Source organism: Physella acuta, unplaced genomic scaffold, assembly GCF_028476545.2.
Source record: "Physella acuta isolate Inbredline_101_S28 unplaced genomic scaffold, ASM2847654v3 ptg000647l, whole genome shotgun sequence".
Lineage (NCBI taxonomy): Eukaryota > Metazoa > Mollusca > Gastropoda > Physidae > Physella > Physella acuta.
Window position 1 is genome coordinate 221,399 of NW_026732166.1, and position 72,089 is coordinate 293,487.

Consider the following 72,089-nt stretch of genomic DNA (forward strand, 5'->3'; position numbering starts at 1 on the left):
GATGGTTTATAATTTCAGATTATAGTAATAATATTCAGCTATAGATATATCTGTTCAGATTATAGCAATTCTGTAAAAAAAATGTTGGAAAAAATGTCCTACATTCCTGACGATACTTATAAGTACCAATACATGTTTGGGCCATTAAAAATCTATGAAACCAAATTTCCTTCGACTTATGCTTTAAATGTGCCAAAAGCAATATGATAACACATTGTTTAAGAAAAAATTGCATTCAGAACCTATTTCCGTAAATAAAGGATTAAGCTATGAAGGTCTTTTTTCAGAAAATTTAGTAATTTTGTGAATCTATAGATAAATCTGTTCAGAATATAGCGATTGTGTTAAGCTATATATATATATATATATATATATATATATATATATATATATGTAATATATATGTAATATATATGTAATATATATATATATATATATATATATATATATATATATATATATATATATATATATATATATATATATATATATGTACATTTTCTCAGATTATTTCAATTGTGTTAAGCTATAAATATATATGTTCAGATTATAGCGATTGTATTCAGCTATAAATGTCTATGTTCAGAAAATTGATGTAGACGAGTACGCAATATAAAGCGTGATTATGTTGCTCTTTGACATTTAGCTTTCACATAACGTATTATATTTGCAACTTCCGGTTATACATCAACGCCCCCTCAACCCTCCCCCACCTTTCTCAGTCGTGTATTAAGGGAGATTTAATGCTTATTTATGGCTCATCATTGATATTCATCTTATTTTTTGTCTAGATTCTCATGCCCTTACTAGGCAGGTAATCAAAAAAATCGGATCTCTTTGGGAAGATGATCTTTATTTCGTTTCGCTTTATATATAAAAAAATTCTTACCATCTATTTTGAGAAACTTCGGTTTTTACATATTTCATCTGGGATGTCGACAGATGGGAGGTGTGTGTGTGGGGGGGGGGGTGGAATCGGAAGAGTACAGAAATATGGTGAGGGCTATGATTCGATTATGGAAAACATGGAAAATGACTTCAAATATGACGGACATAGGCATTTAGACGGGTTGAAGGTTGGCAGGCGTCAACACTGACCCTAGCAGCAGACAGCAGACGACCAAAGTGGGGAAAAAAATTCTCGATTTTTTTTTATTTTTTTTTTAGTTTTGTGTCTGATGCGGTCAATGAAATTGGAATTCGTGCTCAAAATGTTTCCCATTTGGAGAGAGAGGAACTTGTCGCTCGCTGTACGAAATGGGACAAATTGATGCTAGAATTCTCTTCAATTATAATTATAGCCTGAAATTTTTCCTGATCTTGATGGTTAAGTGGATAAGGAAATTTTAAAATCCTAAATAAATACATGAACGAGTTTTATCCATTCAATATTGTCCTACAGTGTTCAAGGCTCAAGTTATTCCTAGAGAATATATACATACAAGAAAACTCTTGATCATGGAATTCTTGAGAGGGCCAAGGAAATATTTTGAATTTTTTCAAGTACATTTTTAGAAGAATTGCTTCTCACAAGACTCACATCTTCTGTCTTTGAGATTTAAGAGCCTGGTTATTGGGATAGGAGCTATGAATTATAGAAAAATGTAGGCGTTAAAAAGGTTTTACAAACTGTCAATCAGGATTAATGACAACCTAAATAAGGGCTGTAGTATATCGGGAGAGCGTGATTAAGTTGATTAATTAATCTTTGCCAAACATACTCGTTAATTTTTAACCAGTATCTGTTATAAGCAGATGCTGGTTTAAACTGGTGGGTTATTGTGGGGGTGTTGTCTGGGGACCCAATATGAGCTGAGTTAACGATTGTTTGAAGTACAACACAGTGTGTTAAATCGTGCGCCTCTTCTTCACTCTCGTGTACACTGGCCTACACACATCATCCGATCATTAAACACACGTAGAACTGTCAGTCCAAACACTGACCACTGTCAACAGCTATCTCCCTTGTCCTTGTATTTGTTCTAATTACATACTTCCAGACCACACGTCTTGTCTCTAGACCAAGTCGCTTCACTTTGAGCTCGTTCACTGTGCTCTTCAACACACACATCAACAAACCAAACTTGACACCAACACAGTACTGACTGTCTCTACACCTGAACTCGTTCAATGCGCTCTTTAACACACACATCAACAAACCCAAACTTGACACCAACACAGTACTGACTGTCTCTACACCTGAACTCGTTCAATGCGCTCTTCAACACACACATCAACAAACCCAAACTTGACACCAACACAGTACTGACTGTCTCTACACCTGAACTCGTTCAATGCGCTCTTTAACACACACATCAACAAACCCAAACTTGACACCAACACAGTACTGACTGGCGTATAATTTGGTTTACACAACGACAGGGATATAACGTAGACCAAAGAATGTATGGGACATAACGTCGGCCACATAACGACATAATACAGCACATAGAGTGAGACAGATATTGATCTATCTGTTCCAGATCTTTCAGCAGAGACTCGTAATGGACAGATAACTCGGAATTGTTTCTCCCATCTTCGTCACAGTAGAGGCCCCTGTGACGTAATCGAATACAAAAGTAATCGTGGCAGATGTTACTGAGGCAATTCCCGATGGCTTACAGTAATGAAATGACTTGTTTCGTATGTGTTCAGTATAGAGATGACTTGTTTGTGTTAGGTTGAAGAAAGAAATGACTTGTTTCCGTTGTGTTTAGTAAAGAAATGACTTCGTGTTAAAATGCGTGTGTCCTATGTGTAAAGTATAGATAGAAATTACTTGTCTCCAAAATGTTTAGTAAGGAAATGACTTGTTTCTGATAGATTAAAAAAGAAAAGAGATGACATTTTTCTGACGAGATTTAACCGTGTTTGATTGCTGACTGTCTATGTATCCAGTAAACATACACTGCTGTGTGATACGAGGCTTGACAACCATTCTGTTTAACTTTACCTGATATGATAACAGTAGCCATTCAAAAACATGTTAACAATGTCCCCCCGTCACCCACCCCCCACGACTGTATCATGTTACATAAATGTGTGGGGGTGGTGAATCATTTATAATTATATACGTGGAGTGGGTCGTGTAGCCCAATGTTATATATGGCTGTTGTATACAGCAATGTTGTATATGGCTGTCGTACACAGCAATGTTATATATGGCTGTCGTATACAGCAATGTTATATATGTATATCATATTGAACAATCGTATATAACATTGTCGTATACAGCAATGTTATATGGCTGTCGTATAGAGCAATGTTATATATGGCTGTCGTATACAGCAATGTTATATATGGATATCATATTGTACAATGGTATATAACATTGTCGTATAGAGCAATGTTATATATGGCTGTCATATAGAGCAATGTTCTAGTATCGTTTCGATTAATGTTATATAACACTGTTGTATAGAGAAACATTATATAAAACTGATTTTTACTTTTAAAGCGTTATATTTACAGAATTAAATAATTTATAATAATTTGTTATAATTTAAATAGAAGTGTATTAATATATATTTAAAGAAAGTATTTTTTTTCCCTTTTAGTGCATTATTACTTACAAGCTTGTTATTAAAACGTTTTTTATGCAATATTTTTAAAAAAAATCATTATTTTATAACACATTGCTAATCACTAAAATAATGTAAAACCATGATTAATTTTATTTTTTAAAATATTTAATGCTGTTAAATAATGTGATAATTGAATACCTAATTAAAGTTTAAAAGTACAATTTTATGGTCAGCTAATTTTGTTTTTCTACGAGCTTTTATTTAGGTCTCTATTTATATGTGGGTGAGTTGGTTCTGAGTAACCCGTTCATTTAATATGTTAATGAGATTATACTAATTATGTTTTAATTATCTATTCCAGCAGGCTGACATTAGGCGTTAGGCGAAGGAAGATAATCTCATATAACTGGAACCGGAAGGTGACAACAAAAACCACGTGATACTCTGTTCACTGGACTGTGTTCATTAGGTCATATCAAGAAACCAGGCATAACTTCTGCCAGAGGTCAAGTTGACCGTGACCTCACGTTTTCTGACCTTCATTTCCACCCAGTGCACTCAGCTTTACCAATTGACAAGTGGCGTGTCAGTGACTGACAAGTGCCATGTCAGTGATTGAGAAAGACAAAAACAACATCCTCTTTATCTAACCTGACACTGACAACTGCTTATTTGTGTGATCAAAATCACCATCAGCATACATCTCTGTGATTTGTCGAATGTGTTGTATTATTTACCTGACCTTTTATATTTACATTCACATTTATATTTAAAAACCTATGATGAAAAATATTCAAAAGTTTCCTGAAGAGAGAATAGTAAAAGAAACAGAATAGTACGGCATATGTATTCAAAATATACTAACCCCCATTCTAATTTTATTATCAAGATGGTTTCTTGGCTTATTGTTATATGAAAGGGGTAAAGTATTTCTAAAAACTTTAGCAAAAGTACCCAAAGAGAGAGGGGAAAATATTTTAAGTTGACAAGGAATATTTTATCTCACGCAATCTACCACCATGGATCAACCACACAACCATCACATGGACCAACCACACAACCATCACGTGGTTCCGTTCATCAACGTAACAACCCACCCCTACATCATCAACACGACCCTACCCACCAACCAGACGACTCTCAACAACAGCTTGAGTGAAGAGTTCAAAACCCTCCCCCTGTACATAGCCGCACGGTACATCAACCTGTACTACCTGTGGGTCATCTTCGCCTTCGGCTTCCCCGGCAACATCTTCAGCTTCATCACCATCCTCAGGATGAAGCCGCTGACCTCCCCCACGGGGTACGTAGCTGCCGTGGCCTTTGTGGACAACGCCTGCCTGCTGTTCAAGGTCCTGTTCCACTCCGTCACCAAGTTCGACGTGCCCGTGGGTGACGCTGGGTGTGGAATTATCACCTTCTTGGGCTCGTTCAGCTCCCACTTCGCGAACTGGCTGCTAGTCGCCATGACGGTGGAGAGGTGTCTCGCCATCTGTATGCCGCTCAGGGTCGGCTCCATCTGCACCAAGTAGGTCATTTTTGTTTTAGACAGGTCCTACAAGTAGGTCTTTTTTGTTTTAGACAGGTCCTACAAGTAGGTCCATTGGTACAAGTAGGTCATTTTTGTTTTAAACAGGTCGTACAAGTAGGTCATTTTTGTTTTAGACAGGTCCTACAAGTAGGTCATTTTTGTTTTAGACAGGTCCTACAAGTAGGTCATTTTTGTTTTAGACAGGTCCTACAAGTAGGTCCATTGGTACAAGTAGGTCATTTTTGTTTTAAACAGGTCGTACAAGTAGGTCATTTTTGTTTTAGACAGGTCCTACAAGTAGGTCATTTTTGTTTTAGACAGGTCCTACAAGTAGGTCATTTTTGTTTTAGACAGGTCCTACAAGTAGGTCATTTTTGTTTTAGACAGGTCGTACAAGTAGGTCTTTTTTGTTTTAAACGGGTCGTACAAGTAGGTCCATTGATACAAGTAGGTCATTTTTGTTTTAAACAGGTCGTACAAGTAGGCCCATTGGTACGAGTAGGTCAGTTTTTATAAACAGGTCAATTTCTAATAGGTAGATCGATGAGTACAAGTCGGTCGATTTATATAAAACAGGTCAATTCGTAGAGTAGGTAAATATAAACAGCTGTTACTGTGATCTCGGCATATAAGGATTGAGTGTGGTCAGTTGTATACACGGCCGTCTTTGACTGGGGTAAAAACTTGGATCCGAACTCAAGACTTGCATGTGAGCAGTTGTAAGCTCTACCATCACATATGTCAGGATGTCTATATTTAATATTTTTCAAAAAATTATTAACACTGGTATTGTAATTCAGTAGATACCAACTGACAATTATGAAGAACAGCTAGTGACATATTCAATGTACTATTTTAATGTATCGTTCCGCGTCATTTTTTACAAATGATAAAACATACAAGACATAAATAAAACTATGAACACTAGTTAATAGCGATCAGAGTAGATAAACGGGTTGTGGGGCAGATGTAAGCCAGGCCTCTTTGAGTTTACCATAATTAATTAGGTACTAAATATAAAGCTGAGTAGACCGAACTGAAAACAGAAATGCGTGTGTACTCACTGTGTGCTCTGTCATACAACCTGTGAATATTTAAAACTATCAGCCCATCTTTTCAAACTACCACTCCACCTTTTCAAACCACCTCTCCATTATTCAAACTACCAGTCCATCTTTAAAAAGTTCATACACTTTTTTTGAAAAGCCAGTCCACCTTTTCAAGAAGCCAGTCCACCTTTTCAAAAAGCCAGTCCACCTTTTTAAAAAGCCAATCCACCTTTTCAAAAAGCGCCAGTTCGCCTTTTCAAAAAGCCAGTCCATCTTTTCAAAAAGCCAGTCCGCCTTTTCAGAAAGCCAGTCCACCTTTTCAAAAAGCCAGTCCACCTTTAATAAAACCAGTCCACCTTTTCAAAAAGCCAGTCCACCTTTAATAAAACCAGTCCACCTTTTCAAAAAGCCAGTCCACCTTTTAAAAAGCCAGTCCACCTTTTCAAAAAGCCATTCCACTTTTTCAAAATCCCGTACGCACTTGTAAAGAGCCACTGCCAATACACCTTAAAAATGTCGGACAAATCGATGGATTCGATTTAAAGCTCCATCAGAAGCTGCACTGAGCTAGGGAATACATGACCTGACATATTTGTTTAATTTACGTTTTTGCATGTTTGGCAAAGTAAACTTGAATATAAAATTAAAAAATCAGGTTATCGCTCAAGGATCTTAATTAAAACTCACGTCACTTTTTTTTTGTGAAAGGAAAAAGATCGCGGGAAAAAATGTGGGAGATAAATGGCGGGAAAATCGTATACTTCACGCAGAATTGGACCGTTTCTGCTGGTTGATGAATTGTAACATCACGGTCAATTAAACAGCGAACAGCCGAGTAAATATGAAACTGTTTTCAAAACTTGGTCCAGATAGCTCGAGGATATCTTTTTAAACACGCTTGACATACAAATGCACTGGGATTACTCCCAGTGTTTCTTCTAGGGATCTCTTCGGGGGTGGGGGAGTGGGGTGTGGCGGAGTCTACGACCCCCCGAACGAAATGGAAGTTATATAGAAAATATACTTTTAACAGCGTCCGCTTCCCCCGGAAATTTTAGTTTTCTCTCCCCCCCCCCCCCCCCCGAAAATTTCAAGTACCCCCAACCCCCCCCCCCCCCCCACCCCTCCGGAGAAAAAGGTCTCGAAGAAACACTGATTACCCCATAATGTTAAAAAAAATTGTTTTGTCAGAGGATATGTTACCTAATCTATAAGTACGGCATGGCCACAAGTTAGAGCTAGCGTAAGCTAACCTGTAAGTCGTGAGTTCGTTACCTTCATTAAATGCGTGAGATCCTTATTGGTTACCTAACCCAGGCAGGGACATCTCCACATATCTCCTTATTGTTTCATTTATATATATATATATATATATATATATATATATATATATATATATATATATATATATAAACAATTAAATGGCGTTAAAATGAATGTGTTAAAATGTAAATAAGTTGAAGATAACACCAAAATAAATGACATTTGATAGACATGCTGTCCCCAACCTTAAAAAAAAAAATTTCTGTATTCTCCCAACAATCAAAGAGTAGCCAAAATTTAATACAAAGGAAGGACAACTCCTATTGAATCTTAACAGTTCTGTTTCTTTCCAAATTTTTCATTCTTAAAGAAAAAAACTTCACACTTTTTTCCCTCTCTAACACTAGTTCTAGGGGCAAGCGTTCTCAAATCTCAAGTTTCAAACAATCTTCTAACGCTGTCCGCTATTGGTTTCTGGTTCGACTCGCCTCCCCTGAACGCTATTTTCCTTTCATTATTCCATTCTCCCCAAAGGTTTTCCCGGTCAGATTTTCCACACACCCAGGGTAAACAACCCTGGTTATTTTACTAGAGTAACCTCCCCCGACTTGAAATCGGGAGTTTGAGTTTTTTCAATAACTCGTGTTTTACACAGTATTTTCAACACAATAGCCTACACATTTTAACACATAATCTACTCAATAATACAGTACATTTTTCCACTTGTACACACAATGTTAACACATATTTATACACAATAATTCCATACATTTTTTCACAATATTTTCACACAATCTTACACAAAACTTCAATATATATTTTTTACACAATACTTCAACACATTTCTAACATAATATTTTTAACACATTAAAACACACCTGAATCGCCTGCTTAATTTTAAATTATTCCAGTAGAAACATCGTCTTAAATAAAGTTTTGATATTTTTTTTTAATCAACTTCCTTATACACGTAATGTCAACCAAATTACACGATTAATAGTTAAATGATATAGGCGACTAACTCACCTTGATTAAAAATGTGCAGTAACAAGATCCATAAAAATACGATTCATTAATTACGAACCCATGAAAACATGATTCATATAATACGTACCCATAAAAACAGGATTCATAAATTACGAACCCATAAAAAGAGGATTCATAAATTACGAATCCATAAAAACAGGATCCATAATACAAGATGCATAAAACCAAGATTCATAAAAACATGATGCATTAGCGAAAGCAAGTAAAAATTAAAATCTTTTCCTCAGAAAATTTTCTTACCTCTACACCAGTATTCTGAAACAAGTGCTGGCTGTATTGTTTAATGGCATGCGAACACGGTTAATGGATGTATGAACTTTTTTGGGTTGAAAATAGCAATTAAAAAACCAAAAGTATTCGTAATATAAAACGTTGCGCTTATTATGTGCGTACGATTATACACATTGTATGTGTTGTGGTACCATCCTTTTTGAGATATTTTCTTTACGGAATTGTATGTGAATGCTGTTTTTAAAATCATATCCAATATTTACATATAAAATGTTTTTATTTTCTTTATCTTCACACAAGAAAGTTTACTGATTCTTCTCTCAATAATATTGACTGTTTGATGTCTATCGCTCCACTATTGGATGTCGCCGACATCAGTGCCCAAGTCAAGAAAGCCCCGCCACGACAATCTTGTAATCCTTTCAGTCCTGGTCGATGCCAGCTTACCAGACTCGTTCTTGGTGGGTTTGTTGTGGTGAGGACCAGGACTTTGTGAGGACCAGGACTTTGTGAGGACCAGGACTTTGTAGAGACTTTGTCTCGTAAGGACCAGGACTTTGTGAGGACCAGGACTTTGTGAGGACCAGGACTTTGTGAGGACCATGACTTTTTGGGGACCATGACTTTTTGGGGACCAGGACTTTGTGAGAACCAGGACTTTGTCTTGGGAGGACCAGGACTTTGTGAGGAACAGGACTTTGTGAGGACGAGGACTTTGTGGGAACCAGGACTTTGTCTCGTCAGGACCAGGACTTTGTGAGGACCAGGACTTTGTGGGGACCAGGACTTTGTCTCGTCAGGACCAGGACTTTGTGAGGACCAGGACTTTGTGAGGACCAGGACTTTGTGGGGACCAGGACTTTGTGAGGACCAGGACTTTGTGGGGACCAGGACTTTGTGAGGACCAGGACTTTGTGGGGACCAGGACTTTGTTGGGACCAGGACTTTGTGGGGACCATGACTTTTTGGGGACCAGGACTTTGTGAGGACCAGGACTTTGTGGGGACCAGGACTTTGTGAGGACCAGGACTCTGTCTCGCTGACGTACCAGTACGTGTAAATCTGTCTTGACTTAAGAAATTATAAACCGCGAATAGCGTCATTATTTGTCCCTCTGTCTGTATTTGCCCAGCACATTGTACCCCGCCCTCCCCGACCCACACGTTCACCAACACTTGCCCACCACCATCGATCTTCATTCCTTTTCTTGTTGCGTTTTCCCATCCCAGTGAAAAGGTTGCATTATTTGGCTGTGTTTACCAGGAGTTAAGCCTTGATTCCGGAGCTGAATGGTCTAGGACTAGGCCTGGTCTCCAAGGGCTGAGTTTAGATTGTGTAGCTAAACGCAGACTCGTCAATTGAAGATTGACTTCTGAGCTAAACTTGGAGTCTGTAGACCTAAGCTTTGACCACAGGAGTCGATTCTAGAGTCCAGAGCTAGAGCTTGACTCAAGTGGACAGTATTGGCGCCTGAGCTAAGTTTTACTCATGAGCTAAGTCTGACTCCTGAGCTAAGTTCGACTCCAGAAGTAAGATTAACTTTGAAAACAATTACTTCAATAAATATGGATACTCGTGTAATTTGAAGGTTTACAATCGCTGTAAAAAGTTATTTATTTACGTTTTTTTTACATACACTTTCAATAATTTATCTCTCTCTCTCTCTCTCTCTGTCCCTCTCCCTATGTATATATATATATATATATATATATATATATATATATATATATATATATATATATATATATATATATATATATATATATATATATATATTATTAAACAGAGTATAAAAGATAATACTTAAGCAAATCTAATGTTTAAGCAAAAATTAGTTTTCGTCTGTTGTGTTTATTGATGACTAGTCAAAGCTAGGATTATCATATTGATGATTGCATCGATGAAATCGATAACAGATGTCGATGAATTATGATCCGTCAATACCGCATAACTGTTAAAAAACAGCGCAGGATTAACGTACAATGAGAGTCCCTGTTGAATGGAAACAGCGAACATGATGCTGTGTGAAAAATGTGTAAGGTGTTCATCAGGTATGTTTTGTTGGCCACGGATTAGGCAATGATTTAGGTGGCCGTTCATCGCTGTGTTGAGCATCTTCTGAGGTGAACGGCAATCATGATTGTGTCGATTGAAGCAAAGATCTAAGTACACGGAACTGCTGCTGTCCCAACTATCCCATATTTTTCTACAAACCCTATCTACTTTGTGAATGCCAGCTATTCTATATTTTCTTTTGCGAACCCCACCCATCCATAGATATACAACGGGCCATTTATCCAGTTGATTTCTTTCTGCTTTTCTATACTTAGCTGGTTAAGATGTATTTATTTGGACTCAAATAGTCATCCACACCCATTCGCCTATATCCAGGCATTCACACACAGTTCCTCACAACCAGACCCCACAACTGGACCCCCGAAACCAGACCCCCACAACCAGACCCCACAACCGGACCCCCACAACCAGACCCCCACAACCAGACCCCCACAACCAGACCCCCACAACCAGACCCCACAACCGGACCCCACAACTGGACCCCCACAACCAGACCCCACAACCAGACCCCCACAACCAGACCCCCACAACCAGACCCCACAACCGGACCCCCACAAGTAGTCACCTACGCCCAGCTCCCCCACAATGAGACTCCCCCCCCACCTAATAATCAAGTCGCCCCCTCTGTTCTCCACATATTCACGCAGTTCCCCACCCACTGAAACATACCTCTGCTCCCCCCCCCCCTCCCATCACATTAACCAGTATCACCCACCAAATCTTCCCAATCGGAGATCTTTAACCCACCTTTCTTGACCCACAGACAGTAACTTCCGGTTTTCACACCATGGTCGCCTAGCTATTCCTCTCACCCCCGGGCACCCCCCCCCCCACACACACATTAACTCACGCCTGACCGGCTTCTAACAGCTCCATCCCGTCAGCACTCACCAGCGCCCCCCCCCCTCCATATGCGTGCTTTAGATAACTTCACTTCCACTTCATCGCGCATGCCTAAAATAATCTTACACGAATGGCTATCAGTTGCTCCAAGATTCTGGCTTCAAATATTGGTCAGTTGTTCCAACATTCTAGCTTCAAATATTGGTCAGTTGCTCCAAGATTCAAGCGTGAAAATTGTCCACGTTGATCAACCTTAGCTCAAGGCTGTATACACAATCTGTGCTGGATATTTTCCGTTAAATGAATCTATCCACAAGTCGTATTTGAATGATAAATATAAGTGAAGGTGAAGGAGAGTTCACTAGTTTCAGTGACCTCGGCGTTTAAAAGCATAATGTGGGCATTACTATGACCAGCAGCCTTTACTTTGCCTAACTGATTCAGGTACTCATCACAGCTGGGTGAACTCAGGAACGTCCAACATTTAGATTCGAACCCGAAAATTTCAAGCTAGCGTCGATCGTAAACAATGGGGTGCAGACATTTTTTATTTAATTTCTTATTAGTGATGTTTAAGTAAATTAATTTTAAGACAAAATCATTTAGAAAGGACGAAAAAGACAGTTTTAGATGTAGTATGGTGGTTATGAAATGTGTTAATTTGATAATTGGTTCATAGTTCAAATGGTTAGCGTAAAAAAAATAGCAAATGTTGTGTGGCCCGGGTTGAGAAAATATTGGCATGCTGAGTATTCGCAGTCTAGACTGTTAGTGAAGCAATTCCCGTGAGTACTTCAGCTACTTGGGCTCTAGCGAGGGTAAACATCGTGTGAGCCTGCATCAGATCCCCACCCCTCACCTTTTCCTTAGGTCACGTGGTCAGGGCATCCGAATGTTTTGACACTAGGTTGGGGGGGGGGGAGACTAACGTAGATCTGATCTATACATGTTTAGAGATATTTTTTTTCACTACAACGTTTGTTTAGGCATACAGGTGTCTACGTGAGGGGGTATTTTATAATTAATATGTGTGTGTGTGTCCCTGTGTGTGATTGTGTGTTTGTATGAGTGGTGTTTGTATGTGTGGTGAGTGCTCCGTGTATGTGTTTATATGTCTGCTTGTTTATGTGAGTTAGCGCGTATTTGAGTTTGTGTATTCTACGTGTATATGTGTGTGCTCGTGTATGTACGTGTGTCTGTATGTATTTATTGTGTGCTTGTATGTGTGCACACGCTTGTGTCTGCTTATTTACAAGATAAACTATTCAACGGACAAAACAGACAATTAAGCAATATGAATTTTCTACAAACTCAGCATTACGTATGAATCGCTTAATATTAGACCAATGTTAACTATTTTAAAAAACATCGCAGTCAGTCACAACTGAAATATTTCTCACACAGAACAGCCAACTGTTCTAACTTTTAACTCACCAACTTACAATCTCTACCTTGTCCTTTAACTAAGTCAATCACTACTTCATTTCCGGTGCTTTTAACTCAAACACAACTTTAACGTCCTCACATTCAATGATTGAACCAAGCCACCTTAATTAACAAGCAATCATTGGCCAAATCCCAACAAGTAAAAATGATTGCGTATCTTGTTCGTACAAATCTTCCATTTGAAACTTGTGTCATTATTTCGACACCACCTCCCCAATCAAAGGACAAGAGTGGGTAATCGGAACATGTGAGCCAACATGGACGCAATTAACGGAAAACCCCACGTAGTTCCGTAAATAGTTTCCAAAATTTTCACAGTCTGAAGGCTGGTTTAAAAATATAAATTTCGCAGTCTGATGGCTGGATTAAAAAAATTTTTTCGCAGTGCGGTTGGTTTGTATGTTGATTGTAATCTAAGTGATTGGGCGAGGTGCTAATCGATAGTTCATGAACGTACACTGTAGTCAGGCGTTTACATCATCTTAAATAGAAATTTTGTTATGCATTGATATTTTTTTACCTTTCTCACATGTAAGTTTTGCGTGTCAAAAATCAAGCAATTTTTAGCATATATATAAATATATATATATATATATATATATATATATATATATATATATATATATATATATATATATATATATATATATATATATATATATATATAAATAAATAAATAAATATATATATATATATATATATATATATATATATATATATATATAATATATATATATATATATATATATATATATATATATATATATATATATATATATATATATATATATATAATATATATATATATATATATATATATATATATATATATATATATATATATATATATATATATATATATATATATATATATATATATATATATATATATATATATATATACATATATATACATATATAACACTTATTCGATTAAAATCTTTATGTCCATAAAGACATTACATAACCAAGTTGGCCAGCTTTTAACTCTGTCAATTCGAAAATATTTTTTTTAAAATACAGAAACCTTTTAAATTTCCTTCTCCGTAATCTCAAGGTAAAGCACAACTCATTCACACCCACAACTAAGCGAGTGTTGCACTATTTAACTTTCTTGTCGTATTAGACATTCTGGTTGAATCTGACAAATTAGCACTAGCCTTGTGCTAGTCAAGAACATGACGGTTAAAACATCAAAGTCATTTGATGGTGATTAGACTTCAGTCATGTCCCCTGTCATCTGCTGATGTTTAGACCTCAGTGATGTCCCCTGTCATCCAAGTCATTTGATGGTGATTAGACCTCAGTGATGTCCCCTGTCATCCAAGTCATTTGATGGTGATTAGACCTCAGTGATGTCCCCTGTCATCCAAGTCATTTGATGGTGATTAGACCTCAGTGATGTCCCCTGTCATCCAAGTCATTTGATGGTGATTAGACCTCAGTGATGTCCCCTGTCATCCAAGTCATTTGATGGTGATTAGACCTCAGTCATGTCCACTGTCATCAAAGACATCTGCTGATGATTAGACACGTTCAATGATGGCAGCCACTAGCAGACGTACGGCTGGTGTCAGCAGACGTGACCTCGCTGGCTAGGCTGTACATCACGGACTAATGGCCGTCCACTAGAGAAAACTAATGGCCGTCCACTGGAGAAAACGAATGGCCGTCTACTAGAGAAGTGAGATACTGGCAGTTAATCACAGCCTGGGGAAAAAGTTTACCCCGTTTCGACAAGTATGGTTACACACTCACACACAAGCACACACACACACACACACACACAAGCAAACACACACACACACATAAGCAAACACACACACTCACTCACAAGCACACACACACACACACACACACACACACATATATATATATATATATATATATATATATATATATATATATATATATATATATATATATATATATATATATATATATATATATATATATATATATATTATAAGCATAGGCGACAGATGACCCACGGTTGAATGGATTCCATATAACGGCCCCAGAACATCAAACAACTGCTGTCAAATAAGATTAATAAATGAATTTAATTTAAGCTCCTCTCAAATAATCGCCCTTGCGATACATCAAGCAATAGCATTTGATTAGATTACCACTTTGCCTAAATACGCTAAGTTCTCTGCATTCTGTAATCTGCCAATTACACCTCTTTCAGTACATTAAACTCATGCAATACATCCAACACCCTCTCTAAACTAAGCTCCTGTGTCCGTGTATGTAGGCTAATTGTTTGAGTTACATCTAGCTTTGAGACACATTATTGGAAGCGAATGGATCGTTGGTCTAATTGTCGTGAGCGTTAATTTCTTATGTTGTCAATGAATCATTGGTTGAATTAAAAAGAGCGTTAATTTTGTGTATAGCCGCGGGTACAAAAAACAACAAAAAAAAAACATTTTTTTAAAACTTCTGCGCGGACAACAAATGAAAATGTCAATTATTGAACTTCTTTACATACACAGTGTGACCTCCCCTTGAATTATAATTAGATTGTTTTATGTCTACATAAAGTGGCACCATATGCGAGATTTACTTTAATAGCCCATCCAATCGAGCTGTGAAGTGGTTGGGTTTTTGGGTACCACTCGTCTAGCAGTAAACTCTTGCTGTTAAAACTTTGGTATAAATACCCCCCCCCCCCCAGGGGCGGAACTACAGTGCCGCCAGACCCCGCAATGCGGGGGGGGGGGGGGGGGGCCCAGGCCGTTTAGGGGCCAACGACCGACCATAATCAATTTTTTTATAGTTAAAAAAAAATTTCCTTGTAAAAAAACAACAACAGATCTACTACAGTAGAAATGTTCTACAGTAGCTAACACACACTGTTTCGTAAAGGAAAAAAAATATATAGACTACGTGAGTTGTAGTGTGAAAGATAGGCAAACGTTCAAACCAATTCCATGACTTATTTCCCTTTCTTAAATAATCAAATATGTGTGCTCTTAAGAAACTTTTAATAGATTTGCACTAAACAAATTAAAAAGCAAGTACTTCTCTTAATAGTTATTTTTAAAAATACATAATAAAGAATGACATAGAATAAAAGGAAATGTATTAAAAACTAATAATGTAAATACGAAAAAACATACAAATAAACATAAGGCGAGAAACCATTACACATACAAAACTTTCATGCTTCATATTCTTTTGACCAACTTTTCAATTTCAATTAGGAAGCAATAATATAATAATATGTCAGACATTAAAACAGAGAACTTCAAAACAGACTAATACTAATATTACTTACACAAATGATGTGTTGTTGTAATATTTTTTCATTAAAAAAAACAAACAAAGAATTTTTAATTTTGTTTCAAATTTCGAACAAGCCCGTGTTGAGTATTCTATGTTCGTATTATATATATATATATATATATATATATATATATATATATATATATATATATATATATATATATATATATATATATATATATATATATATATATATATATATATATATATATATATATATATGGGGCCCAAAAAATTTTTTTTGCGGGGTGGCCCTTTTTTTCTAGTTCCGCCACTGCCCCCCCCCCCCTCCCTCCACTCTTACTAGCACCAAATTTTTAAAGTCGTATTAGCGTTTGATTCTTTGCTTTGTTCCAACTCTTGAGCCTTCCCAATAACTTTTTCAATTTCAGGTTATAGTTTGTAAAGTTCGGTAACTCCTTTGGAAAAAAACGGGTTTTATTGCCATTTTTAATTATCTAGCCTTATGTGAAGTTCAGTTGAAGTTATCCGAAGCACAAATAATTGCTTTTAACTCAAAATGTCAGTAAATCTAAGACTCTAATATATATTTTAAAGTAAAACCTTTGTATTTTAGATTTTGACCTATAAACCAAATGATTAATTGTAGTTTTAAATTTCTTTAACTTCTGAAGCAATTTTATTAGTCGTCCTTAGTTTTGTTGATGGATTAGAATGATTGAAGAAAAAATGAGAAGTTATAATCTTCTTATTTTTATTGATTTGTCATTGTCTATTGACAGTTCCTTGATATACTGCTCATATTATTGTCCCTTTGTCCAACATATCTAACGCCCATCTATCTAACATGTACAATATGACGTCCATCTAATGTACAATATGACGTCCATCTATCGAACAGGTACAATATTACGTCCATCTATCGAACAAGTACAATATTACGTCCATCTATCGAACAATTTGACGTCCACATATCTAACATGTACAATATAACGTCCTTCTATTGAACATGTACAATATGAAGTCTAATTTTCAATCTTGTCCTAAAAATGTCCTAAATTAGTCCTGTACTATGTCCTCTTGTCCACTCAGCTACCCAGGACATCCACTTTTAAGTGTGCCGATTATAAATCCATGTTATCCTCACATATGTGTATCTCTCTTATATTTTCACATTTTACATCACTATCTGGGATCTTTCGCTGCTTTTTCTTTGCTGTGTAGTACTTTCAATCCTATTATGAAAATTCCAAAAACAAAAAAAAAGCAACAAAATAAAAAAATACGGGTAACCAAATGTTTCTTTAGAAGATATAAAAATATTTTGCGAACCCTTCAAAGTGAACATTGTGTCTATTGTTGTCAATTTTAACAGCCAATGTTATTTTACTGCTAGTAAAATTTAACAGGCGAACATTACGTCTGCTTTTAACGCTCATAACCTGACGATTAACCCCTCCTTTAAGTGCGAGTTCGCGTGTAGTTAAATAAATTAACGGTTTAAATAGAGTCTGAAGCAGGTGTTGATAATTAAGATAATTAAACATTTTAAAATCCCACTTGATGTTTTTATGAAACAATTCACAAAGGGAAGTGACGTCACAAGCGTTAATTCTCTCTCTGTGTCTAATCTACACGCATGTTTGTCTTTAATTAATTAAGATGATAAAAAATAGCCTCTTGCAAATTTGTATAGGGTTGTTACTGCAGGTGAAGTAGAGCTCACCTGTTAAAGAGGAGAAAAAACTCAGTGACAAAAACTAAAAGTTCAACGAACTGTTTAGTCCCCTACAGTGTCAGCGAGGTAGTATTTTATAAAATTTACAAACGTTTGGCATAAAAGCGTAATGCATAACAAGATAAATTGTATATTGACTAAAATTCCAAGCATCAAAATTGTATAGATTATGGTACGCTGTGAGCGAAATCCAATCTTTTCTGTTTGGGGTAGCATACTCTATCATTCAGACACGCCTTCAGATTTGAGAAACCGAGACAGTTATGAGATGACTCAGCTCTTGTTAATACCCGACATAAAATGGAAAACGGTCACGGCCATGATATCTGTAGATAACCGCGTGTCTCTAAATCAGATGATCTCTGCTTGATCTTGCTCTGTGTGACGTCACGTCTGTGGTAAAAGAATCAGCTGGAAGTGCATCATCTGGCACTCAAGCTGTTTCAGCTGCATCATCTGGCACTCAAGCTGTTTCAGCTGCATCATCTAGCACTCAAGCTGCACCTCAAGCAAGCAGCATCCGCCCCGCCACTCCGCAGACTACAAGACAATTACTTCGGTCTCTTGGATCCCAGAGTCCCAGGACGCCTGCCACGTTTAGAAGATTGTTTGCTAGTCCTTCAGAACTGGGAGCTCATTTTATCGTGAGTGACGCGCACATCAAACAGTCTTTAAGTCTGGAGTGGGCTGGAACTCAGGCAATAAGCCCGGAGAGATGCGCCGTTTGGTCGTAGATGGATGGACATTAAAAGTTCAACTACCCTCAACAGTTTTTTCATTAGCTTGCAGTCGTTCTATTAATGGAGCGGGTGGGTGCTTTTTTTGCAGCGCACTGTTCTGGGTAGGGGGAAGGGGGTCTTAGATCAGTCTTTCTGTTAAAAAAGTGTGTGGGGGGTGGGGAGAAGGGGGGGTGGAGGTTTTTCTGTTAGCTAAATCCTGCAGTAAAATTGTGCAACTTCTAGTGGTTGGAAGGGGTGGGGAGGGGGGAGGGGGGGGGGTGACTCGTGTGTCAAGATATTGCGGGGGAGGGGGAGGGTTAAAAAGGGAAGATTAATGAGGGAGGGTTGACAAGGGTTGATTAAAGATGGGGTTAAAACAGGGTTGAGCAATTAACTCGTGACATACAAAAATGGGGTTTTATAACGAACAAAAAAGTCTTTAAAATTCTCAGTAGAATTATAGTATCGTTAGAGAGGTGGGTGGAGTAGATTGTAGGTGAAGAATTTTGAGATGTATTTAGTGAGTTGAAAATGTAAGCGAGTGAAGAGACACTCAGTGCCGGCGCCAGGTTATATAGCGCCCTAGGCCAAACTTCTTAAAACGCCCCCTTTCACACACATTAGTTACTAAAACATATGTATAAGAAAACAATTGATTAAAAGTGACATACTAATTTATTATAAATTACATACACGTTATAAGTAGACATCAAAATTAAATTGTACTTGCCTGCTTCGTCGCAAAAGTTTGTACTAATTTCTTCAATTCCATTTTGCAAGCGTAATCACATTCTATTGAAATTGTTGCTGTCCACGAGTCTACTTTGTACTTTACGACATAGCTCCTCACCCCCCTCTAGAAAATTTCAAATGCTCCCCCCTCCCGTGAGAAAACAGTCTGGAAAAAAGTTATTGTAGTGTTGGGCTCTCTGCAGACCTCCCAAGGTGAGTTCCAGAACGGATCTTACCTGTTTTAATCTTGACTGGTTTTAGTTGTAATTCTAAAATGTCTATATTGTGTGATTATGTAACGATTTTTTTTGTTTTTGAAAAATAAAAGATAATAAATTTTATTGTTTTATATATATATATATATATATATATATATATATATATATATATATATATATATATATATATATATATATATAAATCCTTTAGGAGAGTGAAAAATATGAATTTGGAAACGCTTCACGATTCTGCGTGTCATCTCTGCGCGAGAGCCATGCGAATCTTCTCTGTATCGTTCCAATTTTATTATATGCACTGCGTGAACAGTGAAAAATATGAAAAAGACACTTAATTAATTAGATGATTAATTTGCAACTAAGACGATTTTAGACGCATTTATTGTATACTGTATGTGTACTAGGATTAAGTATTGCATCTACAACGGCTACAGATCTATTTGTTTTTCAACTTGATAATGCTAAAAATACCTACCAAACTATTTTTGTTAGAGCTTATGCTCTATATAATTATTACAATAGCAAATAATAATTTAAAGTTGTATTTATAAGTTAGCGGTCAACCTAAGGTGCATAGATTTGAAATGAATGTAAAGTTAAGCAACGAATTATCTCCCATTTGAAAATCCAAACACCAACATTTTATTCAAGGGTAATAACTTTCACAAGAATAGCTAAATTAAAAAAGTGTAACTAAAACATGCTAGAGAAACACAATAAAACGCTCTAAATTTCATTACGTAATAATTTTAACAAATGTTTTATATTAACTTTGTAAACATGTCAAAATAATATATATTTACATATTCACTACTTAACTGTAGATTTTGTTTGAAAGTCTAAACACAGTATCTTTATAATAAGAAACTTCTAGTCAACCTTGATGACACACTTATTATAGTTCACACAATATAATAAAGATACTATAAATTTTGGATCCCCTAAATAAAGGGACGCCTTAAAAATCAATTACGGTTAACCTTAGCTATAATTATTGATTAAATATAAAAATAAATTTGAATTTGAAAAAAAAAACAACAAAGTTTACGGTTAGTTATAAATTCCAGCCTATATTATATTACATATTAATACCTTAAGAATGGTAATATAGATACGTAAAAAACTAAAGATTTTTAGCTAGAGAACGCCTACCTTTCTTTTTAGCGTGTTCCGTCATGAATTGAAATCATCTAAATTACGATAAACTCGACTACTCGACAAACTCTACTACATTCACAACACATATCAAACTTCGATAAACATAACTAGACTCGATGCTCCAGAACTACGACACCAACTCGCTTAACTTCACTAAGCTCTACAAACGATACTCTCAATCAACAACGATTTAACTGGACCTACTACTACACATTAACAGTCAACACAATTCGATACCTTAACACCACAAGACTCGATAGTCCCGATACCTCACCACCTACATTCTCATTTTTCTACTACCAGATTCCACTAGACCTTCAACTACACAACAACCAAATAAAAAATACGATTCTTTAACACTTCGATACTTTATACATACGAAACCATATCAGCAACAGCCTTCCGCCGTTACTCCCAAATCTAAACGATTCATCAAAACTTACCAGACAAGTACAATACTTTGAACACTCCGTCATTACAAAACTCTATACACCAGAATAGATTTCTAATTCAAAGTCATAGAAAACGAGACTAACAAGCCCTATTAAAAACCAAAATTGCACGTGTTTTGGAACGCCCCGTCATGCGCTGGAGCGATCCCTAAATCAACATTAAAATTAGATAACCGTTTGAAATGTTCGAAATTTAAATTACGAGCTTATTTAATCGTTTTCTACATCAATTATGTGAGACTAAAATCAAAAGGCAAAGTGACTAGTAAAAAGTGCCCCAACCTTTCCAAATTAGGGAGGTGGGGTTGCATTTTCACCATCGCGAATACATATAGGCCTAAACAAACCAAATTTTGGGGTGGGGGTGCAAAATTGATAGTTCGTCCTGGGCGCCAAAATAGATCGCCACTCCTTTGTATATTACCATCTATAATTTATAAAAGATAATCAAAGATATTAATTATTGGGTACTTTTTACTTTCTCGATTATACGAAGTATAGAGAAAGTCTTGTAATCGTGCAAAAAAAAAAATCTCGACGTTTTACAACTCACTGATACGGAAAAACATAATTTTGCAATCTTGTCCGTATGTCTGTGTGTATCTGTGTGTGTGTGTGTCTGTCTGTCTGTGTGTGTGTAAACACGATTACTTGAGTACCGTTACAGCTAGGTTGATGAAATTTCATATATAAGTATTTTATCAAAATCGTAGATCCGTATCAACTTTTGAGCGATTTCCGATAACCGGAAGTGGTACTTTTTCTACTTTGAATTTTTCAAAAGCCCTTAACTTGAGTACTATTTCAGATAGATACATGAAATTTCACATTAAGTAAAGATTAAATTCTCTACCTTCTTTCAAATTTTGAGTAATTTCCGTTGACCGGAAGTACTAATTTACGCTATTTCCGATTTCTCAAAAAACGCATGTAAATTTATAAAGTACTAATAATATTGCGCACTATTATGCACATTTTTTTTTGTGTTTGCTTGATGCGCAATTCTTTTTTCTATGAGATTCTATTCTATTTTTAAAAGTTTCAGTAATTAAAAATCATGTCTATATTCCAAGTTACATAAGAATATTCGAGAAAGTTTAGGGGAGATCACTCCCGGTTTATTATAAAAGCGATTAAACCTTTTTGCATCCTTCTACGGATGGCGCCCTATGCGACCGCCTAGTTCGCCCTAAAGGTAGCGCCGGCCCTGGAGAGACTGGTGTTGTAAGAAGGTTGACGTCACATACTAAACTTGTAGAAGATTCTATTTTTAATCATCTATAATAATAGTTTCGCTGTCTGTCTATCTATCTATCTATCTATCTATCTATCTATCTATCTATCTATCTATCTATCTATCTATCTATCTATCTATCTATCTATCTATCTATCTATCTATCTATCTATCTATCTATCTATCTATCTATCTATCTATCTATCTATCTATCTATCTATCTATCTATCTATCTATCTATCTATCTATCTATCTATCTATCTATCTATCTATCTATCTATCTATCTATCTATCTATCTATCTATCTATCTATCTATCTATCTATCTATCTATCTATCTGTCTGACAAGAACGCTCTAGAGAAAAGACAAGCAATTTAAAAACATGCATAGTAATTCGAAAAACGAAGTATGACGTCGACACATTTAGCGCACAGAGTAGAAAATAATCTCAAGCCGGATAGTGCACACATTGATATGACGTCATTGATTATCGAGTAAACATTCAATACAAAGGCAATTTGGTCTAATCTAAGTGGTTTGCGTGAAGAGTTTCTTTCATACAATTCTTCGGGTAGGGGCGAAGCCCCACCCCCGCGTAAGAACGTCTGAGCCCCCCCCCCCCCTCTCCCCAACTCAAAAGAAATTTCCTCATCGATACTCTATAATAAAATTACCGCCTAATTAATGTTTCTAATCTAAAAAGTGGTTTTCTTGCAATTTCTTTAATGCAATTCTTCGCGTAGTGGCTATGCGCGACACCAGTGTTTCTTTCAGACTTTTTCCTCCACGGAGAGGGGTGAGGGTACTTGAAATTTTCGGGGGCGGGGGTAGAATTTTCGGGGAGGGGTCGGACACTGGAAAAAGTATATAATTATATTTCGTTGAATGGGACGGTAGACATGTTTTTTAGGGGGGTGGGGGGTGGGGGTGTGTGGGGGGGGGGTGTGGGGGGTGTGGGGGGGGGGTGTGTGGGTGGGTGGGGGGTGGTGTGTGTGGGGGTGGGGGGTGGGTGGGGGGGGGGTGTGTGGGGGGGTTGGTTTTAGTTTAGAGAAAAGAGACAGCACTATCAGCCTAGCGCCCGGTGTATCCTTCCTCAACGGGCAATTTTTCTCGTTTCAAATGTTTTGACTTACTATATCTCACAATGTGACCAATACAAACACGATAATGGATCGATAAAAACAAGTGAATGTTTTTTTTACATTCTATCACAAAAGAAAACAATAACATATAAGGGTGGGGGGACGAGGGTAATCCATTTATCCAACCTCCCAGCAATCTGTCTTGTAATCTATTGGATGTGTTTCTCCTTCACCTCAACATCCACACATTTTGTTTGCAGGAAGATCCACATCGGCGGTCTGATCTTTGTTTTCTTCACGCTGGTCGCTGCCAACGCTCAGTACATCTTCACAGCTCAGATGCAGTCAAAAAATGGAGACCTACGGTGTACTCAGTACTACGGGGAGAACAAGAGCATGCAGCACGCTGTCCGCTGGTTGGACGCCCTCTTCCTAGCCATCCTGCCCGCCATACTGCTCATAGTGATGAACACGCTCATCATCTTAGGGATACGTAGGTCAGCTAGAGTCCAGGTCAGTTGTTTGGTGGTTAACAGTTTATGTTGTCTACTGCCTCTTTGGGATAGGTAGGTCAGCTAGAGTACAGGTCAGTTGGTTGGTGGTTAACAGTTTATTTGGTCTACTGCCTCTTTGTTCAGAGCTGTCATATTGGGAGAGATTTCCTACAGTATAATTAAGCATTACGTGTTAACATGCTGTGGTGCGTTGCCTGAGACTTAGAGGGCTTATCTCTCTCGATTTGCTTCTAAAGACCTGTTGTTGTACATAATTTAAATCATCACTATGTTTATAAATAAATAAATTTATAAAAAAAAAAATTATATACATATATATATATATATATATATATATATATATATATATATATATATATATATATGTTTATATGATATAGTATATGTATATATGATTTAGTTTATATAGTATGATATTCTCTCTATAAATGATATAGTATATATATATATATATATATATATATATATATATATATATATATATATATATATATATACATATGCATATATCATATCATACATATATATATATATATATATATATATATATATATATATATATATATATATATATATAATATATACATATATATATATATATATATATATATATATATATATATATATATATATATATATATATATATATATATATATATACCTGACAATCTGGCTAACATGTTGTATTCTGTGCTCCTGTAGCGCGAGCTAACGAACAAGGCCAACCAAGTGGCGGAGACCATGCGACAACAACGACAGATCACCATCATGCTCGTCATCGTCTGCATCGCCTTCGTCCTCCTCATGACACCCAACGCCCTCTTCTACGCCGCCAACTACTACTGGCAGTACGAGGAGCATACCAACTCGCACGCGCAGTACGTCTTCACGGAACAACTCATCTTCTTCCTCAGCGACTCTACCCACGCCATCAACTTCTATCTGTACTTCTTCAGCACCAGACGGTTCCGAAAGCGTTGTCTGGAGACGGTCTTCTACTGCTGCCTGAAGCGGAGACGCACTCGGCGGTTTCGAGGCTCGACTATATCCGGCATCTCCAAGACGTTCCGGCTCAGTGTCACTGATGTCACTTCGGTGCCGGCAAGTGCCGTGCAGCTGAATAATTTCTCATCGTCGTCTTCATCGTCGTCGAATCATCTGCTGGTAGGGAACGGTGAGGGGCGTGTCAGCAAGTTCAGGGGCGGACAACGGGAGGGCAGTCTTTAACTCACAGAGGCGGCGACATAGGTAGAATGGTTGGGTAAACACCCTTTAACTAGCAGGGGCTAAGTAAAACAGCCTTTAATCAGCAAGGGCTGAGTAAAACAGCCTCTAGCTCATACGGGAGGTGGGAGCAGCCTCCAGCTCATAAGGTTGGAGGGAACAGCCTATGACTTGCAGGGGCGGAAAGAACAGCTTCTAATTAGCAGGAGCTGAGAGAACAGCTTCTAATTAGCAGGAGCTGAGAGAACAGCTTCTAATTAGCAGGAGCTGAGAGAACAGCTTCTAATTAGCAGGAGCTGAGAGAACAGCTTCTAATTAGCAAGCGCGGAGAGAACAGCTTCTAACTAGCAGAGGCTGAGAGTACAGCTTCTAATTAGCAGGGTCAAAGAGAGCAGCTTCTAACTAAGAGGCGAGAGAGAACAGCCTCTAACTAGCAGGGGCGGAGAGAACAGCTTCTAACTAGCAGGGGCTGAGAGAACAGCCTCTAACTAGCAGGGTGCGGAGAGAACAGCTTCTAACTAGCAGGGGCGGAGAGAACAGCCTCTAAACCATACCTGAAATAGCCATTCCAAACTCGCTGTGAACCAACTACTTTCAATACATAAAACTGTATGTGCTAACAAACCCACACTGACATACATATCGACTGTTACTTGTATACAAGATATGAGTCTCATTCTAAAAAACGAGAGTAATCACTTATTAATAAACGAAATATTTTATAAACAGCTTGTAATTAATACTTACTTCTATGTGTATAATTTCTTCTATAGGCTGTACAACAATGTACCGAAAATGTTTTGTATGACATGTTCACGTGCCTCTATAGTCCATCTTACCCCTACCCTACGTCTTACCCCTCCCCCTTCTTACCCCCCCCCCCCGCCCAATCTTACCCCTCATAATACCTCCCCCACTTTACCCAACACCCTATATTGCATCCCCTGCATCTTACCCCCTATCCGTCATTTTATCCATCCCAACCTTATCCCTTCTCCCTTCTATTGGATCTTACCCCACACCACAAATTCCCCCCCCCATGATACTCCACCCCTTCATTACATTGTAATTATCACGTCCACTAGTGACCAAATGTTCCAATGTTTTGATTTGATGTGAATTGTTGGTTAGCCTAATTGTGTTGGTTGAACTATTTTAAAATATATTATCAAGTATTTTGATAAATTACTGTTCATTTGTTTGTACCAGTAATGTTTTTCAGCGCGTTCTTTATATATATATATATATATATATATATATATATATATATATATATATATATATATATATATATATATATATATATATATATATATATATATATATATATATATATATATATATATATATATATATATATATATATATATATATATATTAATGCGAATATATAACGGTGAAGTGTTTTTAAAACGATTTGTTTAAAAGTGTATTTACATGTAATGAATTAAATGAACAGCCTAGTTAATCACTAGAACTACTGGTGTACTACATTATGTGTAGTTTAAAGCACAGTAAAACATTGAGGTATATGACAGAATAAATTTCTTATAGAGCTTAAGGATAGAACAAGTACAGTGATGGTGTACACATAAAGTACAGTGATGATGTACACACAAAGTATAGTGATGGTGTACGCACCAAGTATGGTGATGATATACACACCAAGTATAGTGATGGGTACAAAACTAGCATAGTAACGAAGTACACAACAAGGCTAGTGATGATGTACACATAAAGACTGGTGATGATGTACAAACAAAAAGAGTAATGATGTACACACTTTCTGAATGTCGTTTTAGTATCCTATAACCATGTATGATATTCAATAGCTGATACATTCAACTTTGGTTGTTAGAGAAAAATATGGACAATTGAAAATAAAATGATTATGGACGTGTTTTCTCAGTGAAACTTTATAAGTATTCGAGTGTCTGCTATTAAATTCATGTACACATGTTTCAAAGAAAAACTTTATTGCCCATCTGGTTTCAAAATAATTTATTGAACTAGAGTCGTATTCATGCAACAAACCCAGACAATTGTATTGAACGTTCACTTGTTTGGAGGATAGAGTTGTGATTGTTAAAGTCATTTTTAAAAATTGTTTGATATTTTTTGTGAGCTAGGCTGGAAGTGTTCAGATATTAAAACCTTGTTATTTAAGTACTCGTATATTCTTCATTTAAATTGCTACATTTTAAAATGCATTCATTTTTTTTTTTATAATTCAGTGGTTGCAAATCTGTTTGTCTCCATATACTAAATAAGCAGATTCCCCTTTTGGACCCAACGCTCCATAGTTCAGATGAAGTAGAGTTCATATGTTTCTTGGCGTCGACATATAAATGGATAGTGTGGCCATCGCTATGTCCAGCCGCTTTTACTTTCCCTTTCGTGTTGGGTATAAATAAGAGCTGAGTAAATTCCTGTTACAAGTCCGCACCGAGATCCGAACTTGAGACCTTCGGCCTAGAAGTCGAGTTCTTTATCACTCAACCACACAGTCCCATAGCATATAAAACAGAGGCGTATCGATGGGGGGGAGGGGGGGTACATATGTCCCCGGGCGCCGACCTTAGGGGGCGCCAAAATGGGTTGTAAAAACAAATTAAAATGTCTTTTTAGCTGCATTATTGCATTATAAGTAGTTTGACGGGGGGGGGGGGGTGCAAATCGAAAGTTTGAGGGAGGGTGCAAATCGAAAGTTTGAGGACTGCAGAATTGAAAATTTGCTCCTGAGGGGGGCGCCAAATTGAAAGTTTGTCCCCGGGCGCCGGGAAGGGTCGCTACGCCTCTGATATAAAATAGAAAATTAGCATGTGCGTCTTTCTCAATAGCGATAAGCTGCTGTAGTTTGATCTTAGTGGCGTAAGTTGGTGTGGTCGGTGCTTGGTGTTGTACGCTGGTGTGGTTTTCTGCTGTGATATGGTGCGTCAGTGACATACAGAGCCATACGTTGGTTGAGTAAGGCCTGTGTAATCGTTCATGTAATTGTTCATGTAATTGTTCATGTAATTCTACACTCGTGTGTAGAGGGTTGATCGGGTATATATGCCCTATATGTGTATGTGTCCATTTAAAGGTTGAAATTATTTAATCTATAATGAGTGATCCTACAGTTCAATTAGTTAAGTAGTATTAATGAACCCATACCATTTTTTTTCTTTAACAGGTAAGATTTGATAATAGAATTAGAATATCAATTATTTATGTCAATATATATATATATATATATATATATATATATATATATATATATATATATATATATATATATATATGTATAATTTATATAGAAGTATGTATTTACATAATGTTCCTTAATCAAATGCTAAAAATAAACTTTCAAAGACTGTTTAATTACATTTAAAATCTCCATTATTAAAACAATATAAACACTTGAAACTGACTTTCTGCAATACAAATGTTGCTATTAGCAGACTTAATGTTTTACCATTGTACCACAGAGTCATGTTATTGTCACCAAATAAAAATTTTGATCCATTCAAATATGTTTGCTTATTTTTGTTAAAGTAATGTAGATGTGATTGTGTTCTGGTTATTAGTGGGTAGTCGTTCAAGACAATACCTCAGGATTTGTGTTAAAAAAAATACTCCAGGTATCTAAAATGTTGTTGTTGGTGTACTAATATGTACCAAATGCAATCTCCATCTGTGAAGTATAATGCAAACTATGCTATGTGTACACAAATTTGAGTAAAACATCAGTAATTCTGGATTGCTATTTACTTAGTATTACAAAGAACTGCTAATTTTAAGTGAATACATTTCACAAATCATTTATAAAATAATTAATTAAATATTTATTTTAAATGTTCATATATTTCAACAACAAAAAAATGACGCCAGAAGTATCTTGAACTCCAATCTGGATATTGAAAATGTGAAACAATTTAAAATAATAATCATTAAAAAAGTTTTAAAAAACCCACGTTTTCTGATTGAACTAAAAAGTAGAAAATAAATGCTATAGGCCCTACATCACAATAATGCAAGCGATCACTCTACTATAAGCGATCAAAAACGTGGGGCGCCGAAGTAAAAGTTATATTACTATTGATTAGATAATACTATTGACTTTTATTAGGGAGCTTGTAGAGAGTCAACAGTATTAGAAACTGTAAGAAAATCACGGCGCCCCACGTTTTTGCTCGCTTATAGTAGAGTGATCGCTTGCATTATTGTGATGTAGGGCCTATAGCATTTATTTTCTACTTTTTAGTTCAATCAGAAAACGTGGGTTTTTTAAAACTTTTTTAATGATTATTATTTTCTACTTTTTAGTCTTTGTCTGTTTGTTTGCATTAAAATCTTGCTATCGATTTTATCTTTTCACTTTTTTTGGGTAAACGAAGACAACTCGTAAAAAGACAACTCGTAAAAAGACAACTCGTAAAAAGACAACTCGTAAAAAACTCGTTGTTTGAATACGTTACTGACTAGAACACATAGATTTGAACCCGTGTCGAGTGGGATAGCAATCGTGTGCCCAACCACTCGACCATATCGTCTCCCCCAAACTGGCCTACCTCCTGTAAGTTTAAACTCGGTTCAAGCTAAATTCTCTGCCCCTAAGCCTGTGGCGACATGTGATCGTTCGCTTCACTGCGCGCGAGGTACGCGTCGCTGGTTTTTTTTCTAATGGCTAGCAGAGGAGAATTATATATATAGATTATATAGCGGTCTAAAATGCTCAATAAAATGTTTCCATTGATCAATTTAGTAATAATAACAATTGAATATTCAATGGTCATCCAAAAGAAAGCTTCCCTGAAAATTTCAGCGCGCTAGCTAACTGGGAAGTGCCAGAAATTTCGATCGCAAGATTTGATTGGAAAGACAAACACACAAACAAATTTGTAGGAAAAAATGTGCTGGTACACAAGTTGAGCAAAACAATATCAAAATTCGTGATTTTACTTAGAAAAAAATTAGGTCAGATATAATGTGTACAACACATTCAACCACCGTGTCAGACGAGGGTAGGACAGCAGAGTTTCTCTGTCGAACGTGGATAGGTGCGTCATTTGAAGCTGGTACACACTACAGATACAAAGATAGAGTATCTGTGTAAAGCTAGTCCACACTACAGATATAAACATGTTATATCTGTATCAGAGTTTCTTCCAGGCATCCCCCCGAAAAAAATTTACCGCCCCCCCCCCCCCCCCCCGAACGAAATGAAATTTATATAATTTATATAGAAAATATATACTTTTAAAAGTGTCCGCCCCCCCGAAGAAAGTCTACCGCCCCCCCCCCCCGAAAATTTCAAGTGCCCCCACCCCCCCCCCCACCCGAGAAAAAAGTCTGGAAGAAACACTGATCTGTATAACACTAGTCTACACCATAATTATAAAGATGTGACATCTGTTTCACAAAAATTTGAAATTGTATTTACCGTCAGAGCTAACGCTGTTATTTTTTTTTTAAAGAGCATTTTAAATACATAACTGAGGCTTTGGTACATAGCTCTTTTTAATCATGTTAAAATAATTATTTCAATTTTTAATTTAAAACTGTAAAAGGTCACTTTGACATTACACGTAGCTATATAATCAGGCTACTTATATTATAGCCTTTGGGCAAGTTTTCTTTTGATGTCATTTTTTTCAAAGCAATCGGTAATTAATGACGTAAGTAGAAAAGTATACATGCACCCGGATTCACGTTTGGTTGTGGGCTAGGGGAGGCAATCGTGGTTATTAGAACTAATTATAATTTAAAAGAGTTACCTACCTTATTGACAATATACAAATTCAATTCAATTTTAGCAACAAGGAACATACAACACTGCGGAAAAATAAACATTAAAAAAGCCAGAATAATATAGTCATGAATGTCTACCTGTAAACTATAACATCGGCTAAATAGATCCATGTGGTCAAGCATTAGCAGCCAAATATGTGTAGTGTCGGTATGGTACCATATTATGTCCGTATGATGTCCTTGTGACCTAGGTGTTTTGTTTGTATGATGATTTACTCTTTTTTTTAAATTCCAATTTTAGAATTAGAATATCATATAAATGACAAATTAAAGAAATTAGAATTGAAATTAGAGTCAAATTAGTAGTTTTTTTTAAAATTAATAATAGTAATAATAATAATAATAATAATAATAATAATAATAATAATAATAATAATAATAATAATAATAATAATAATAATAATAATTATAATTATAATAATTATAATAATTATAATAATAATAAAAACAAATTGTAGTGCTTACTCCTTCTAACCTGAAAGTTTCGAGTTCGAGTCCCTAGCTCAAGTCAGTAGGATGTCCCTGCGTTCACCCAGATATCCATCTCACATTAAGGAAAAGCAAGGTATCTTGACATAGTAGGGTCGAGGTCATTGAAACAGATGAACTCTACTTCATCTACCCAATCTGTCTAGGCCATGAACACGGATAGATGAATAATTATTATTATTTAAACGGGTATCATAATTGTATAGCAATTATATAATCACTATTAAAATAATAGATTCAATTAAATAACAATTTAAAAGAAAATATCAACACAAGTGAAATAATTATACTAATCTTGATCGTTTCTTATTTAAAAAAAAATAATATTAAAGCTGTTGAGGACGCATCATTTTATTTTTTTTCTTCCAATCGCATGACGCATTAAAATGGGTAGTGAAATATTTTTAGCGCAATTTCCATAATGAAATTGCGATTATTTTTTAAAGAATGCAAGATTCATAGTGTAAGGGAAGTAACTATGAAATTATGTTCTTATCATTTCAAAAACATTTACTAGAGGTTGTCTAAACGTAAATGGTATTATTTTTTTAATTTAATTATAGTATATATACTAGCAATAACAACTGTCTAGAAATAAAATGTTTGATCAAAATAAAAATCGCTTTTGCTGTTATTACTCGCATTTTGTATGTTTTATAATTGAAAATGATAACTGCAGGAAAATAGTATTCGCAGGTAGCACAAGAAAAATAACTCTTACCAAATACAAAGGTAAACTTTAAAAACGTGGTTATTTCCCTTTGGTCGTAAAAAAAACTTTGTATCTAAATATGTGAGATTTCATAGACCGAAGCTATTGAACAACCTTACAAAGTGCGTATTGTAGCTTTTCTCTTCAAGTGTTAGTCTTGTTGACAAAGCTGAATTGTTTGTATAACACTGTATAGGTTAGCAACCCCAAACATTGGGAACCTGTAATGTCAACCAACGGTTCGTGGCTTCAGGACATTGATAAAACATTAGGGTGGTTTTTTATCACAATGTAATACAATCGGTAAACGTGGTGCTGATAACAGAAGGTGAGGTGAACTCCAATTAGAGGCGTATCTAGGGGAGGGGGGGGGGGCGGATGGGACGAGAGAAAACAATACAAACATAAATTCTGAGCTATCTTAGAGGATTTATAAATTATAAAGTTGAGAAATTCATTAATTCGTTGGTTTCTTGACTCTGCGGACTTATTTCATTTGTGTCTACTTCGATTTCTGAATAAAAACTATTACGTAACTCTGAGTAGTAAGATATATTTCGGGGGGGGGGGGGGGCAAAATTAATATCGCGCCTAAATCGATCGCTACGCCTCTGTATACTTAATTTATACAAATTGATTAATAATACGTTAGAGCTGTCTCTAGGGGTATGGAATGGTGGAGAAGAATAGTATAAACTAAGACAACATTTTAAGTATCGTTGTTCTCATTGCAGCATTATCAACTTATTATATTAGACCGTTTGTTTCTAAACAACCGTGCTCAACACGCGAACAATCATCACCGCTGTTCACTAGTCGTAGACTAAGTCTGTAATAGGGACTGCGGTAAAATATAAAGTAATTCTTTCAGATATATTTTTCCGATGGGGTGGGGTGCTTGAATCCTTCAGGGGAGTGGGGATGGGGAAGGAGGTCGGACATTTGTTGAAGTATCTAGTTTCTATATTTTTTTTTCTTTTTTTTTGTTTGGCGGCTGTACATCAGTAAATTCGAATTCAAACATCGCAATTATTTTTATAACAAATAGTAATAAGCGATAATTCATTTATGTTGGATTAAAAATGCAGTTTAATCTGCAAGTGATAATATATTTTAGCTTTTAATGGTTTTAGCCTGCAAGTGTGATATATTGTAGTAATATATAAATCCATCTTTTTTCATCTTGTTCATTAGCAGGTAAACTCAGTTATTGCTCATAATTTTTAAAGTTCCTGCAAATAGTTTTTTTCTTCAGAAAATTTTGTTTTAATTTTTATAGTCTTCAAAATGACAAATGAATTATTACATCTTATATTAAGATAGCATTGTATAAATTGCTACTCGTTAATACCCAATTATTCTTACTCCCCCACCCCTCTCTCTCCTCCTCTGACTATGCACACTACACACGAATCTGTATACACACAAAAACACACAAACACAGTTTTTCTCTCACACACCTACACAATAGACAACACACATCCAAATTGTACACCCACATACTCTAAAGAGTATCCTTGATGTAGCCTATCTAGTCTATTTCTTGCTGTATCGTCTTCATTAGCCTTGCACAATTAAATCTTTAATTACACCGATAGCCCGGGCCATTATTATTCTTCAACCTATCGCTAATACCAACACCAACAGATATAGAGGAATGTTATTATTTTGCCGGCATTCATACAAGCGCCTTAGTAAAAATTATGAATTTAAAATAATTTGCAATCGATACAGCCTGTCCTTATGTAAGAACGATCGATACAGCCTGTCCTTATGTAAGAACCAAGAGATCCTTTAACATGATAACGATTTTTTATAGCAGTGACCGCCCCTGCCTTCTAGCCCCACCCCTAGGCGCCCACTGTAAATGCCCGGGCACTTAATGCCCGCGGTGCCTTAAGTTATGCTTTGAAGATTTCCGACCCAGATAGCAGACACGCCCCGCCAGGAAGCTGCGACTCTACAACTTCCGGGAAAATGGCGGCTAATTATTTACAAGCCTTTGGTGATCAACGCGCTATCAATAACTGGGACGAGCAGAGGTCAAGCGAGTCTTTGAAGTGACCAGTGGTGGCGGCTGGAGGGTCAGCGACCCTTGGGCGCGCGGGGCGGGGGAGATTAGCAGTCAGTTAATTTTCTAGATAATCTCTTGAATTATCGCCCCACATACAACTTAAAGTCATTCAGTTAATTTTCATGAACGAAGAGTTGATCATAAAATATTTTAAATTACTCCATTAAGTAATTGATTGTACGTTAAAATGCATGGCTATGTAATTAAAATAACGCCATACCTGTTGAATATGTATGTAGATATATAAATATAAATATTGATTATAGATTAAATATTAATATTAAAATTATAGTAACTACTGTGTGTCAACTTTATTTACCAAAGCCAGTCATAGAAACAGACGCCATCTTAAACTTCTAAAAGCAACATTTATCAATTTTTTAGGTATGCATCACTACGTATACCTAGCTGATATGTAACATGTATATCTAAGCCGTTAGAAAGATATAATTCAAGACAAAATTATTTCTTTTCTTGCACCTTCTAACTATCTCAAATGGATCTCGTTTTTCCTATGGTCTTGAAGCGTTAACTTTAATATTTTCTATCAAATGAAATGTAGATGTGAATTATCTTACCATCTAAAGTCTAAAGTAATTTGTTTTAAGCTGCAGTTTATGTAATTTAAAACTAATATATAACTAAGTAAAAGATAATATTTTGAGAACATATATGACGACGCGATACCTACCAGTCCTACCATCACGACGCAGTACCTACCAGTACCAGTCAGAGGCGTAGCGACCCTTCCCGGCGCCCGGGGACAAACTTTTCGATTTGCACCCCCCCCCCTCGAGATTTTGATTTGCACCCCCCCCCCACCCTCAAACTTTCAATTTACACCCCCCTCAACCTTTCAATTTATTTTTCCAACCCATTTTGGCGCCCCCTGAGCTCGGCGCCCGGGGACATATGTTCCCCCCCCCCCCTCGCTACGCTACTGGTACCAGTCCTACAATGAAGCAGAACCCGCCATAGATCACGCCAAAACCTTCAAACCCAGGAGCTCTAGAACCGCGGTTACCATGTGACTCGAGAAGTGCCGGACTAGATGGGAAATGATGATCCCGTTATCAGCTAATTACTCAACCTTTTGCCTGACCGGCACCCTGACACGTCAAGCGTGACTGTGCGGACACGTACCTCCGCCATCTTGAAAGGCTACCGGAATCTCAAGATTTCGACACGCGCGGAATCGCATTTGTTCATCTACGGATTTCTGCAAATCGGAATTTTTTTCCTTCTTCCTGGGCGTTTTTCACATTTAGGAGTTGTAAGTGGAAAGGGGGGGGGGGGGGTATGAAATGTAGGTTTCAAAGAGGTGGAAAAACATTCTCTGATTGGAGAGATCGACGGCACGTGACAGGAAACACCGCGATTTGATTGGCGTTGGCAATGACATGTGACATGATAACGGGGGCGGCTAGATGAGCCGCTCATTAACGGGTTATTAGCGCGCGCGGGCGATCCTTTGATTAGAGGAAGTAACAGCTTTGATATCGCGGTGATAGGGCATGTTTGGTGCCTGAGCTGAGAGGTGCCAAGGGTCTGGGGGTGCAGGGGAGGCCACTCATTAATTGAATCTGGGGAGATTACACGCCCCTTGATGCGCGAGTACAAATGACGGACGATGGCGGACATAAAAAAAAAATGGTGGGTTACCGGAAACAAATGGCGCTTCCGTTTAGTCAGAGTTACCTCCTTTTTTATCGTCACGTGCCTCTTAACCCACACCCCCCCCCCCCCCCTCCTCAACATTATTTTTAAAGGAAAAAAAAAACAACCTAGAAACACATGCTAGTGACGTCACTTAATTGCACTTCATAACCGTTTGGTTGTGTAAAACATTAATTAGCAATTAGTTAATAAATGGTGTTGATTTGTCTCCCCTGACAAGAGCCAATGAACAAAGAGCAACGCTAATTAAAACCAAGACTACAATGGTAGGTCGATTAATGGCGCTATCAGTTAGCCTATATCGTGTTTAGCCAATGAAAAGGCTACGATTCTTAGATCTGGTATGTGGTGGAACAAATGACAGAGGCTCTATTTTGTTTATAAATTAGATAAGTAATTAGATGACGTCTCATTAGTTTTGTGCTGCTATTAATTAAAACCACTAGACTCGCACATATATTATACTGCACAATTGCTATGCCATCATGATCGTGCGTGTTCCCTATCTAAAATTTTAAATCCGACAGGCATTTAAACGCTAAGTAAAACGTTTCAGCCTACCTTCTCAAAAAGCACAGTTTTCATTGGTTTTTTTTCTTTTCCTAGATTAAAATACAACTGAGGTCAAAACCAAAGGGCTACAAGCTAAGCAAACGAATACTTTCTCTAACCACCAACCTGCTCCGTAATTCCTGACACTCTGCCATCTGCTACCACCATGACGTAACATGTCATCTATACCATCCAAGATGTCGGTCAGCAACTTCTAAAAATGGAAAACTACCTCAAACAGCGAATTATCCAAACTGTAAGCAACACACCACAGCCATACACGTAAACACACCTCGGCAACACACCACAGCAACACACCTCAGCACTACACGTAACACACCTCAGCAGTAGTATATTAGGTCCCTTTTGGGTCGCAGGCGCAGGCGCAGGCGCACCCAGGATGCGCAAAGGATATATAGGAAAATACTCGGATGCGCAGGGGGATGCGCAGGCGCCGCAGGAACAACGAGATATAGTAAAATACTCGGGATGGGGATGCGCCGCAGGAACAACGAGATATAGTAAAATACTCCAGGCGCAGGCGCAGGCGCAGGGTGAAGGAGCCGCAGGCGCAAAGACATATAGTAAAATACTCCGGATGGGGATGCGGATGGGGATGGGGATGGGGATGCGGATGGGGATGGGGAGGATGCGCAGGGATGCGGATGGGGAGTAGGTCACTAGGTCAGTAGGTCACCACCGGTGACCTTGTGACGTAATCAGTGACCTAGTTACGTAATTTTAATGAGTTTTTAATTAGTTTTAATGAGTTTTTTAAATTTTAATTAATTTTTTACCTAGTTACGTAATTTTAATGTGTTTTTTAATTAGTTTCAATGAGTTTTAAAAATTTTAATTAATTTTATTAACGAGTTACGTAATTTAATGCGTTTTTTAATGAGTTTGAATTTAATTTTTAAATTTTAATTAATTTTTATTATCGAGTTACGTAATTTAATTACTTTGATTGTATTTTTATTTGTTTAATTTGTTTTGTTTACTTGTTGTTTAATTTAATTACTTTGTTTATATTGTGTAATTTTTATTAACGAGTTACGTAATTTGATTATTTGTTTACTTTTTAATTATTTTTATTTTGTTTATTTTTAATTTAATTTAATTTTATTTTATAATTAGTTAAATTATTAGTTTGAATTCAATTTAATTACTTTGTTTATATTGTGTAATTTTTTTATTGACTAGTTACGTAATTTGATTTTAATTACTTTTGTTTAATTTATTTATTTGATATATTTCTTTTCTTTGTTGTTTAATGTTGTTTATTTGTTTATTTGCTTGTATGTATGTTTTAAATAAAAGACTAACACTAACGTGGACTTTGTATAGGGACCATTCAGCAACACAATGAACGTTACAAAAATAGAACATCCATTTAACCACATCTGTTACTTATCGAGCCGGGATCCTTTGTTGACACGCGCTGAGCGTTTTTAATGGGTATTGTATCGATCGCACCCACGGGACCATCAAATGTTGTCCCATATAATTAAATTGGTTATGCTTCACCGCTTTTATGCGTTGTTCGCCGACCCGATCCCACCGGGGGGTATGGTAATTAACGCAAAGCCAGCGTTAAGTGTGGGAACATCTGTTACCATGACACGCGCATCGTAGTGATTAATGGGTATTATATTGATCCAACCCACGGGACTTCACAGCATGATGTCCCGCCTAATTACATTTATTATTATGCATCAGTGATTTTTCCCCGCTCGGTTTGATAGGTCATGATGAATAATGGCTTTTTTCCCTGCTCGGTTGACGGGTTATGGTAATTAACAACGTACATTAAGTAGCTTTCCGCGAAGCACTTAGGTCATTATGCAACAGCTGCTGTGTAACAGCTGGTGGTGTAATTAGGCCGACCAACCGTATAAAGGAACGCGAAAATTGTGTTCTAATCACTTCGACTTCGGACTTCAAATCAAGCTTCACCGCGACTTATCCAGCCTGCGACCTCTGTTGACTCCTGAGACTAAACCCACGCCCGTTTTACCAAGCAACACATCTACCTAACCCACCACGGACAACATCTTTTGTGCGTTTTTATTCTATGAAAGGTAAGGCTAATATTACTTTTTGTTTTAAGGGCGCTAACTCCATTAAAATAACCTTTAATCAAAGCTTATTAAAATAACTAGTCACGTGTATTAACTTTAATTTTGTATCGCACACCAAGGTAAGGTTAATAGTACGTATTGTTTTAAGGGAGCTAACCCCATTGAAATAGTCTTTGAATAAATAGTTTCTAAATAAGTACGCAACTGTATTCCTTAGTGTACAACCGACCCTACTAACCAGCCACTGACCCTATTGAGCTACCTACCCATCCCTGAGGCATCCACTGAACCAAACGTTCCAACTACAACCAACTACACCACTTCGGATCTCCACATACAGCTAACTTCACGTTCAGCTTAGACGTTCAAGCCAACCCATAGGTACGTTCAGTTTTCAATCTAGTTTTAAGTATGTATTTTAAGTTATGTATTTTATTTCATGTAATTACTTTAATTTTTATTTATTTTATTCTACAGCCACCAACCTATCCAGTCATCCAACTACTAGACACTTCGTCAATAATGGAAGCCGCCCAGTCTACCAGCCACCCAGCCATGACCCGTAACAAGTGTGACATATGCGACCGAGTATTCAGCCGTAATCAAAATTTCATACGCCATCAAGAGACAGCACACGGTCGACAAAGACATCCCTGCACAACATGCGGGAAAGTATTTACACGACTTGACAATTTGACAACCCACTATAAGAAAACACACAGCAACCAAACATCACCGACCGACACCCCATCAGCAACCAACAGACAAACACACCAACCCACATTAGTGACCGATAGACAAACACACCAACCCACATTAGTGACCGACACACAAACCATCCAACTCCCATCAGCGATCCAAACACCTCGTACCGCGACCAACACTAACTCCTTAAAACGACATACGACGTATGACGACATAGCAAACAACAAACGCGTAAAGACTAACAACGACAGTAACCTTAGTTCATACAACACTATTTTTCCTGTAGACGACCTTAGGGGAGATGTGGTAGACTTACACACGACCACAGACAAAGCTTCACCCACATCCCTTCTTACAGACATTCCTGACTTTATTAAACATAATCACGCCATCAACATGTTACAACATGATTCCCATTCCAAACCCTACACAGACAATTTTTCCTTTTTTAGATGTTTAGCCAGACATTTAGGAGCACCCGTAAAAGATCTTAGAATTCCAACATTAAATCTCGCGAAACAGTGGCAAGCACACCAAGGTCTCGGGACCTTGGCTAATTTTAGTGGGGTTAGGTTGGTCGAAATTCCCCTCTTAGAGTCCTGTTTTAGTGTAAATATTGAGATTTTTGAATTTAAGGAAAACCAGATCCTTTCCCCGAAACTTAGAAGTAGTGATAGGTTTAGGGAGACTGTGTATCTTTTAGTTTTTCAAAATCAGTTTATGTACATTAATAATATAGGTGGGGCGGGTCACTCTTTCGCGTGTTCTGTGTGTAACAAATTATGGCCCACCGTTAAACAATTAAACAGACACGTGAAAGGGTGTAATGGGGGGAAACCCGTTGATAGGTATAAGGGAGGGGTTTATCAGACACACCAAACAATCTGGGAGTTTTTAGCGTCCTATGGGGTAGTTGTAAATAGTAACTTTGTTTATCCCTTCCGAGCAACTTACGATTTCGAATGCTATTTCGACCATACCGAGTTACCCCCGTTAGGTAGAGTTACAAAAAGCGTAGCCAAACACGTCCCTTTGTCTTGCTCTGTCGCCTCAAACGTAGATGGGTTCGTCGAACCCATCTGTTTTATTTCGACTGGTGACCCTCAAGAATTAGTGACTAGAGTTATTGACAGACTCCACATAATCGCCGAGGCAGCTTATGGCATTTTGAAAAAACAGTTCGAGCCTGTTTTTAAGCAAATCAGGAAGTTATTTCCACCTAAAGCTAGGGGTAGTGATAATAAGTCGAACGACAAAGGGTTTGATAGCTTTCTTAGCGGTAGATTAGACGAGTATTTGCGACAAATGCCGGTTATAGGGTTTAATTCAGGAAAATATGATATAAATCTCGTTAAGCCGTATTTTATTCAGTACTTTTTAGCTTATTCAAACACAGAAGAGGGGTTAGAGGAGGGACCTAGAGCTAGTTGTAACGATGACGAAGACGACGTAGAAGATAAACAAACACCGTTTAAATATGTAGTTAAAAGAAATAATAATTTTATGTGTATATCAACAAATAAATTAAAGTTCTTAGATATAGTTAATTATCTAGCACCAGGGTTTAGCTATAGTAAATACCTCGCCGCATATAATGTTAAAGAGACCAAGGGATTTTTTCCGTACGAATATGTCAAAAATTTAGCCGTCTTAGATGAAACGTCTTTACCTCCGCATTCGGCCTTTTTTTCATCATTAAAAAATTGTAACATTTCAGACGAGGAGTACGCGACGTGTAGCCAAATTTGGGTAGAGAAGGGGATGCAAACTTTTAAAGATTATCTTATTTGGTATAACAATCTCGATGTAAAACCGTTTATCGAAGCGCTCGAGCAGCAAACTAATTTTTACAAAAATTTAGGGGTTGATATTTTTAAAGACGCGATTTCTGTCCCGGGGGTAACCTTAAAATACTTATTCAAAACACTGCCCAAAAACGTTTCTTTTTCTTTGTGTTCCGAGCGCGAATCAGAGTTACATAAAACAATCCGAAATAATATCGTAGGGGGCCCCTCCATTATTTTTCATAGACATCACGAAAAGGGTGAAACGTTCATTAGGGGGAATAGTAATAAGGTGGTACAGGCAATTAAGGGGTACGACGCAAACGCGCTTTATTTATGGTCTTTAATGCAAAAAATGCCGACGGGATTTCCGATTATTAGAAATAGTGAGGAGGGGTTTAGACCGCGTAAAACGAATCATTATGGGGAACAGGCCTTTCAGTGGTTATCGTGGGTTTCAAAAACAAAGGGGGTAACTTTAAAAACCGCGTTTAACGGGGGCGAAGTTAGCTTAGGATCTCGCCATATAAGAGTAGACGGGTGGGACGCGAACACTCGAACCGTTTATCAGTTCCATGGCTGCCTCTTTCATGGACACCCTGACTGCCCTTTAACTAAAGACAGAACAGTAAACCCCATTAGTAACAGACCCTTGACTGAGTTATTTAAAAAGACAAACGAAATTACGAAGTACCTTACAGATACTGTTGACGTTAAAGTCGTAGAAATGTGGGAATGTGAGTGGGGGAACCAGAAAAAAATGAACCCAACTATTAAAGACTATTTAAAATCTATTGACAAATCACAAAAGACACCGACACCGACCTATGGTAAGAAATGGCCCCTGACTGAAAAACAGATCATCGATTCTGTTTTAGACGACTCGTGTTTTGGACTGATAGAATGCGATATTAAAGTACCGGGTAGTTTAAGAGAACATTTTAGTGAGATGACACCAATTTTTAAAAATACGAACGTTACGCGCGACGACATCGGACCGTTTATGAGACAATACGCGATCGATAACAACTTATTAACTAGCGGTAGACGGACTTTAATCGGTAGCTTTACAGGGGAGAAAATTTTATTAGCGACCCCCCTTTTAAAGTGGTATTTAAATCATGGGTTGGTAGTCAGTAAAATTTATCAAGTCGTTGAATATAATCCGGTTGCATGTTTTAAGACATTTGGGGATACAGTTTCAGACGCGCGAAGAAAGGGGGACATAGACGACAAATACGCGATAACTAGTGAAACAATGAAATTGTTAGGAAACGCGGCGTATGGTAAAACTTTGACGGATAAAACACGACATGCGGACATGACCTACTGTAGTGATAGGGATATAGGGGATTGTATTAATAATCCACGATTTAAAAAAATGACAAAACTTACCGACGCTGTTTACGAAGTAGAAACGTTAAAAAAGAAGATAGTTTGGGATCTCCCTCTTCAGATAGGCTTTTTCGTTTATCAGTACGCGAAACTTAGGATGTTAGAATTTTATTATGATTTTATAGACAGGTATATAGATAGAACCGACTTTCAGCTATGTGAGATGGACACTGACAGTTTATACTTAGCCTTAAGTACCGATGACTTGTTAAAAGCCGTAAGACCGGGACTAGAACACGAGTTTTTTGACATTTACGATAAATGGTTCCCCTCAGAAGTATGCGACTCACATAGACCACAATTTATAAGCGGCAAAGGCACGGTAGATAGTCATTGTCTAGAGTGTAGGGCTAGGAAAATTTATGAAAAGAGAACACCTGGGTTGTTTAAGCTAGAATATGAAGGGGATGGGATGGTATCTTTATGTAGCAAGACGTACCACTGTTTTGGCGACTATAATAAAACATCAACCAAAGGATTATCTAAAAATCACAACACACTAGGCAAAGAATCTTTCATGCAGGTCCTCACAACAAAGGAACCAAGTGGTGGGACAAACACAGGGTTCAGAGCATACAACACGGGGATATACACTTACACCCAACACAGAAACTCACTTTCTTACTTTTACATTAAAAGACGAGTAGACGCAGACAATGTGACAACATCTCCCCTAGACATATAAGAACCTTTAGTTTACCAACCGTGACTTTAACGAGACTTTACTGTAAATATGTAAATAAGACAGAACCATGACGGTATGCTGATGGGGTTGTATTTATTCAATAAAAACTTATGATATAAACGGTCTTTTTTTAATTTTTGATGTGAATTATTGTTTTGTTACTTGTCCCTGAAAGTTATGTAACTCGGTATCCTGTATAAGATGTATGACTGGAATCAAAATCAACCATTTAAAATACTGGATCCGAGTTGGAAATATCCCTTTACCGCTCTGATCGGTGCCCCAACCATTATCACAATTCGCCCTTCCCCTTCCCTTTGTCAGCAACCCCTTCCCCCTTCCCCCTTCTCCCATCCAACCTTGCGTCATCACACTAACCTCAATACCAACCGATAGATAAACAGATCGTACCACTACCCACACTATTCCTTGGACAGACAAAGGATGTAGGACAATCTTACAGACAAGTATTTATTCAATTAATGTCACAACCCCCTAGAAACCACTCCAACAGACTGGGATACATAACTTGTAGACACCACTCCCCAATGAATATCCCCTTCCTAAACACATTGACATTTACTCTCAAAAGTGACAATGTTCCCATCCAAACTTTTAAATCTTTCCATATACAAATAAAAACATCCACACCCAACTTTGAAATCTGCCTCGGTGAAAACTTCACCGACCCTAGTATGAACACGGCCCCTTAATCAATAAAAATTATTGATTTGTACTTTAGAATGATTAGATTGAATGATATGTATGCTAACGTCCTATCATATTTAGTTTATACATCATTATTTTGGTGAAATTTAAATGTAGACATTTTAAACGGTGTGTCATTTGACACGACGTACTATAACGTTGTTGATTTTTAAAACTTGAAGTTTATAATCTTAAGCAAATTTACCACCACCACCACCACCACCACCACCACCACCACCACCACCACCACCACCACCACCACCACCACCACCACCACCACCCGCTTGGTAACATCTGTCGCCACACTTAACGCTGGCTTTGCGTTAATTACAATACCCCCCGGTGGGATCGGGTCGGCGAACAACGCATAAAAGCGGTGAAGCATAACCAATTTAATTATATGGGACAACATTTGATGGTCCCGTGGGTGCGATCGATACAATACCCATTAAAAACGCTCAGCGCGTGTCAACAAAGGATCCCGGCTCGATAAGTAACAGATGTGGTTAAATGGATGTTCTATTTTTGTAACGTTCATTGTGTTGCTGAATGGTCCCTATACAAAGTCCACGTTAGTGTTAGTCTTTTATTTAAAATATACATACAAGCAAATAAACAAATAAACAACATTAAACAACAAAGAAAAGAAATATATCAAATAAATAAATTAAACAAAAGTAATTAAAATCAAATTACGTAACTAGTCAATAAAAAAATTACACAATATAAACAAAGTAATTAAATTGAATTCAAACTAATAATTTAACTAATTATAAAATAAAATTAAATTAAATTAAAAATAAACAAAATAAAAATAATTAAAAAGTAAACAAATAATCAAATTACGTAACTCGTTAATAAAAATTACACAATATAAACAAAGTAATTAAATTAAACAACAAGTAAACAAAACAAAGTAATTAAAATCAAATTAATTAAAAAAAAAAAACACACATTAAAATTACGTAACTCGATAATAAAAATTAATTAAAATTTAAAAATTAAATTCAAACTCATTAAAAAACGCATTAAATTACGTAACTCGTTAATAAAATTAATTAAAATTTTTAAAACTCATTGAAACTAATTAAAAAACACATTAAAATTACGTAACTAGGTAAAAAATTAATTAAAATTTAAAAAACTCATTAAAACTAATTAAAAACTCATTAAAATTACGTAACTAGGTCACTGATTACGTCACAGGGTCACCGGTGGTGACCTACTGACCTAGTGACCTACTCCCCATCCGCATCCCTGCGCATCCTCCCCATCCCCATCCGCATCCCCATCCCCATCCCCATCCGCATCCCCATCCGGAGTATTTTACTATATGTCTTTGCGCCTGCGGCTCCTTCACCCTGCGCCTGCGCCTGCGCCTGGAGTATTTTACTATATCTCGTTGTTCCTGCGGCGCATCCCCATCCCGAGTATTTTACTATATCTCGTTGTTCCTGCGGCGCCTGCGCATCCCCCTGCGCATCCGAGTATTTTCCTATATATCCTTTGCGCATCCTGGGTGCGCCTGCGCCTGCGCCTGCGACCCAAAAGGGACCTAATATACTACTACTCTCAGCAACACACCACAGCAACACACCTCAGCACTACACGTAACACACCTCAGCAACACACCACAGCAACACACCTGAGCACTACACGTAACACACCTCAGCAACACACCACAGCAACACACCTGAGCACTACACGTAACACACCTCGGCAACACACCATGGCCAAATACGTAAATACATCTTAACCATTCATCGGTTACACCACCCCAACACCAAATCCCCCCCCCCCAAATTTTCACACACCACACATATATACACACACCAATACCCACTTACATCCGGCAGTCACAAAACACGACCTCCCCACACCACACTAATTAAATGTACTCTCCAACTCTACGCCCTCTCCCACAAATTCTACGCCCTCTCCCGAAAATTCTGAGCCCTCTCCCAAAACTTCTGCGCCCTCTCACACAAACATCCAACACCTATTCACTTCGCCCTCCTAACAGAAAACGTTTCCCCCCCCCCCCCCCAACTCCCTCCCCACCCCCTCACCCACCGGTCATTTGACTGAGTGCAGTCTTGCAATAACGATCAACACCCCACGTCTTTAACAACGGGATAACAAGACGTCAAAATAGACACCCTATTCCTCAAACAGTCGTGTGGATAGCGTGTTCAGAAAACAGTCGTGCGAATAGCTTGTTTACCCATCCACCGCGACCCCTCCCTCTTGTGATTGATACGTCGCACGTTTTATTTTTTTAACGTATTTTTTAACAGCCAGTTCTTAGCCTCTTAACACTGATAATGTTAACATTTTGTTAACTCCAGTAAACTTTGGCACGCTCGCGGAGCTAAAGATTTAAATTCCACCTGGAAAAGATCTATTATTTCGTAAATTTAATTTAAGGAACAAAATTCTTTTCTGACGAGAACGCATCGTTTTGAGTTCTAGATGCCAATTTTTTTTTTCATTTCCGATTCTTTGTATTCGTTATTGTTTTTTTTATCCAAAACTTCAAACATTCACAAATTAAAGAATATTTATTACGTTTGTGGATATACAACTGAAACCACGTGTGTTGATTTTAACTACTTTCCTGCCAAGTTGATCGGTTATTTAGTATATACGTGTAATAAAATCTACAATATATAATAAAATAATTACTTCATGAACACATTTTTTTTTTAAAACCTAAAAAATGACACATTTTTCTCTATTATTATTATGTTGATCTAGTATCTGTTAACAATGCTATATATTCACTTTATTAGATTTAATTTTTCTCATGAAAAGAAATTATGATTTTATGTGATCCAACTTAACCTTTTAATTCGAATGATGTAGTCAAATGAAATATTCAAGCAGTAATTGTTTTATGTATCTCTTTCCTCCCCCCCCCCCATTCCACCGAAGCATGGCTACCCCCCTCCCCCCCACACACACACACATCTTAGAGAAAAGTGAAAGAAACACTGCATTCAAGTACACAGACATCCCACACTGGACATTGTACACACCATCCCAAACTGATCAATGCACACAGCCATCTTGATGTGATCTGTCTTCTGTGTACCTGCCATGATGGATTTGCGTACTACGTCACACTGACATTCACGGACGGAAAAAATTCCAGCCGTCACGCTTGAGCTGTGATACAATGTCTTCAAACGTCAAAAAATTTTAGAAATTAGTTTTGATGGAAGTGTTGATTTAAATCTGAGACCCCAGACAAACTTCACAACTTGAAGCGCGTGTTAGCAATCCGTTTCTGTTGTATTTGTTTACATAAGGCTCGTATGACAGATCTGTGATTAAACAGCTATTTTTAGGCACTGTGTGACAGTGTTGGTGAGTATGGACGCCAACTATTCGAAAATTTTAACCGGACTTACAAGATGTCAGCGTGGCAATGTTTAGGTTATGTTTAGTGTCGTTACTCTTCGAAATGTGTCAGCTTCAGAAATATTGGCCGGGCCCAAATCGCTAAGTCCGACCTATTTTCCATTGATGGTTAAATCGATCACAGAAAAATCCACCGCACCAACAGACGAACACAGCACCAACAGACAACCACAGAAAACTACAGCACCAACAGACAACCACAGAAAACTACAGCAGCAATAGACGACCACGACACTGCCGAGCCCCTCCACCGACCGCTGATGAATGTTTTCGTCACCAGCCTCTTTCTCTCACCCCCTTCTCCCCCTCCCCCCCCCCCCTAGCGTTTGTTGCCGCCCAGCTCCATCACTAGCTTCACACCATCCGGTGTTGAGTTTGTTTTGTGCCAGATACAATTCGCATTCCGTCCTGGTTGCCAAAGGTCATTTCCCCTAAAGATGTTCACTTAGAACGGAAATATGACATTTTATATATCACATTTTATTGGTCATTTTATACAATTATTGCGTAAATCATTCTTTATTGTTTATTTAGCAATCTTTTTTCCTCATTTTCTTCATCTGTTATTTTATAATGAAAAAGAACCTGCTAACAATACACTCATGTATATTTGCATCAACAATTTGTCTAAATAAAGTTTTTTTCAGGCTTGATGAAACTCCAAGTAACTTTGTGAATAATAGCTGCAAATTTAAAAAAAAAGCTAATGGCTATCTTAATGTAATATGCATTCTCCAATTTAACATATACAAATTTTCATATTTAAGCCAGCAATTAAGAGCTAAAAAAGTATGCAAATGAAATAATTGATAATCAGATGTCGTTGCAATAATAAGTAAGTAAAGTACCCTTTCAAACCTTACTGTCAATGTAGCAGGTGAAGTAGAGTTCACCTGTTTCAGTGACCTCGGCATATGTAGGTATAGTGTAGTCAGCGCTTTACCTAGCTGTCTATACGTTTCCTAGCGTGATCCGAACTCGAATAGTAGTCGAATGCTCTACCATTCGCCCACTCTGTCCCCTCCATAATATTTGCCTGAATATTCTTGCTGGGAACAAATCAGCCAACTCATGCATGTGATTGGTGACAGGAGCTCACCCTACACACAGAGGCATAGCGACCCACTCTGACACCCGGGGTAGGCTATCAGTTTTGACCTCTTCCTTCCATTTCTATATATAGTTATTCAAGTATGTGAAAAAGCGCCCCACCCCCCTTCCAAGTTGGAAAGGTTTGTGGCGCTTCTTACCAGTTAGTATCCCGTAACAGTTTCTATTTTAGTGCCTCAAAATTGATATAGAAAACAGTTAAATCAAGTTGTAAAGTATTGTAGTAGCTTAATTTCGTAACTTTGACTGTGTATATTTTATAATTCCATACTTAGCTTAAAATGAGCTTTTAATATTTTTAAAACTCCCTTAAGCGTCCCCTTAGGGTCGTCGTTCCACCGCCCTCCCCTAGCTACGCCACTGCCTCCAAATGCTGTATGCGTTCTCTACCAGACTCGCTCAGTGCGACTGGAACAATTTACAGTCTATCTACCCGCGCTGTGGGATCGTTGTTACATTTCAAACAAAGAAATTCAACACCCCCGCATCTTCGACAACACAGCACAGAATTCACTCGCCACTTACAGTTTATGTCTGGTTCGCCCCTCCCCCTCCCCTCTCCCCACCAACACACATCTCCCAACATCTTTTTTTTTAAACTCGTTTAATTTCAATTCTTACCCTCGCTAACATACCGGTAGCACCCCCCCCCCCCACACCCCATGCATCAAGCTTACGCCCCCCCGTCCACCTCTCACCATGTTAACACCTCCTCTCCATCCTAGCACTCCTGCAAGTTGTGAAGGAAGGGATCGAATCCAAATTGAATTTAGACATACAACACTTCCCCCACCACCTCCCACCCCGGGTTCTGTCTGGGCCACCCACATACAACACTAACCCGCGCCAAACTAATGGGTTTTTTTTTACAATAGCTTTCCTTACCCACCCACCCACCCCAACTTCTCGGGTGTTACGTCATTGTTGACTAAATGAGAGGGGAGGGGGAAGGAAGGAGGTAGAAAAAAGATGGAACAAAACATGCTGAAAGACAAACGATAAACATTTCGTCGAATGTTGTACGGTTAAACCATTTGTAGACAAGAAAATCTTCATTTTTGTCGTTTCCCTTTCTGGATGAATGAAATTTTCAATCTTTCACAACTAAAAAATATAGCTTAATATTTTAAACAACATATAGCAGGCCCGAAAAATAATAGCTTAATATTTTTAACAACATGGCGCATCTCTGGAAAATAACGGCTTAGATTTTTTAACGGGTAAATTTATTAAAACAATATGAAACAATTATTACTAGTTAAGGCTGGGGGTCAAGGTTACTAGCTCTGCTTATTTCTTGAGGGAATTAATCATTTACTGCTAATTATTGTATTTTTTTTCTTAATCCACCAATTTTAATCCCGAAGCTCTCTAGCGATAGAACAGAATCTTCAGGGTAATCATAGACATTCTGTGTGATGTTGAAATGAACAATTTTATTAGCAGAAGATCTAGGCAGTTGTACTAGCTGATGTGGGAGGCAGTTGTGTTTAGGTTGGAGGGGGTGGCTGCTGAGATGGATGGTGTGCAGGTTGGATGGGTGGTAGCTGAGGCTCACGAGACGGTCAACTTGGGTCAATTTTATTCCTTTATGTTTGCTACCTGATTCATCTAAACCTCAATATAAGGCGTGTAAATACGGTGGAATAGTTAGAACTGATTGAATAATTACAACTTTTTGATGAATGAAATCTCCAATCACCGTTCGTCAGAGTTATGTTAAGAGTGAGTTCAGGTTTTAAAATACCAACACCAAAAACATAAACAAAAATAGAGCACACAGACAGGTTTTTTTTTTTTCTGGAAGCGAACAAGCAGGAAAAAAGTTCCAGGGTACAGTCACGTGACTCCCTGGCGAGGCATGTTTGGTAATCATTTCACTCACTCTTGGACGCACGTGAGGGTCTCGTGAGCTCATGTTTAGGGGGTGGGGTTGAGGGGTGGTGTTCTTAATTTTTTTTTAAAACAAGATTAACTAATTAAGTCTTCTGTTAAAGTTTAGAAAAAACAAGAAAATAGTTTTTACCTTTCACACAAGAAAGATGTGATTTATTTTTTTACGGTGTATTTTAACAAGACACAGAAGTAATGAAGCTGTGCTTTTACTGTCAGTAGCAGGAAACCCGACATAAGTAAAAACAGGGGATTCACCTAAGTAATCACATAAATCGTAAACAGGAAGAAGCATAGATCTCGTTCCAAAATATTCACAAATAATACAATTTAAATATTACATAAAATCACTTAGTTAAAATTGATTTTTAATTTCAACAAAGAATTACTGAAGAAATGAACGTTATCTAATTCTTAACTTTCATACCTCACATGTTAGTTTAATCCAAACATCTCCCTTCCCTCTGTTTCTCAAAGTGTGACGTCTTTTATGAACGGCCACTTTTGTTTGATTTCTTGTAATTGTAAACACTTTTGACATATATAGTTTACATATACAAATATTCTTACAAGCGAGAATTGTCTACTTGGGCACGTCAGTTTGTAGGTAAAGTAGAGCTGCTTACTTTATACACTTCTACTATAGGTAGAGAAGAATGTGACAATTTTTTTTCTTGCCTAAACCAGGAATAGATCACTACGGATAGTGACAAGTTTGATACAATTCAACATACTGTGGTAAGTAATTAAAATACACGTCCAAAAATACAGTAACAAATGCGACCGTAGACAATACGGTAACAAACACGTCCATAGACAGTACAGTGACCATAAACAATACCGTAACAAAAACGTATATAGACAGTACAGTAACCATAAACAATACAGTAACAAACACGTCTATAGACAATAAAGTAGCAAACACATCCGTAGACAGTACAGTAACCATAAACAATACAGTCACAATAACAACAAACATATTGAGCAAAACTAGCCACTGAAACACCAGCTCATGACGTCATCAACACCAAATTAACCTCGACTTAATACACATACCGGAAGTACAAAGTTATAAACATAATCCATGCTTAAGCTTATCGGGTCGTTAAAAGATTGACCACAAATTCAACAGCTGACCGCTTGTATCATAAAGAACCGTGGTCGGCACATTTCTCCACATGAAAGCAAATACCTCCATGGTCGTGACCATATCACCACTCCCACCTCACGCCGACCTTTTTGGGCGTTCATTTATTTCTGTCTCAAACCCTTTTGACGCCCCGATCGCCGCCCAGCCCCCTCTTGGATCTCATCCCCAACTTGACCGGAAGTGGACAAAGTAAGGGGCGTGAAAGTCAATTTACCTGGCCAAGGTGTTGGTTTAATGGCGTGTGGCGCCGGTAGGGGACATAAATAACCAGAGATTCAGAGAGTTAGCTCCCTGCTTGCTTTTCTCGATTTCAATTACGGAGTTCTGTCTTCGGCTATTTCAGCTCCACGCTAAAGTACCGTTTTATGGGGTTAAGGTGTGCGGGGAAAATTGGTCAGACGTTCATGGTGTTTTAGACTTTGTCTTCTGGGAGCATTTGAATAGATTAGTTTTTAATGAAAGAAATGAACATTTCCACTTTCAATTTAAATACATTGTACCCGTGTATAATTATAAACGACACCAAGACGTGCATCTGTCTCGTCCACACACTTGTTACCTGTTTACGTTTCTACTCATGTGGGTGAGGTGTGGGGTGTGTGTGGGGGGGGGGGGGGAGCTGGGAAAGCAACTTTTTATTGGTGGAGTTGGGGAACAACTTAAATTTTTAGCCGTGTACGTAACTTGAGGGTTTGAAGACTCCTGTCTTACTAATGACGTGTGAGAGGGGGGATAATCTTACTCAAGAAATTATTCAAAGGGGAGGGGGATCAATCTCAATTTTATAAAATTAATGTCGAGGAACACTGGGAAGTGATTGTGAGGTGGAGTGGGGTGGAAGTGACATATATAACCACACATAGGAACATCAACAACATAAACTTGCCTTAATTTCTTTAAAGTAATTTTGTTTTAAAATAATCTCAATATAATTGGAAATACGAAATAAAAACAATTTCACCGAGAGACATCTATCTGAACAATCACTGAGCAAAAACATTGTATATTATGGTACAATTGTTTGAACAACAACAACTATTTTCCCGGGCAAAAGTGGGCTAGTTAAATGTTACAGGTAAAATGTTCAGAAACCTGTTCATAGTCCCGTACATATCGTGAACCATCCCTCTAGTTACACGATTATCATTCCTGTTATTTAACCTCAGGAAGAGTTGTATCCCTTACATGTCCAACATCACAATTGTGAGATCTTCCACCTCTTAGATCCGAGTGGGCGTCTGAAGGTGGGCGGTAATAGGTGGGCGTGTAGGGGTGGGCGTGTAGGGGTGGGTTTATCAAAGTGGCGGTGAGTTGATTGCGGTCAGTAATTAAGTGTTGAGTACAAGGTCAGTGTGTTCCGTCTGTTGATGGTTTGCCAGCATGTGACGTCATTGGTCACGTGTTAGACAGGTGATGTAGCCTGTCACGTGTTACTACAGCTTAGCGACCTAATTAGCTCCTCACAAGGAGGGCTAATAACAATGTCTTGTAATCACGTGGTGAATGTCGATTGGTAGATGCGTGACTATAAACAACAAAGATGTGGGTTCAATCACTAGAGCAGTGTACCTTGTATATTTCAATCATTCGTGTCTAAATCTGTGTTGATTTCATATTCAAATCTAGACCTAATGGACACTGCTGTACTAAGTATCAATCACTAGACAATGGTAGCCTACATTGTATAGTTCTATCAAGCATTAGACCAGGATACATGATATATTTTAGTCAATCGCTATATTATAGTATATTGTTTCTTTCAACTATACCTCTTTTGTAGACTAGGGAAATGTGTGTTTGATCTAAGCACATCGTTACCGGTCTCAGACTAAATGGGTACTTGTTTTAGTTTTTTTTTTTTATAAGTTGCATCGGGTCACATGGTATATTTAACATTTTACAGATCACAAGTTGTAGGCATATATTGGCATCATTGCAGTGATTACACGCTGATAAATATTCATTAGAGTTGACAGTGAACTGTGGTTGTAACAAATTAAAAAAAAAAAGACGCAAACAAAATATTCGCTTCAGTTTCTGTGGTTATAAAATATTCACTTCCATAAAAAACGATTGTAACAAATTTAGAACTGTTACGCAGATAAAATATTCACTTCAGTTACAAAAAATATTCTAACACATTTAGAACTAACACGCTGATGAAATATTCACTTCATCTGGAAAGTTTTGTAACACAATCAGAAGTAATGGACTGTTTACGTCCAGCGTAAAGGAACTATTTGCTTATCCGTAGCCCACAATATTCAAGTATTTGTAACAGTTTGTAAAACCAGGTGTCGTTGTGTATACTATATGTGATGGCTCTTATGTATGTCTAGTTGAAAGCATATATGTATGTGTATATGATATGTGTGACTGTCCACATATCTTTCTCCAAACTTGAAACATTTCTAAATCTCGATCTACATTTAAGAATTGTGATATATTACGCTTTGTTTAGACATGTCTAGACAATTAGCAATGGCAGAAAACAATAGCCGAACTCAACCCTGAATAGAAACCCCACCCACTCCCTGTGTAAAACACCCCACCCACTCCCTGTATAAAACACCCCACCCACCCCCTGTATGACACACCCCACCCACCCCCAATATGACACACCCCACAGTTGCTACCACAATTGATCTCCACCTAAAACATGCCGATGACATTAGAAATAAATATTTAAATGTCACATGTCACAACTGTCATCCATTAAGTACAATCCTCCCTGTTTACAGATTGTCTTTGTTCGATCCCTCGGTCTACGCTGGTCTAATGCAGGGAAAACCCCATACATCATAATATGTTGTTGTTTTTTTAAAGTGATCAATAGCTTGTGGTGATTTTTTGTGTGATAGGTATGCTTATATGTATTGATATTAGTGGGGGGGGGGAGGTACAGACTGGAGAGTTTATAATTACATTTTTAAACACACAGATATACGTACACATATACATAAGCACATAAAGATACACAGAGACGAATACACATACATACACAAAGGCACAGATTAACACAACAAACACACACGGATGCACAGACAGACTCGAGGATGGAGAGAGACCTGTATATAACTATACACACACACACTATATATATATATATATATATATATATATATATATATATATATATATATATATATATATATATGTGTGTGTGTGTGTGTGTGTGTGTGTGTGTGTGTGTGTGTGTGTGTGTGTGTGTGTGTGTGTGTGTGTGTGTGTGTGTGTGTGTGTGTGTGTGTGTGCGCGCGCTTGGTTACTTCACATCCTGTTTAAAAGTGTAGCTAGAACTATAAGGTTGTACATTAAAAAGCCAAAGTTTAAAAATGTAGCTAGAACATAATTATAGGGCTGTACATTAAAAAGCCAAAGTTTGTAGCTACAACTATAGGACTGTACATTAAAAAGCCAACGTTTGTAGCTACAACTATAGGACTGTACATTAAAAAGCCAACGTTTGTAGCTACAACAGTAGTATATTAGGTCGCTTTTGATTATTATTTTTGGCGGAGGTGGGGATGTGGAGGAACAATGACATATAGTAAAATACTCGGGAGCAGGATGCGCAGGCGGGACAATGACATATAGCAAAATACTCCCAGCCTGGCGCATCGGGATGTGGAGGGTGGGTGAGCAGGATGCGCAGGCGGGACAACGAGATATAGTAAAATACTACGCCAACTGGGGTTGGCGGAGGTGGTGGGGAAGTAGGTCACCTTTTGGTGACCTTGTGACGTAATCATTGACCTTGTGACGTCATTGGTGACCTTGTGACGTAATCATTGACCTAGTTACGTAATTTTAATGCGTTTTTAATGAGTTTTAATGAGTTTTTAAATTTTAATTAATTTTTGACCTAGTTACGTAATTTAATGCGTTTTTTAATGAGTTTGAATTTAATTTTTAAATTTTATAGTTACGTAATTTGATTATTTGTTTGAGTTTTTAAATTTTTAATTAATTTTTTTATTTTTTTATTATCGAGTTACGTAATTTAATTACTTTGATTGTATTTTTATTTTGTTTAATTTGTTTGTTTACTTGTTGTTTAATTTAATTACTTTGTTTATATTGTGTAATTTTTATTAACGAGTTACGTAATTTGAGTATTTGTTTACTTTTTAATTATTTTTATTTTGTTTATTTTTAATTTTATTTTATTTTATAATTAGTTAAATTATTATTAACTAGTTACGTAATTTGATTTTAATTACTTTTGTTTATTTATTTATTTGATATATTTCTTTTCTTTGTTGTTTAATGTTGTTTATTTATTTGAATGTATGTATGTTTTAAATAAAAGACTAACACTAGCATGTACTAGAACAGTCTTTGTATAGGGACCATTTTCCAACACAACGAACGTTACAAAAATAGAACATCCATTAAAGATAACGATCAGCCACAGCTGTTACGTATCGACCCGCCCGCGAAGTTTTCTCACCGCTGCCCGTTTTAATGGGAATGTATTGATCGCAGCCGCTGGCCCATCACACCTAATTAAATTTTTGTTATGCTTCACCGAGTTACCCCCGCTCGGTTGACGGGTTATGGTAATTAACGACATACATTAAGTAGCTTTCCGCGAAGCACTTAGGTCATTATGCAACAGCTGTTGTGCGACAGCTGGTGCTGTAATTAGGCCGTTCAACCGGATAAATGACCGCGAAAATTATGTTCTAATCACTTCAACTTCGGACTTCAAATCAAGCGTCACCGCGACTTATCCAGCCTGCGACCTCTGTTGACTCCTGAGACTAAACCCACGCCAGCTTTACCAACCATCACATCCACCTAACCCTATACGGACCACATCGTTTGTGCGTGTTTATTCTATTAAAGGTAAGGTTAATATTACTTTTTGTTTTAAGGGAGCTAACCCCATTAAAATACCCTTTAAATAAATATGTATCTAAATAAGTAGTCATATGTATTCCTTTTAGTGTACAACCGACCCTACGAGACAGACTAACCATCGACTGAACCTATTGAGCTACCCACCCATCCCCGATCCACCTGCATCCAACTACATCCATCTTCACGTTCGGCTTACACGTTCAAACCCATAGGTAAGTTTATTTTTAATCTTTTTTATTTTAAGTATCCCTACTAAAGTTTTTTTTTTTTTTTTTTTTTAAAGTAATTACTTTTAATTTTTTTGTTTTTTATTTTTTATTCTACAGCCAGCGACCTACCCAGTCATCCACTCGATCCAACCACTAGACACCTCGTCAATAATGCAATCATCCCAAACAAGCAGCCACCCAGTCATGACCCGATACTCATGCGAGCTCTGCGATCGTGTGTTCAAACGTAATCAACATTTCATAAGGCATCAAGAGACAGCACATGGTCAACAAAGACATCCCTGTACAGCGTGCAGGAAAGTATTTACACGACTTGACATTTTAACGAGACACTTTAAGACAGCACACAACAACCAAACATCACCAACCGACACCACTTCAGCAACCGACAGACAAAACACCCAGCCCTCATCAGCGACCCAAACAAACAGTACCGTTACCAACAACGACAGTAACGTTAATTCACACACCGATATTTTTCCTGTAGACAACCTAAGGGGAGACGCGTTAGGTCTACATTTAGAGGACATAAACGACATCGACTTACCATTAGACGAAATTGACACCCTTTATAACCTAAACAGAGAATTACAAACCATATACAGCGACAATTGGGATGCCATACAGACACACGCTAATACAGGCAAACATTTATCGACATTCAATTTTTTTCATAACCCACTAGATACGAAACCAATAGACTGGAATTCAAAACTTATAGATACAATATTTACTCCACAAACTAAACGATTCAAAATCAACTACAGCCATCACGCCATATTAAAACATAAAGAAACAGGAGAATATAGGTTCTTTCATTCGAGTAATAATAATGCATGCGTCCTTGAGCTTCCTAAATTAATTCACAATAGGCAAGATTTTACAGATTTTTTAGAACACTTAAACAATGCAGACATACTAAACTACGCACTACATACTAGGCCAAATACAAAATACGCGGTCGAGGTCATACCAGCCACCACCTTTTTTCTCTATCACCTCAACGAATATCCCCTAGAATGACTTCTCACATACATTCCCAACACAGAAACCCCCTTTCTTACTTTTACACAAGTAGACGCAGACAATGTGACAACATCTCCCTTAGACATATAAGAGCTTTTAGTTTACCAACCGTGACTTTAACGAGACTTTACTGTAAATATGTAAATAAGACAGAACCTAGACTGTAGACCGATGGGGTTGTTTTTATTCAATAAAAATTTATTATATATGGTCTTTTGTGATTTTTTTAATGTGTTATTGTTTTGTTACTTGTCCCTGAAAGTTATGTAACTCGGTATCCTGTATAAGAGATATGACTGGAATCAAAATCAGGGGAGAGAACGTGACGTCCATCGCGATATTTGAAAACATGGCGATGTTTAACCTCAACCAAAAAAGGCAATGAACCTAGAAGGAAGACGAATATATATCTTAGTCTTGCAGCAGATTACCTTCCCATGTTCGCTTTAGTATTACAGTTTTCATCAATCTTCTTTTTGACTTGAACTTCTTTAATTTTTAAGAAAGTTAACTTATACATAATACATTACGTCTAATGACAATTTTTTTTTTTTATTTTTACCACTCAATGTATTTTCTTTTTCTATATCTTACATTGTCATCTTAATTTTTGATCACCTTAGGTGGTGGTAAGGTGGTAAGGTGGTGGTAAGGTGGTGGTAAGGTGGTGGTAAATTTGCTTAAGATTATAAACTTCAAGTTTTAAAAATCAACAACGTTATAGTACGTCGTGTCAAATGACACACCGTTAAAATGTCTACATTTAAAGTTCACCAAAATAATGACGTAAAAACTAAATATGATATGACGTTAGCATACATATCATTCAATCTAATCACTCTAAAGTACAAATCAATAATTTTGATTGATTAAGGGTCGGGGGAGTTTTGTTAACACAGAGGGATGTTTCGAAGTTGGTACATCCATGTTTTAGAATTGATAGGTAGAGAGTTCATACTAGGGTCGGGGAGTTTTGCTAACACCGAGGCAGGTTGTAAAGTTGGTACATGCATCCTTGGAATTGTTAGGGGCCGTGTTCATACTAGGGTCGGTGAAGGTTGGTTTTGAACTCGGAACATGTATGTTTTGGAATCGGTAGGTCTAGAGTTCATACTAGGGTCGGTGAAGTTTTCACCGAGGCAGGTTACAAAGTTGGGCCAGGCATGTTTAGGAATTGTTGGCAGCCGAGTTCAAACTAGGGTCGGAGATGTTTTCACCGAGGCAGGTTGCAAAGGTGTTACATGTATGTTTAGGAATTGTTGGTAGCCGAGTTCATACTAGTGTCGGTGAAGGTTGGTTTTGAACTCGGAACATGTATGTTTTGGAATCAGTAGGTGTAGAGTCCATACTAGGGTCAGGGGAGTTTTCGTTAACACCGAGGTAAGTTGCAAAGTTGGTACATCCATGTTTAGGAATTGTTGGTAGCCGAGTTCATACTAGTGTCGGTGAAGATTGGTTTTGAACTCGGAACATGCATGTTTTGAAATTGTTGGTAACCGAGTTCATACTAGGGACGGGGGTGTTTTCACCGAGGCAGGTTACAAAGTTCGTACATGCATCATTGGAATTGTTAGGGAGAGTTAAACTAAGGTCGGTGAAGTTTTCACCGAGGCAGGTTACAAAGTCGGTACATGGATGTTTAGGAATTGATGGCAGTCGAGTTCATACTAGGGTCGGGGAATTTTGTTAGCACTGAGGCAGGTTGGAAAGTTGGTACATGCATGTTTGGGAATTGTTGGTAGCCGAGTTCATACTAGTGTCGGTGAAGGTTGGTTTTGAACTCGGAACATGCATGTTTTGGAATTGTTGGTAGCCGAGTTCATACTAGTGTCGGTGAAGGTTGGTTTTGAACTCGGAACATGCGTGTTTTGGAATCGATAGGTGTAGAGTCCATACTAGGGTCGGTGAAGTTTTCACCGAAGTGGTTTCAAAGTTAGTACAGGCATGTTTTGGAAGTGTTAGGGGTCGAGTTCATACTAGTGTCGGTGAAGGTTGGTTTTGAACTCGGAACATGCATGTTTTGAAATTGTTGGTAACCGAGTTCATACTAGGGACGGGGGCGAGGGCGGCGGACAAAGTTGTCGATGTAGGTAGGGTGCAAGAGATATTCAACGAGGAGTGGTGTCTACAAGTTATGTATCCCAGTCTGTTGGAGTGGTTTCTAGGGGTTGTGATATTAGTTGAATAAATATTTGTCTGTAGGATTGTCATACAGCCTTTATCTGTCCAAGGAATAGTGTGATTAGTAGTACGGTCTGTTTATCTAGCGGTTGGTATTGAGGTTAGTGTGATGACGCAAGGTTGGATGGGAGGAGGGGAACGGGGTTGCGGACAAAGGGAAGGGGAAGGGCGAATAGTGATAAAAATAACTCACCCAGCCCCTTAATCAATCAAAATTATTGATTTGTACTTTAGAGTGATTAGATTGAATGATATGTATGCTAACGTCATATCATATTTAGTTTTTACGTCATTATTTTGGTGAACTTTAAATGTAGACATTTTAACGGTGTGTCATTTGACACGACGTACTATAACGTTGTTGATTTTTAAAACTTGAAGTTTATAATCTTAAGCAAATTTACCACCACCTTACCACCACCTTACCACCACCTTACCACCTTACCACCACCTAAGGTGATCAAAAATTAAGATGACAATGTAAGATATAGAAAAAGAAAATACATTGAGTGGTAAAAATAAAAAAAAAAAATTGTCATTAGACGTAATGTATTATGTATAAGTTAACTTTCTTAAAAATTAAAGAAGTTCAAGTCAAAAAGAAGATTGATGAAAACTGTAATACTAAAGCGAACATGGGAAGGTAATCTGCTGCAAGACTAAGATATATATTCGTCTTCCTTCTAGGTTCATTGCCTTTTTTGGTTGAGGTTAAACATCGCCATGTTTTCAAATATCGCGATGGACGTCACGTTCTCTCCCCTGATTTTGATTCCAGTCATATCTCTTATACAGGATACCGAGTTACATAACTTTCAGGGACAAGTAACAAAACAATAACACATTAAAAAAATCACAAAAGACCATATATAATAAATTTTTATTGAATAAAAACAACCCCATCGGTCTACAGTCTAGGTTCTGTCTTATTTACATATTTACAGTAAAGTCTCGTTAAAGTCACGGTTGGTAAACTAAAAGCTCTTATATGTCTAAGGGAGATGTTGTCACATTGTCTGCGTCTACTTGTGTAAAAGTAAGAAAGGGGGTTTCTGTGTTGGGAATGTATGTGAGAAGTCATTCTAGGGGATATTCGTTGAGGTGATAGAGAAAAAAGGTGGTGGCTGGTATGACCTCGACCGCGTATTTTGTATTTGGCCTAGTATGTAGTGCGTAGTTTAGTATGTCTGCATTGTTTAAGTGTTCTAAAAAATCTGTAAAATCTTGCCTATTGTGAATTAATTTAGGAAGCTCAAGGACGCATGCATTATTATTACTCGAATGAAAGAACCTATACTCTCCTGTTTCTTTATGTTTTAATATGGCGTGATGGCTGTAGTTGATTTTGAATCGTTTAGTTTGTGGAGTAAATATTGTATCTATAAGTTTTGAATTCCAGTCTATTGGTTTCGTATCTAGTGGGTTATGAAAAAAATTGAATGTCGATAAATGTTTGCCTGTATTAGCGTGTGTCTGTATGGCATCCCAATTGTCGCTGTATATGGTTTGTAATTCTCTGTTTAGGTTATAAAGGGTGTCAATTTCGTCTAATGGTAAGTCGATGTCGTTTATGTCCTCTAAATGTAGACCTAACGCGTCTCCCCTTAGGTTGTCTACAGGAAAAATATCGGTGTGTGAATTAACGTTACTGTCGTTGTTGGTAACGGTACTGTTTGTTTGGGTCGCTGATGAGGGCTGGGTGTTTTGTCTGTCGGTTGCTGAAGTGGTGTCGGTTGGTGATGTTTGGTTGTTGTGTGCTGTCTTAAAGTGTCTCGTTAAAATGTCAAGTCGTGTAAATACTTTCCTGCACGCTGTACAGGGATGTCTTTGTTGACCATGTGCTGTCTCTTGATGCCTTATGAAATGTTGATTACGTTTGAACACACGATCGCAGAGCTCGCATGAGTATCGGGTCATGACTGGGTGGCTGCTTGTTTGGGATGATTGCATTATTGACGAGGTGTCTAGTGGTTGGATCGAGTGGATGACTGGGTAGGTCGCTGGCTGTAGAATAAAAAATAAAAAACAAAAAAATTAAAAGTAATTACTTTAAAAAAAAAAAAAAAAAAAAACTTTAGTAGGGATACTTAAAATAAAAAAGATTAAAAATAAACTTACCTATGGGTTTGAACGTGTAAGCCGAACGTGAAGATGGATGTAGTTGGATGCAGGTGGATCGGGGATGGGTGGGTAGCTCAATAGGTTCAGTCGATGGTTAGTCTGTCTCGTAGGGTCGGTTGTACACTAAAAGGAATACATATGACTACTTATTTAGATACATATTTATTTAAAGGGTATTTTAATGGGGTTAGCTCCCTTAAAACAAAAAGTAATATTAACCTTACCTTTAATAGAATAAACACGCACAAAAGATGTGGTCCGTATAGGGTTAGGTGGATGTGATGGTTGGTAAAGCTGGCGTGGGTTTAGTCTCAGGAGTCAACAGAGGTCGCAGGCTGGATAAGTCGCGGTGACGCTTGATTTGAAGTCCGAAGTTGAAGTGATTAGAACATAATTTTCGCGGTCATTTATCCGGTTGAACGGCCTAATTACAGCACCAGCTGTCGCACAACAGCTGTTGCATAATGACCTAAGTGCTTCGCGGAAAGCTACTTAATGTATGTCGTTAATTACCATAACCCGTCAACCGAGCGGGGGTAACTCGGTGAAGCATAACAAAAATTTAATTAGGTGTGATGGGCCAGCGGCTGCGATCAATACATTCCCATTAAAACGGGCAGCGGTGAGAAAACTTCGCGGGCGGGTCGATACGTAACAGCTGTGGCTGATCGTTATCTTTAATGGATGTTCTATTTTTGTAACGTTCGTTGTGTTGGAAAATGGTCCCTATACAAAGACTGTTCTAGTACATGCTAGTGTTAGTCTTTTATTTAAAACATACATACATTCAAATAAATAAACAACATTAAACAACAAAGAAAAGAAATATATCAAATAAATAAATAAACAAAAGTAATTAAAATCAAATTACGTAACTAGTTAATAATAATTTAACTAATTATAAAATAAAATAAAATTAAAAATAAACAAAATAAAAATAATTAAAAAGTAAACAAATACTCAAATTACGTAACTCGTTAATAAAAATTACACAATATAAACAAAGTAATTAAATTAAACAACAAGTAAACAAACAAATTAAACAAAATAAAAATACAATCAAAGTAATTAAATTACGTAACTCGATAATAAAAAAATAAAAAAATTAATTAAAAATTTAAAAACTCAAACAAATAATCAAATTACGTAACTATAAAATTTAAAAATTAAATTCAAACTCATTAAAAAACGCATTAAATTACGTAACTAGGTCAAAAATTAATTAAAATTTAAAAACTCATTAAAACTCATTAAAAACGCATTAAAATTACGTAACTAGGTCAATGATTACGTCACAAGGTCACCAATGACGTCACAAGGTCAATGATTACGTCACAAGGTCACCAAAAGGTGACCTACTTCCCCACCACCTCCGCCAACCCCAGTTGGCGTAGTATTTTACTATATCTCGTTGTCCCGCCTGCGCATCCTGCTCACCCACCCTCCACATCCCGATGCGCCAGGCTGGGAGTATTTTGCTATATGTCATTGTCCCGCCTGCGCATCCTGCTCCCGAGTATTTTACTATATGTCATTGTTCCTCCACATCCCCACCTCCGCCAAAAATAATAATCAAAAGCGACCTAATATACTACTTACAACTATAGGACTGTACATTAAAAAGCCAACGTTTGTAGCTACAACTATAGGACTGTACATTAAAAAGCCAAACATTAAAAATGTAGCTAGAACTATAGGGTTGTACATTAAAAAGCAAAAGTTTAAAAGTCTAGCTAGAACATATAGGGCTGTACATTAATAAGCCAAAGTTTAAAAGTGTAGCTAGCTCATATAGGGCTGTACTTTTAAAAGCCAAAGTTTGTAGCTACAACTATAGGACTGTACATTAAAAAGCCAAACATTAAAAATGTAGCTAGAACTATAGGGTTGTAAATTAAAAAGCAAAAGTTTAAAAGTCTAGCTAGAACATATAGGGCTGTACATTAATAAGCCAAAGTTTAAAAGTGTAGCTATATAGGGCTGTACATTAAAAGCCAAAGTTTGAAAGAGTAGCTAGATCTATATAGCTGTACATTAAAAAGCCAAAGTTTGTAGCTAGAACTATAGGGCTGTACATTAAAAAGCCAAAGTTTACAAGTGTAGCTCGAAATATAGGGCTGTACATTAAAAGGCCAAAGTTTATAGCTACAACTATAGGACTGTACATTAAAAAGCCAAACATTAAAAATGTAGCTAGAACTATAGGGTTGTACATTAAAAAGCAAAAGTTTAAAAGTCTAGCTAGAACATATAGGGCTGTACATTAATAAGCCAAAGTTTAAAAGTGTAGCTAGCTCATATAGGGCTGTACTTTTAAAAGCCAAAGTTTGTAGCTACAACTATAGGACTGTACATTAAAAAGCCAAACATAAAAAATGTAGCTAGAATTATAGGGTTGTAAATTAAAAAGCCAAAGTTTAAAAGTCTAGCTAGAAAATATAGGGCTGTACTTTAAAAAAGCCAAAGTTTGAAAGTCTAGCTAGAACTATAGGGTTGTACATAAAAAGCCAAAGTTTAAAAGTTAAAAAATGTAGCTAGAACATATTGAGCTGTACATTAAAAAGCCAAAGTTTGTAGCTAGAACTATAGGACTGTTCATTAAAAAGGCAAAGTTTGTAGCTAGAACTATAGGACTGTTCATTAAAAAGCCAAAGTTTGTAGCTAGAACTATAGGACTGTTCATTAAAAAGCCAAAGTTTACAAGTCTAGCTAGAACATATAGGGCTGTACATTAACAGCCAAAGTTTGTAGCTACAACTATAGGACTGTACATTAAAAAGCCAAACATTAAAAATGTAGCTAGAACTACAGGGTTGTACATTAAAAAGCCAAAGTTTAAAAGTCTAGCTAGATCTATAGGGCTGTACATTAAAAAGCCAAAGTTTAAAAGTGTAGCTAGAACATATAGAGCTGTACTTTAAAAAGCCAAAGTTTGAAAGTTTGAAAGTCTAGCTAGAACTATAGGGATGTACATAAAACGCCAAAGTTTAAAAGTTTAAAGTGTAGCTAGAACATATAGAGCTGTACATTAAAAAGCCAAAGTTTGAAAGAGTAGCTAGATCTATAGAGCTGTACATTAAAAAGCCAAAGTTTGTAGCTAGAACTATAGGTAGGACTGTTCATTAAAAAGCAAAAGTTTACAAGTCTAGCTAGAACATATAGGGTTGTACATTAAAAAGCCAAAGTTTAAAAGTGTAGCTCGAAATATAGGGCTGTACTTTAATAAGCCAAAATCGAGTTAATTCTACCTCGCCCCGTATTCTAATCGACGTAAGGTGAGGTATTGTGACGGTCGACCGACCATACAAATTTATGGACCGTATCCAAACGCCCGACTGTTTAATGATATTCAGCATTGATAAAAGAGTTAGATAATCAGGGGCGGCGACTGCCTCCAACAGAGCTAGGTCCACATTACATATGTTGCTGATGAATAATTATACCTTAAAACACAAGTTACCCAGATAACTAAATTATTCATAACGCTACTAAAAAGATAATTTTTAAAGATAGCAGTTTGAGTAAGGATGTCTTCCTGGTTTTGTAAGCGGTTAATGGCGAAGGAAATTTCAATAGTTACATGAACCATCTTTAATAAAAAAATAAAAACTGTAAAAAATTTGAATACATAATTTTTAATGCATCGTATAAATTAGCCTGCATGCACCGTTATAGGTTCAATAATTATGTATTATAACGTAATTTCAAAAACATGTTATTTACTCGTATGGGTACCTTTTATTGCAAGATATTACTGAATTTTGTTAGATTATAACTATACATTCTTTTAGTAAGAAAATATATTTTTTTATTCGTATTAAAGTCGGTATGATTAAAATAAAATAACATATTTGTAAAGTTAAGTATGTAGCCATTCTTGTTTTTTTAATAATGCGACGGCCGCATAATAAAAATAAATACATTTTTTAAGGTCAGTTTTGATCGTAAATTTTAAAATTTTATAAGTCATCCTTGCCCACCTACTAATCGTTTATGTATTTCATAATTTAAAATTTTATTCTTATCTCGTCTGTTGCTAAGTCCTGACCAGTCGCACCCATTTAAGTTGTTACTCACGCTCATCAATAAAACGCCCCCCCCCCCTCCCCCACCTGTACGATTACCTACAGCACGTCGCACGACCGCCGCCCAGGCTACCACCCGCATCAGACGATATACCGGGGCAGACGATAGACCGGAGCAGACGATATAGATCTTGCTGTCAATCCATCATCGCTGACAGCTGGTGAAGACGGTTGATCACCAGGCTCCCAGTCACGTGCTTTTAATGTCGTCTGCCAACCATTGATGCGGCGGATTATCGCGGCGTTGTACCGAGCGGGCGATTATCTTCTGGTACTAATATTTTAATCAATCGACTTATGCTCAAAGGTTTTAATGTGCATTTTATTCAAAGTTTTTATATTGCGCCAAGCCATGAACTTTAATATAAGCTTCGTTTTCAGATACGTATGCTAATTGTATAGTGGGTGTATTATGTATATTACGTGAGATTATCAAGACAATAATTTATTAATAAAATGAATTTTTTTTTAAATTTGCTTTCCAAATGAGCTCTGAATTATCGCTCTTTGTATATTTTGAGAGCTTTTTTAAAATAGTATCGAAACCTTTAAAAAAATGGTTTCCCAAAATGAGTTACTTGATATGTATGTCGGTCAAGATGACCATTCTTGTATGATATGCTGTACAGTTTTTAAAGTAATGAATGTGTTTTTTACTTAGAATTTCTAACATTTTAAAATAATGTGCAATACATCTCACCTGAACATGTTTCTACTTACCTTGATCAATCGTGAACTGATACTTGAATGTGGCTGTTTTCTGTTGGTAGCTGCTACAGTGGCTACATAGACTGTAGCCACAAGCCCTACATAGTATGTAGCCTAACCATCTTAAAGAGTTCCGTGCAACACAACAAATGTATCCAGTAGCTACACAATGTTATAATGGCTTTAATCACAACTCCATATTTGGGATATGGTAACTCGGAATACGTAGCCAGTAGCCACACGTAAACTGTAGCAAATAGTCACAAGCAACCTGTATCATTTCTGTAGTACCATAGTGTAGTATGTGAGATTCACATATGTTGAAGTTACAGTCGAACATATCCGATGTGTTATTACATAATATGTTCATGATCCCAAGACCCATTTCCCCAAACTGATAGAACGTTTTACTTGTTTTACTACACAATGTCTTGGTTATTTTCTTAATTCATTTAAAACTATACAGGTAAAAAAGAACAACATATTTTTAATATATTTTAGGGACAAACACTTTTACTTGTTTAACAAAAGGAAATGAATGTTTATGGATTTAGGCATTTTAAAGCAATTTATACTAAAGGTGTTTATACTTGTTTTAATATATAAATTTATTTTCAGCTAGTTTTCAGTTTTCTAGCACCCCATTCTACTTAAAAAAATAAATGAAATTCTTGTTGAAATTCTTCAGTTTAAAAAAAAAAATATTTTATCCATCAAGCGACGTAAGCCAAGCCCCCCCCCCCTACATACACACATACCATCCCCCCCCACCCCACGACCAGTAAATCATCAACCTCACCTATAATTAGGCTGTTGCTCGTAATTTTTAAACTCCACTAATTTCAAATAAAATTATACCACAAAAAAACAGTATTTTTTTCCCTACACATTGATACCAATTTTGTGTCTCTAGCTTAATTAGGAGCTAAGATATGGCAATTTAAAAATTTGTGGGCGTGGCTAAAACAGCTTAGACCTTCGTCATTCAAGTCAATGTTACATAAGCAAAAAAGTTGGCACCGATGGTTTTTTCATTGCATCATCACGGATTCGCATTTTTCGAAAAATTAAAAAATTATAATTTTATTGCATCATCCGGGATTCGCATTTTTTTTTAAACTAAAAAATTATAATCAAGCTTAAAGCCTAAGTTATACTGGACTGGATATGATTGACTGAGTAATTTAATGCCATTCATGATTCATATATTATTATTGACTTATTACTCCGTGTAAAAAAAAAATGTAGGTTTAAAATAAACTAGATCTAGTTATTGTAAATCGATTTATTAATATTTAATACTGTTACTACTATTACATAATAGAAATGCATAAGCACATATTACTTCACAAGTTCTTTAATGTACTTGTAATGAACGATATTACTTGGGTAGATGAAGTAGAGTAGACCTACACACACACCACATGGAAAATGGAAGTAGCAACTGGTTGCCTTTACGATACCTTCTCAACCCCCCCCCCCCCCCCCTTGATATTCAGTGTCTATATCAGGAGGCCATAATAAAATTATCGAACAAAATAAAAAGAAAACAGCTGTCAAAGTGTGTACCAGTGTTTATTACTACTGAACTATGCATACTGACATTTCAATGTTTGCTAAAAGAAATATAAATTATTAAAATACAGTAATCAGATTACCACATGAATTTTAATTTTGTCTAATAAAATAGAAACATTTAGGAGAATGGCAAAGTAAAAAAAAAATTTTTTTGCAATAATTTAAAATATGTTTATAAGAGCAAAGAAATAAATAACATAGTGACAACCTAAATTTAGCCCTTGTATAATCTACGATCAACACAGTACTGTAAAACAGTTACATAATCAAGAAATTAGCCTCTTCTCATTACGATCCCTCTTAAGAAGAAAAGTAGTATTAATTATCAAGGAATAAACATTAAAATATTGGTTTAAAGTATAATTACTAGTAGATCTAGATCTAACCCATTTATTGAATGTATGCTGGAAAAAAAAATAGGTGACGAAAAATTTCTTGCACCACTTTAGTCTCTTTAGTGTTAAAACAATTTTCTAAAGTATCAATTATAATTAATCTTTAGATACAATTAGCACATCTAAGGAAAAGAAGCACATTGACTACTGATTCTAGGATTATCTAGCTGATTTCAATTACCCTGAAAAATAAGTTTAGTAATTAATTAAAATGTAATTTTTTTTTTTTACACTATGAACACTAAACTTAATTATAAACATTGTTAGTATTAGTTTTCAAAATAAGTTTACAATTCACAGCAATCATTTTTTCAGTAACAATTTACAAAAACACTAATGTTTAAAAAATAAAGTTCATTTTTATACTAAAAATGAAAGAAGTACTCTGAAATTCTGATTAGCTATTATTCAGAAAGAAAAACAAGATTCCTATAAAGTCAACCACCAGTGATTCTGCCCGACAACTGAAATCCTCAGCATTATCCTCATCCTCTGCCCAGTAGCTTATGGTGTAAAGAGCTGACTTTTGTTTTGTTGCTGGCAGTCTTTTAATAGTCCTTCCACTGTATTGCGACACACCCTGATCACCTTGCTCCCACCAGCTGAACACCAATCAGATTTCCCATCAGATACCTCTCCAGCTGTCGCACCAAGAAAGGCTCAGTAGAAGTCAACAACGCTTCCATGACTTTAAGAAACAGAGTACATTTGATCGCCACATTGCGTTCTTGTAAATGAGCTTTATCAAAGGACCAGAAATTAACTTCCCAATCAGCCTGAGTGCTTGCAGCGCTGCATGAGAACCCCAGGCTTCTTGAGATCTGCAAGCAGTTGAATGTAGATTTTTGTTATGTCCCAGCAGCCACATCATTCTCTTTAAGATGAGCCTTGAATAAAGCTGGATCTCCATGAAAACTGTACCTGAAAAGAGAAGGGCAAATGGAATTAGAATTTAGCAGACCATTTCACAAAATATATATCTAGCACAACATATTGCAAACTTTATAAAATAAATATAAACATTAGAAATAAATTCAGTCTCCATACTTACTGAATGTACTTCCACCTGAGACATGGGTTGAACATAGAAAGGGCTGTACACAAGTTCCACCAACCTATTCCCAGTCACAAGCCTGTTCTCCTCAGCCGCTTTATCTCAGCCATCAAGTTTCTGATTACATTAGCAATCCTTCTTACACCTTGTTGGTCTTGCCTATAAGCAAATAAGATGTACAAAGAAAACAAACTGACCCAAGTTCTAGGCACACAAGTCTAGAATTAAATTAATATTAATAAAATTATCAAGTACTAAAATTGTCCTTAATAGGCCTAATTATGGATATTTACATAGGCCTACATTAATTTAAATATATAGGCCTACTTGATGGAGAATTATACCTGCACTAGTCTAAATCTATTCTTAACCATTTAACAATGTCTCACTATTTTTACAAGATCTATATCTAGACTAGTACTTGTATGACCTAATCAAACATAATGATTAAATGATTGTGTTCATCTACTAAATGTACTGAATTAAAATAAATAGGCTAATTAATGAATTGATATAGGCCTAGTCCTACTTAATACTTAATGCAGAATTAGATGAACACTTATATAATTATATAATTAATTAACTTATCTAGATTCTAGATCTAGGTCTAAATCTAGAATCTAGATCTATATCAAAATTATTAATTAACTAGCACCTTTTATTTCTTACTAGAATCTAGATTAGTGTAGGCCCTATTAGCCTATAGATAGATTAAATTAGATCTAGAATTAAACTAGATCTAGGCCTAAAGCTAGATTATTTTTTACTAGATCAATAGAGCTAGTAATCTGGATTCGTTTTTCTAAATCCAGAATCACTGAGAATCTATTAGGCTATCTATCTTATTAATAATATCATCTAGATCTAGATCTATTCTAGGCCTATTTACTACTATAATATAATAATAGAGTCTAAATTTTCTATTTTCTAGAGTCTAGATCTAGAAATCTAGATCAAAATTTAAGTCAACTTGTGTAAAAATCTTAAAATTAAATTAATGTAAAGTCTAGATCTAGACCTAATTGTCCTAATCAACCGTAATAATTTATTAAATGTAATGTAGGCTACTTAAACTAAATTATTAATATTAGTAGGCCTATAGTAATACTAATAGTAATCAAGTAATGCGATATTTTAATAATGTAAGAATCACAGGAAATTTGGCGCGAAATTAAGGCTCTATCGCGGTGAGCCTTCCTAGGCTTGCGGACCATTGAAATCGTAATTTTAAAATATAGGTTAATTTTAGAAGACCTAATTATTAGTCTAGTCAACATTTGGGCATGTCAATGTAAATATTAAGTACCTTATTATTTATAGATTCTTACCTTATATTTCAGCACATTGCTCCTCTGTAAGATAATAAACGAGATCCAAAAATTAAAATAGGCTTGGAATCTAAATCCTCTTGAGGTTAAAACAAAGATGCGCACGGCGACATGCGTAGATCAGGTGTGCTGTGGTTTCGCCTTAAGCGACATGGCCTTAATTACCAATGGGCAACCGGAAACATGGAATTTAGGTTCAAGGTACAGCCATGATTACCATGGCAACAAAGGTCACGGCGCAAGCTGCGCAACTCGCTACTATAATCGATGAGATTTAAGTCCCTCCCAGCAATCCCCCGACCCCGACTCACAATCAATGCAGCAAGCGATTTGACATATCCGTTATCCCGCCCCATCACAGGCCCAAACAGTTCAAAAACAACCATTTCGTTTTGACCTGCCGGGCCCATCAAACGGAAATGACCCGGGGGGAGTTTGATCCAGGGGACGTAAGAACAGTGTGGGTTGGGTAACGAGATATGAAACGGCAAGATGGCGGCCGGCTCGTGTAAAGATATCTGCCCTTGTTCGTGTGATTTACTGGGCCCTGTCAAAGATGGGACTAGCAGGGGTAACAGGGGGACAAGCGATTAGAGGGGAAATATGGTCGTTAGGATGATCTTTTAAGATCTTTACACGCTCTTTCATCTGTATGATTGATATCGTGGGCTGAGATTTATCATTACTGAGAGTCTCTAGATGCTATCTTCAAATAATTCTAATTTTTAAATTGGTTTCTAATGATTATATATATATATATATATATATATATATATATATATATATATATATATATATATATATATATATATATATATATATATATATATATATATATCAGAGTTTCTTCCAGGCATCTCTTCGGGGGGGCGAAGAAAATTTTTTACCGCCCCCCCCCCCCCCCGAACGAAATGAAATTTATATAATTTATAT

General features: G+C 36.9%; 2 protein-coding genes, 1 long non-coding RNA gene and 1 other non-coding gene across 4 annotated transcripts; 2 read left to right on the forward strand and 2 right to left on the reverse strand.

Moving 5' to 3' along the window:
• Nucleotides 1-4,543: 4,543 nt before the first annotated feature.
• LOC131948449 (green-sensitive opsin-3-like) lies at nt 4,544-5,056 on the forward strand. Its single transcript, XM_059310059.1, has one exon. It carries the CDS (start codon nt 4,544-4,546, stop codon nt 5,054-5,056), a length of 513 nt encoding a protein of 170 aa, XP_059166042.1.
• A 4,208-nt stretch (nt 5,057-9,264) lies between these two features.
• Nucleotides 9,265-25,356, forward strand: LOC131948450 (uncharacterized). The gene is made up of 4 exons (XM_059310060.1): nt 9,265-9,345; nt 18,406-18,644; nt 23,875-24,127; nt 24,832-25,356. Exons 1-4 carry the CDS (start codon nt 9,265-9,267, stop codon nt 25,354-25,356), a joined length of 1,098 nt encoding a protein of 365 aa, XP_059166043.1.
• Nucleotides 19,895-20,000, reverse strand: LOC131948469 (U6 spliceosomal RNA). Its single transcript, XR_009388016.1, has one exon. It is a non-coding gene; the product is annotated as a U6 spliceosomal RNA (small nuclear RNA).
• Nucleotides 25,357-68,357: 43,001 nt separating the features above from the next.
• Nucleotides 68,358-71,387, reverse strand: LOC131948447 (uncharacterized). Its single transcript, XR_009388014.1, has 3 exons — nt 71,157-71,387; nt 69,826-69,987; nt 68,358-69,695 (listed from the first exon to the last, which is right to left on the reverse strand). It is a non-coding gene; the product is annotated as an uncharacterized LOC131948447 (long non-coding RNA).
• Between the last annotated feature and the right edge of the window lie 702 nt (nt 71,388-72,089).

What these genes read in the sequence shown, in the direction of transcription:
- LOC131948449 (XM_059310059.1), top strand. Translation starts at nt 4,544, where the DNA reads ATGGATCAACCACACAACCATCACATGGACCAACCACACAACCATCAC.
- LOC131948450 (XM_059310060.1), top strand. Translation starts at nt 9,265, where the DNA reads ATGACTTTTTGGGGACCAGGACTTTGTGAGAACCAGGACTTTGTCTTG. An exon ending in AACTGGGAGCTCATTTTATC is followed by an intron (nt 18,645 to 23,874) that starts GTGAGTGACGCG and finishes TTTTGTTTGCAG; the next exon opens with GAAGATCCACATCGGCGGTC. An exon ending in GTAGGTCAGCTAGAGTCCAG is followed by an intron (nt 24,128 to 24,831) that starts GTCAGTTGTTTG and finishes GTGCTCCTGTAG; the next exon opens with CGCGAGCTAACGAACAAGGC.